This window comes from Diadema antillarum, unplaced genomic scaffold (assembly GCF_040938485.1).
Source record: "Diadema antillarum isolate AM-2024a unplaced genomic scaffold, OU_Dant_1.0 seq00000802_RagTag, whole genome shotgun sequence".
Classification (NCBI taxonomy): domain Eukaryota; kingdom Metazoa; phylum Echinodermata; class Echinoidea; order Diadematoida; family Diadematidae; genus Diadema; species Diadema antillarum.
Window position 1 is genome coordinate 294,869 of NW_027271684.1, and position 72,089 is coordinate 366,957.

The window sequence follows — 72,089 nt, forward strand, 5'->3', positions numbered from 1 at the left end:
TATTTTTCTAAGTACTGAGTGTAGAGTGAACATTCTTCCACCCAATTCTCTTGAGACTTCAGCCGTGATTTGGCAAAACTACATGTCTCGTCATGACTTTTATGGGTGATTTCAGAATAGTCAGCTTTCATCAGGTCATTTGCATACTGTAACAAGATTTGGCGCCACTGCTCTCGGATAAGCTGCCCGTTCGAACGTTGACGAGATTCCCGATACGCCTGAGCGGCAGAAAGCACCCGAACTCTCTATACACAGTCAATTGACAACTACTTTAAAGCTGCAACCGCCAATTTCGAGCGAATGATGAAGAAAGTTCATAACTCGCTCGTTGAACACATAAAGAATGTGGAAAAGGTTGTGGAATACCAGAGTGCTATAGAGCCGACGGACTGGAAAAGAGGAACAAACATCTGGAGGAAAAGGTAGCAGCAATGGAAAAGGAAGTTTCATCCATGAAGGATCAACTTAGCCGCCATGCTGTTGAAGAAAATAAGACCAAACGCTTCTCCAGGAGGAATAACATTCGCATCGCGGGCGTCCCTGAAACCAAGGACACGCGAGGTAGGATTGCCCTAAGATTAAGGAGAAGATCATAAAGGAAAGGTCTGGCATGCGGATACCAAAGTTGAGCGAGCTCATCGCGATGGCAGGAAAGCTGAAGATCGACCAAGGTACATTCTGGTGAAAATGCTGTCATATCGTGAGAATGTTGACATTATGAAAAGTGCCCGGAAAAGTCTCGCAAGGGAGTCGTTCTACGTCATCGACGATCTCACCCAATCTGACTTACAAAAGAAGAAAGCGTGGGGGAGAGAAGTGAAGGAGTTGTAGGCGAAAGGGACCAAATTACATTTCTTTGCAGGAAAATGGTGCACCAACAACGGTATCCCCTATAACTTCTGACTTTCATAGCTTTCATAAAAGCCACTTAGATTGCCATCGCTATTGTTATGCACTATTGAGCAGCACGCGCATTCTTTAACATCTAACATGCTTGTCTACCGAACGAGCTCCATTGCCTGTGTTTTGCAGTCACAAAGTTTGCTCTTAACTCAGCTCATATAGTATGCATTATTTTCATATAACGTTTTACTCTCAATTGCCTCTATTCTGCATAATCCAACATGGAGTAGCCATGTTCAGCTCAAGCATTCTTTTTTGTCACGCCTTACTCCCTACTGATTAAAAAAAAAGAAAAAATATTTCTGTTACCTTTATGTCATGATTCAATCTCCACCAGTCTTGGTAACTATCATCACTATAGTGACAATGTTGTTCAAGATAACCTTAGGGGCCTACTCTTAGAGAGTCTTGGTTACAATATTTCTTCATGAACGTATCACGTACACAGTTGTACTTTAAAAAAAATGTTTGAATTAATCATTTATTTGTTTTGAATTGTCAGATTCAAATCATACTGAGCTCAATTAGTTCGTTCAATTGACTTTGTATTTCATTTATGTATGAAAAAGAAACTTAGAAATAAAATCAAAATCAAAATCAATCAATCAGTCACCTTTACGCTGTTTCTGTTGAAATTGGAGGGGAACAATTCGTCGTGTCATACTTTATGATTAAATGTCGACCATAATATTGTGTTTCTATTTGTATTGTAAGTCTAGCTCATGTGTCTTGTGATGCATCCTTCCTCTCCTATCCCTCTTCCATCCTTCTCGTTCGATACTCTGTTGCAAAGTCATGCGTTCGTTACATCTGTACTTTGATAATTGATAAGTCACTGATATTCCATGCTTTCCATGTTTAATGACTATATAAATGATTAACAATTATAGATATAGAAGGCAACTGTGGATATTTCCTACCTTACCTCACGAATTCCATCGTCAGATGTCAGAATATATAGCGTATCTTCCGATTTAAGGTTATTACATGTTAATACTCGCAGCACAGTTAAAAACTTTGATTTTTTTCCTCTCATTTTCTGTCCTCCATACAGTTGAATGTTTCTATTACTGGGGTAACAGAAACGTGGTTGAGTGATACATCTCCCAATCTTGTAAACCTTGATGGCTATAAATTTATTCGTGCTGACAGGAAATGTGGAAGAGGCGGAGGTGTTGGTTTTTATATTACTCATTCATTGTTCCCAAAAATTACACATGATTTGACGTTTTTTTAACATCCAGTGCTGCCTTTATTCAAGTTGATGTAACACACTGGTAACTTTTTTATTGCATTTTTAATTTACAGACTCCCAAATGCAAACTTGGAATTATTCTTTGAAGACCTAGAAACCTCAGGAAAATTAACTCTTCCAATAAGATATGCTGTTTAATTGGCGATTTTTAATATCGAATGTGGCAAATGAAAATGATTCGACTTTAACTTTCTTAATATTTTATTATCACATTCATTTTATAATACAATTGATAAACCGACAAGAATATCTCCTCAGTCAGCCTCTGTGATAAAAACAACGCATCAAGATACATTAAAGTCAGGTATACTTTATGCAAAATATATCTAATCATCTCCCAATTTGTTTTATCCTTTCCAATATGATTTCCAAAAGATTTTCTCAAACTACTAGATATGTTAAACGTAAAATAACATTTGATTTAGTCAATGGATAAAAGAATGATTTGGCATTAGAAACTTAGAGAGATGTCCTTGGATGTAAGGAATTCGTTAATTCTGCCTTTGACTTTTTAAATTTTTTTTTTGAAATATTATTCTGATGATATGTCTTTAAATGAAGCAAGTGTTGTTAAAAGAGAAGAAAAAACACCCGGGGATCACAAATGATATTCTGAAGTCAATTAAGAGACTGAATATGTTGTTTATAAGTAATAGTTATGATTTATAATTTTTGATATCTAATATAAGAGATACAGGAATGAATTGACGGAAATAATTCGGACGTCTCGTAACTCATATTTTCATAATAGAAAGATTGGTAAAAGTAATAAATAAACTTATAATTCCACTTGGAAAGTAATTAAAGAAATCTTAAATAAAAAAATTGTTCAAATAAGATTGCTTTGTTATTTTTTTAGGAGGTGGTAACTGTTGAATATAAATTTAATGTGTATTTTGCCGGAATTGATCAAAATCAAAGAATATTGATAGGAATGGAATGGATTTTCGGTATTTTTTTAATATTAGTTTTTATGAAACGATAGTTTTTATCCTGTAAATGATAACGAGATATTGAAAATCTCCAAATTGTTGATAGTTATACTACTAGTCATGATGAAATAAGTTCATATTTATTGACGAAAATGATACGATATGTTTTGATATCACTGGGATATAATTATTTTCAACCTTTCATTATGTACAGGTGTATATCCACAGTCATTTAAAGTAGCTAAGTGGTGCCATAGATAAGATGATCCCACAAATATAGCTAAATATTGAACCATTTCTATTTTGCCTGCCTTTTCAAAGATACTTGAAAAATTGCGAATAACAGAGTTGATAATTTTATCACACGCAATAACCCGCTTAATCCTGAATGGTGAGTGATCAGTATGGTTTTCGTAAAGCACATTCCACTGATGCTGCACTCTTGAAACTATATTACGACAGAGTATCGAGCGCCTTGGCGGACCATAAGCACGTGGTCGGCGAGTTTATGGACCTCAGCAAGGCGTTTGATACTACAGTACTCTAGATCATGGTATCTTACTTTCAAAATTGTAGCATTATGGTGTGCGGGGCGTTTGATTGGTTTATTAGTTACTTATAGATATCAATATACTGTTCACGACTCTCATCCATCTTCTTTGCTTCCGTTAACATGTGGTGTCCCCCAAGGATCCATTTGCAATGATAAACTTTGCCAATGATAAGAACGTATTCTTTTCCCGTTATCTCACTTCGAAACTGAATATATTGAACTTCCAAAATTGTCACTTTGGTTCCGGAGCAATGTACTATCGCTTAACTTGTCGAAACAAGTTTTATTCATTCTTGACGTGTTGTTATAAATGAATATTTGAATTGGTCTGATCATGTCAGACATAATCTACTCCCATTGCGCGCAACACTGGCATTCTACGTAAACTACGACATGATCTTTGGACGGAGAAAACTCCGATAATTCACTCTTTTTGCCATATATAACTTACTGCAACATTATCTGGGCAACTTCGTACAGCACTACAAATTCAATATTTTTGGTCCAAAAGAAAGCCATGCGTATCTGTGCTGGGATTGATTATAGAGCTCACATGGAACTAATATCTATAAAAAAAGACCCAACAACAAACAAACAAAACAAAACATACAATTTTGAAAGTCGACGACAGTAATTTCTTAGAGACTGCTACCTTCATGTTTCGCTACTATACTCAGCGTTTACCCTCTTATTCTATGACTATTTTCAAACTAATCCTCTCTTACCCAACAAGAAACGCCTTCAACGTTCATTTAATAAATCCCAGAACTTGTTTAGCTAAAAAATCAATTCGGCACACTGGCCCAGACGTATGAATTCTATACCATCTCAGTCTCGCATTCACAATTAGCTCATTTGGTTCTTTAAAAAAAATGTTAAACATAATCATGCTTAATTGTTGCCAAATATTGGTGACCTAATTTACATATCCAGAACATGTATTCTTTTGTCACTTGAAGCACTTTCATTCTGTGTTATATTCTATACTCTGCCATCTCTGTTGTAGGCTTGCCATGGAATGTTTTCCCTATTTGCAGCTATCCATTGTATAAGAACATGCAAATGAGGTGCAACTATTATTGCAACGAGACCAAAATAATAATAATAACAATAATAATAAAAATAATAATAATAATAATAAATAATTCAGTATCATTGTGCCCCGACGTAATATTTCCCTGGACACCAAAGTCATCTGTGAAAATAACAATTGGTAATATAATTTTCAAAATCTTTAAAACTGTATAAAAGAGCGCCACCAAATCTAAACAACAAACAGTTCAACACTGGTGCTTTAATAATATCATGGATTCCAGCCTCATAAGTTGAGGTTCCTCGTACCAAGCAATATTCGGGACACCAAATCTTACACAAGGAACTTAACCCGTTCCATACTGAATTTTGAAATCCCCATGTGACTTAACACACAGGCCATCAGGTTCCTGCATGGAACGGGTTAATTTTTGATCTGAGATTCACTCGTGAAAAAAAGAGGAAAATCCATCCTTTGATCCATGGTATTCATTTAGATTATTCAAAATTTGCTTGTCTTTTATATCACTTTTGATTTATTAATACAGACTTTTATCCACCAATGAACTGTAAATCTATCGAACTTGTTGTATTAGACGTCTACAGTAAAAATGTACAATTTTGCCCAAAAAGTAATGTCTTTTCACTTTTTGGGGGTGGAAATGTGTCCAGTACATTACTGTTAGCAAGTTTTGTTTGCCTTCAAAAAGGAAGATACTTGACGTGCCTGAATAACAGTAGGCCTACTCACGGGTAAAGTGGTATAGGGCTTTTATAATGTAAGCAATGACATGATTAAACTAATAGAAGGAGGAATTCAACCAGTGTGGACCTTTTTGTTTATGGAGACCCACAGCTAGGATCGGATATCATGCTTTATGTGCAGAGCAAATAAGTGTGACAATATCAAACATAAGATTATTTTCCAAATCATGGATATATAAACAGGAGTTCTCAGTACATACATATTTCATGACGACAAATCTCTAAGTATACAGGTCATGCACATGAAGGAGACCGTTTGTCAATAAGCAAATTGCTTGACTTGGACAACGCCTCTAAGCATTACGGCTTGGAACAATTCTATTTATTTTTTATTTTTGTAAACTGAAGGAACAGAACACAATGATATAGATATCTACATATGAGAATAAATCATGATGTAAAACTTTCAAGTATTTTGAATGTCATTTGACCGAAACGGACAACGCAAGGTGGAATACAAAAGGACAAAAAAAAAAAAAAGAGAGAGAGAGAATAATGGACAAGAATAAGAGGGTACCCGACTAAGAGAAGAGAAGTGAAGGGGAAGAAAAGCGATAGTATTTGCAGCGTTCAGGAATTGGGCGCTACATAATGTAACCCCGGGCGCTACTTGTTTACACAGATATAGCCCGAACGCTTTGCGTTTCATCGGACTGGTCGCAGTTAAAGCCAAAACATAGTTCTGGTATGCCTTCAAAATTGTCAAATTTAGCCCAAAAATGTACACGTATGCGTAAGAAATGTGTGGAATAACGCTGTAATGGCAAAATAATGCGAAATAGTGTATTTTTTAACCAAAAATGTTCGCATCTCAGAACTTCCCCGATCGGGGTCAGGCTAACTCGGACTCGGGGACAACTCGGCCTAGTTTTGACGGCGGGGCAGAGTTGTCCCTCTGGATTATACAGTGTTGTACTATGGGAGCGCTTCTCGTTCTGGCTGGTTGCTGTCAGAGCCTTCTTCTGTAATAGAAAGCTCTGGTTGGAGTTATTGGCCGAGTTGAAACAACGCGCGCATCAAGGAACCTCTTTGGCTCACATGCAAAATTAATGTGCGCCTATCAAGCGCCTGTGTATAGACTATGGCGATCACGAACTGTATGCGTATAAATTGTCAGAAATACCGTGCTCGAAAAAAAATCACAAAAATCTTATAAAAATATTTCAAAAATCACCCTAAAAAAATATATTTTTACGATATTTTTGTATTGGAAAAATACCTCAAAAATGTTTTTGAAAATATATTTTTTTCGTACAGTTTTGGAACACCGAATACTGTATGTTGAAAATATATTGTTTAAATATTTTTTTGTCACGTCGTGCTGCTACAGCAAAAAAATACTGTAAAAATATGTTTTCTAGCTAATTTTAATACCTTTATGATTTAGGGCTATAAAAATACTGCAAAAATATATTTTTTAAGTATTTTTGTTTTACATTTTCGAGTTTGGACAAAATAAATAATAATTTCGTGAATTATGTAGATGTTTCGCGCGTATCCCAGAACGTACATTCTGTGTATGCGAAGACATTATCAATATCCAAATTAATCTTTCACAAACATAACCCTACAGCTAGTCATAGAAGCCCAGGCCTATTTACTATGTAACCTATGTATCTACATCCTATACCTAGTTGATACCAATCACATCACACTCACTTATACAGGGCCATTTAGTTATAATGTTTTAAGGCGTGGTTACCAAGTAAATTACACTTTTGATATTGAAAAATGAAAATGCCTCCTCATAACACTAGCTGAAATTATGAATAACACAACAATGATATTGAGCAAACTTTTTAACACAGTTCAAAGCTTATAGTAATAAAAAAAAACAATTAAAACTGTATTTTCTCTTTTTCCATTCGGAGAGAATTTGAATAGCTTATGAATATGCATGACCAGTAGAAACCAGTAAAAACCAACTGGTATTATGGTTAATGGGTTTTAATCTGGAATGTACTGGTAAGCAAACCCAGTCAGGTACCTATAGCTTTCAAGTGTCAACAAACTGTTTACACACAAATTAACACACACACACGCACACACACACACATATACATGTATCTATGCCTCCTTACTCTGTCACACACACACACACACAAACACACACCTACCTGGTCTACATAATAGTTTGCTAGTTGAAATGTCAACTTCAATTTGTACCAACTGAATTCACTTTTACCACAGTTTTACCAGATTTTTAATTCTAAAGCATATTTTGATGCTTTAATTTGTTTTTCAATAATTAAGCTAAAAGATACGGAAAAAATATCAATAGTATTTCAAATTTGATAAAAATACCCCCAAAATATCCTATTTTTAGAGTATTTTTACAAAGTGACCAGAACGTTTAAAGGGAAGATGAAAAATGTAGAAAAAATATTCGTCTCATCTCAAGACTCGAAAAGATACCCTCAAAATATGCTATTTTCAGAGTGTTTTTTTTTAAATACCCTCAAAATATGGTATTTTCAGAGTACAATGTATTTTTACAAAATATGAATAAAATATGCTATTTTTAGAGTCTTTTTTCCAACAAAATCACAAAAATATGCAGTTTAAAAGAAAATACTCAAAAAATATGTTAAAAATATGTAAAAGATATATTTTTCAGTTGGGAAAAACGAATGGGGTAGGGCCGAGCTGTCCCTGAGACTGAATTAACCTGAATCCTTCTGAAATATAAAAGGTCGGCCGGTATACCGACTTTTACTTTTGATCTCAAAATACTCCGAAACAACTCATCATCCCGGCAATTAAATCGCGTCAGCCAGTTAAGTTTCTTGGGAGACTCTTTCAATATATTGCAAGTAAATTTGAAATGGTGCCAAGACGGGTTCTCAAGCCCTTAGGCCTACGAGAACTATGTTTTCACTTTCAACAGGAGATAATGGGCTGATTAGGCAAGGGCATATTTCTAATTCGAGTGGTACATTGCGATAAGAACTTTTTTTATAGCATGATTAAAAATGTATGCATTGATTGGAAATTGTCACGATTGAAATGGACATTGTAAAACAAGAAAATAGAAGAAGCACTACTTACCTCAACACGATTCGAAGTATTATCCAATATACAAATGAGGCCAATAACTCTGTTGCCTACGTAAAACCTATGTCATAGTTCACCACCATTCATTGATTATGTTCTTCGTCTCATATCAGCGTATGTTGTACGATTCGCGTTCTTCTCAGTCATACTCCTGACTACATCAAAATGCCATGGTGGCCGTGCCTGATCCACTCAGGTAGATTTTTATCTCCAGGGCATTGTCTCTGAAACAAAATTAATGTCAGTATTAAACAGAGAACGCGAGGAAACTGTATTGTACGGTTGCGTTTTCTTGTGTAGCTCCGTGTCGATTGCCTACAGCCACGCACGTACCGTACCGTTGTACAACGCACTGCCAGCACTTCGAACGCTGAAAAACGAAAACAAAAACAAAAACAAAGATACAAACAGAGCGGGGAATCCCACGGAGGCTAGACAACTCGACCTCGGCTAAAGCTCAAGACGGCCCAGACCCTGGACAAATTTGGACAGGGTACTAAGTAAATCGGTTTAACCCTGCCTATTCCCACGACGTTTCGCGTGATTATTCCACAACGCGTGATGCTCTCGCCGCAATGTTTTATGACTTTTTTCTTTCAAGTATATATCGCGCAACTTTTGAGACCAAATTTGTCGCTCCCGGGCATACCGTTTTGAAGCCACGCCCCTTTGAAAAAAATTCGTCGACCCAAAAATTGCTCAAAAACATGATTTTGTGTACGAATCCAATGTAAATTGTGTTTTTGCAATTAATTTATATAAATATAAGCATTTTTACTTTTAATGGCTAATAATGATTTATTTTAGCCTGATTATGCTTCAAAAAGTTTCTGCGACAAAGTTTGACGAAAAAACAAAAACAAAAAATAAAAAAGAAGAAATACATTAGAAATTCAATAAACAATAAAATACATAAGAAATAATTATGAAGCCGAATTTTTGCTTCAATATTATTGTGGAGGATATTGAAAGGAATATGTTCACCAAAAATTAGAATTTTTGGATCTTTATTTTTTGATTTTTAGGCAAAAAAAAATGTGTGCATAAATTAGCATAAATCAATAAATATGAAATACATAAATAAAAATTTGAAAAACCTAACCATACAGTCTTGTAGATTACATTGGCCTCTACCATAGCGCAAATTTTCGCGAGGATCGCGCTATCCACGATCGAGATCTGAAAGGGGGCCAAAAAGCACCCCCTCCCCCCCCCCCCCCCCTGGTTTCAAGTCCCTCAAAAAACCCGGTGGGATTAGGGTTAACAGACTACTGATATATACCACAATCCTTTTGCTGCTGCCGCTGCAGGTGATTGGCGATGTAATAAAACAACGGGTCAGACAATATGAGGGTGTATAGTGATTTTAACCTTATCTTGCAAGGAAAAACTCACTGCACTTATTCCCTATCACTAATGCAGATATTTTAGATGTTGCTATGAAGTGCACACAAAGCATGATGAAGTTCATGCAACTTCAGGTATTGAAGCATTAAAGATATTTCACTGTAACATCTTTACGCAATGGCATTACTAGTTATTTGAAATACGAATACATTGTATTCCCCTATGCTGTTAAAATTGCCAAGTGGGTCCTTTTTTGGAATAGGCGATAATTTCTTTCAAATAATTATCGACAATAGGCCCTATCTGTGTTATCAATTTTTACAAAAAAAAGTTTTTTACCATAATTAATTCATAAGTTGTATTCGGTATGAACAGTATCATACATTAGAAGCTTTTTAGAAGCGGTTAGTGCTTCGCATGCATGTCCTTCTTAATAACACAGATAGAATAGCTCAAGCTTTCGTAAATAACGAATTTAAGTGCGTTTTTAGATCTTTCTAACGCATTTCATTGTATGGATCATGATATCTCAATAGATCAACTGTGTTTTTATGGTATACGAGGAATTTCACTTCTTCTAATCAATTGTTATTGATCACATCAACTCAATTAATTGATAGATCCTACATGAATGAAAATATTTACATTTTGTAACAGTGTGTGCATGATTGTGTGTGTATGTGTGTCACTTTTTATACCTCCACCCACACATAGTGTGTAGGGGGGGGGGATGTAGGAATCACTCTGAGGTCGGGTGGCCGGTCGGTCGGTCGGTCGGGCGGTCGGTCCGTTGCAAAATCTTGTGGGTGGAACTCCTCTCTCATTTTTTGAGCAATTGACCCCAAATTCGGCATGTGTGACCACTATCAAAGATAGATGTGCAAGACACCTTTTTCGTTAGTATCGCATAATGCGTTGCCATGGCAACGGCATATTTTCGTAAAAACTTGTGGCTCGAACTACTCTCTCATTTTTTGAGCAATTACCCCCAAAATTGGCATATGTCACTGCTATCAAAGGGAGATGTGCAAGACACCTTTTTCGTTAGTATTTCGTTAGTCTTGCATTCATGGACTCACAAAAACTGTTTGAAAATCAATCCACAGTAGACTGAACTAATTCACTTCTCGTCGAGATTTAATCCTGCGTCTTCACCAGCATGTATTGTAGTGGATGGACTGGATGTACATGAAACAACCAAAGCACGCAACTTGGGTGTACACATGGATCAACACCTTCAATTGAAAGAACATGTTAAAATTATGACTCAACCTGCAATGTGTGCATTAAAGAGAATAGGCAAAATATGAAATTATTTGTGCGAAAAAACTACTAAAAAGTTAATTCATGCATTTGTTTCTTCTAGAATTGATTTTTGTAATTCCCTTCTATTTGGCCTGCCCGAAAAAGACATAAGAAAACTCCAAATTGTTCAAAATTGCGCCGCCCGACTTGTAATGCGAGCAAAAGGAAGAGATCCCATAACACCCTTGTTGTCACACCTGCATTGGTTGCCTGTAGATAAGAGAATCATGTTTAAGATCCTTGCATTATGTCATAAAACATTGATAAATAAGTCCCCAACATATTTGTCTGACATGATCATTGAATATATTCCACAAAGAAATCTACGATCTTCTAGCCAGAATTTATTAGTTATACCAGCAACCAAAACATGTTCATATGGGGATCGGGCTTTTCAGTCAGCAGCACCTGTACTCTGGAACAAATTACCAAGTCAACTTAGGGCCATCACATGTACTCACACTTTCCTCAAGTCCTTAAAAACATATTTGTTTTGTTATTAAATGATTATAATAAGTTGTATTTTGTATGTTTAATTATATTGTTTTGTTAAAATTATGTAAGTTGTAGTTTATGGTACTCTACCCATTTGTGTAAAGCGCATAGAGATTCCAGGCTATATAAGCAGCTATTATTATTATTATTATTATAATGAGTTGCCATGGCAACGATAAATTTTGAAAAAATCTTACAAAATGTTGTGGATCGAACTCCTCTCTCATTTTTTTTGAGCAATTGACCCTAAATTTGGCATGTGTGACCACTATCAAAGGTAGATGTGCAAGACACCTCTTTCGTTAGTATCACATAATGCGTTGCCATGGCAACGGCATATTTTCATAAAAACTTGTGGATCGAACTACTTTCTCATATTTTTAGCAATTAACTTCAAATTTGGCATGTGTAACCGCTATCACAGGCAGATGTGCAAGACACCTTTTTCATGAGTATTTCATAATGCGTTGCCATGGCAACGGAAGATTTTCATAAAGATCTTACAAAATGTTGTGGATTGCACTACTCAGTTTTGTAGCAATTCAGTTTGAATTTGGGATATGCGATTAATGTAATGTATAATTGTGCAAAACACCTTTGATGTGTGTGTTAATAAATCTGTTGCCATGGCAACAAGTTTTTTTTAAACCAATCATACAAAAATGTGTGGATTAGCCTAACTCCTTCATTTTTCAAGCATTTGGCTCGAAAATTGACACATGTGACCACTATGGTACATAGATGTGCATACTTGCTCTTTTGTCATTGTTGATCAATGTGTTGCCATGGTAACAGCATAGTTTGCATGAAAATCATACAAAATATTATGGACTCAGTTAAGTCCCTCAGTCTTAGAGCATTTGACTTGGAATTTGGCACACATGACCACTATAGTATATAGATGTGCAAACTTAATCTTTCGTCAGTGGTGAGCAATGTGTTGCCATGGTAACAGCTTTTTTAAACCAAAAAACATACAAAAATATTGTGGATTCAGGTAACTACCTCAGTCTTTGAGCATTTAGCTTGAAATTTGGCACATGTGACCACTATAGTACGTACATGAGCATACATAGTCTTTTGTCATTGTTGATCAATGTGTTGCCATGGTAACAGTATATTTTGAATGAAAATCATGCAAAAAAATTGTGGATTCAGTTAACTCCCTCAGTCTTAGAGCATTTGGCTTGAAATTTGGCACACATGACCACTATAGCATATAGATGTTCAAACTCAATCTGTCATTATTGTTGAGCAATGCATTGCCATGGTAACAACATTTTTTCACCAAAAAGCATGTGGATTCAGCCAACTCCCTCAGTCTTTGAGCATTTAGCTTGAAATTTGGCACACCTGACCACTATGGTACGTAGAAGTGCAAACTTAACCTTTCGTTATTGTTGATCATTGTGTTGCCATGGTAACAGTATAGTTTTAATGAAAATCATACAAAAATATTGTAGATTCAGGTAACTCCCTCAGTCTTTGAGCATTTGGCTTGAAATTTGGCACATGCAACCATTATAGTACAGAAATATGCAAACTTCATGTTTCATCATTGTTGAACAATGTGTTGCCATGGTAACAGTGCATTTTGAATGAAAATCATACAAACATTTAGATTCTCCTAACTCTCTCTGTTTAGAGCATTTTGGCTTCAAATTTGGCACATGTTACCTCTACATTACCTAGATGTGTAACAATTCTTTTGTTAGTGTGGAAAATGTGTTGCCATGGTAACAGTATATTTTGAATGAAAATGATACATTAATATTATGAATTCAACTAAGCCCCTCATCATTTTAGCATTTGGCTTGAAATTTGGCACATGTGACGGCTATGATATGATAAGTTGTGCAAACTTCAGTTTTTTTCTTAATGTCCAACATTGTGTTGCCATGGTTACACAATTTTTAATAAAAACCATAGAAATCATCAGTTTATTTATCTTGCTCACTCATTTTTTGAGCACTTGACTTGAAATGTGGGACATGTGACTAACAGTGAGCAATGCATTTGTTCACTGTTGAACGGTGCATTGCCCCTCCTCCCCCCCCCCCCAAAAAAAAAAAAAATCCGGGGAACATTTCTTTTTAAATCTTATCTTTTTTTTAAACTTGTAAATTTTAATTTGGCAATGACCTCTATACCAAAAATAGTGGTGTTTTAGATGCAAGAAAACGCCATTTTCCCACACAGATTTTCAAAAATTCTCCCTACTGTGGGAGGGGGGGGGGGGGGGGGTGTCCTGTTCCTGCTCAGGGTCTACACAGGTTCAAAGAAACTGGTATTATTGCTTGTCTAGACACGTGTAGAGTCTTAAATGATCTAGGCTTTCGTATTTATTCAATTTATCTTGCCTGGGTATGTATGCTATTTTATATAACACATAGTGCATGACATCTTATTGCACTATAACAAGTACCAAGCACCTCCAAATTCTGAATTTGCCCCCGGGCAATTATATTCAATTCGGCCTGCGGCCTCATTGAATATAACTGGCCTTCGGGGCAAATTCAGAATTTGTCGGTGCTTATATTGTTATGGTGCATGATTCAGCCTCATGCACTATATATATAATATAAAAAAATATAGCTTTGCGAGTATCGATGCACGACGGTGGATCTGCTGCATGCATGCATGCTGGCGGCGAATGGGAAGAAATACACCGCTCCCTGGCCGTGCCATCACATGCCGTACTGTGTCTAGTGCGCATGCGCGTTGCTAACGGTACAGTACAGCGAAAGCGTCTACTACGGCTACTTACTCGTTTGTTTTCAGGTGTCCATGTCTGGCGTTTCTAACATTTTTGTGTCATCATACACGACATGGATCAAAATCCTGATAAATACTTCATTTTGCATGGTCGGAGAACTCCTATAAGGTACGTGAATGCATCCTTGAAGATTCCATCTATTCGTGCAGGTTTTGATGGCGGTATTTACTGTGAAAATTGCTCACATAGCATAGGGCAGTCGAACTTTGTACGGTCGCTAGGTAGGAAAAGCCCGCAGCTACTGCAGCGAGCCGGATTGGCGGAGGACGTAGGCTGCAGCTTGTGACATACAATGTAGACTGTAACGTCAGACCGATGCAGCATGCAGGTGTCTGTCTCTTCACGGTGGGCTTCTTATCTGACATTGGGACATGTATGGTCAGTCCCCCACTGACCATATACATGTCCCAAAGTCAGATGAGAAGCCCACCGTGAAGAGATAGATATTTGGTATCATTGGACATTAATTGCATTGGTCTATCTCATGATCTGTGCGGTAGCTACAGGGACAGTGTATACAACTTACAAGTGCTGAGCTCCGTTTCATGAAAGCCTGACAAGTTGTCATCCTCTGCTGAGACTAAGAGTGCAGACTTCTAGTAAAATTCTACCATCAGTCCATAAAAATATCTACTAATCGAATAGTAACACTTTTTGAATAAACAGTCAGTCAGTGACCAGAGCTTGTCATATCAGCCAATGGTCTAGATATAGAATGTATGACCAAACGTTGTGGGACCGGACACGTATTGTAAGTGCGTCTGTAATGAAAATGGCGCACCCAGGAATTCTCACGCCGTTTTCAGAGTATGTTGTCTAGTAGTAGTAGGATGGGGGGTTGGGTGTCCGGACACTTAAGACTCTCGCGTACTGACTTGCTTATTTTACTTTGAATACGCATTTACGCACAGCTCCTCACCGACAACTGTTTATGCGTAGGCGCGTCACTGTCAAACCAGACGCAATTTACAGTACGCGTCCGGTCCCACAACCTGTCCGGACACCCAGTGACTGGGTATATATGAGGAGTCTATATCGAGTCTTTTGAGGTAAAGAAGGGTGCATATTCTATGTAAAATGGGTAAACGTTTAAGTTTTCACGCGTGAACTTTATTAATACATTGTAAGTGTCCAGAAACACAACCCCCCATCATATAGGTTCTAGATCCTACACTGTAGCTTACAATTTTAATAGACTTGTTTCTGTCTAACGTTAGATTCTATTTCTCTTTTTCTCCTCCTCACAATCTCTTTCCTCTTGAATAAGACATTCCTTTCCATCCTGCGTTTCTAACTGATGTTAGTGTTAACTCTTTCAGGTTTGAATCACAGCTAAAGGTGTAACCAGTTAGACACTAACTTAGAGTGGTTGGACCTTACCAGTTAGTCCGTGTATGGTTTGGTGTCCAATATCGACACCCTGGCCTAATGTAACAATAGAATTAGAAACCTAAAATATCGCTTTACCTTTACCTTTACCAAAGATACTGGAAGATTGCTGTGTAGCAGCAGTCGAGCTTCCAGGTCTATCCTCTTCTATCATCAGCCCACTTATTGGTAGGTGGTTTCTTGTCCAGTTCAAAAGAAGGCAAGGCAGACAGGCTGTTAGTAATTACTGCTCATCACACATCAATTAGTTACAATCTTACAATTTGTCTGAAATTTTACTCACATGTAGACTTTCTAGACCTAAAGAAAATACTCTGAATTCACAAGCTTGCATTTAAAATGTGATTTGCAGTACTACTAGTAGTAGCTAGGTCTACATGCTCCAAGATAACTGCTTTGAACTTGTACAATTTGTAGATCTAGAGTGTTATTTTGACGCAGTAATTTTGAAACTGACACCCCTACCCTCTATTGACAATACGTGTGAAATATGCACGTAATGTTTTTCCAATGTGCATTTATAATCTATGGTATTGTTACAACGGGTTATAAATAACTGAATTAATAACAGCGGGTTGAATTGACTTACGTGTTAGCTTATTCACTGCAGGTCTCCAACTGCCCAAGGTGCATCTTCTCCGCGCACATCCATGGCCATGGATGACGCGCTGTGCGCTGCCTGGCAACGCAGTGTGATGCGCGTTGCCAGGATGAGGGATATCCACTACATTATCCCCTCCTTACAAATTTGACGTCCCGTCAAATAAATATTACCTTGTCTTGACACAAACACGTTTCAATTCAACCAATAATGAACTACAACTCTTTTTTTTTTTTTTAACTACACTGATCTCATTCGTTACGCCTCGAACATTGCGCTGTATCCCTGTCCTCAACAGGTACCAATTTTCAAGCGCTCTAATGCTGAAAGTGACAAACGAGATCCGCGCATCTCGTCCGGTAGAGATCCGAATTACTCTTTTAAATTCTTTTATCCAAAAGAATAAAATACTCGTATAGACTAATGAAAAACAATGGTGTCAGAAGGTGTCTGAAACGCAATTCACCACACACCAAAACATTCTAAACTGAAAGCTAACTAAATGAATAAAGAAACTCAACAACATCAACAGCAACAACAACAACTATAAGACTCTTAATTTCCATCATCACTTGTCTGAGTGCACTTATTAAGCATTGTTGCTAACTTCGTCTCTTCGTCAGCCAGCCAGAATTCCTTGTGCACTCTGTACTGCCACAACCTATCACGGTGCACAACTTTGGGCTTGCTTCGTTTGGTCATCTGAATTCTGTAGACCACATCATTCAGTCTCTTCAATATTGTGAATGGTCCCTCCCACTCCGACTTGAGTTTAGGTGATAATCCTTTGCGCCTACGAGGATTGTGCAGCCACACCTGTTCTCCTTTCTCTAAAGTTTCATCATACATCCTTTTCGGCGTCAATATGTCCTTCGGTCCTGTACCACTGGGAGTTATGGAGAATAGGTCCTGTCGTTTACGCAGAAACTTCCGCATTTTATCTTTCTCTTCCATAGAAAGATCCGTCCCACCCCTTCCAGCTGGTGGCTTCAAATGCGGTTTCAACTCAATCTGCTTCACCTCGACACCTTCTATCTCTCCCTTCATTCCCTCCCTATTTGAAGGATTGATAACACATTCGACACTTTCGCATGTTCCACTGCACATGCTACGAGAAAGAGTGCAAGCATCTAACTCTACAGGTGCAGCAACGCATCTCGATCCCAAATTACCCAATGTCTCACCTGACATTATCCCCACTTGATAATCTACCCCTTGGTGAGATTCGGTGACATCTACTCTCATGTCACACTTCGTTGATACGTCAACTGGTACATTATTTATTTCATTTCTTTCTGGTACCTCAGCCAAAGATGCTACAATTCTCGAGCATTTCATACTGCTAGCGCCCGACGCCTCTCGAAGAAGTGGAATTTCATTTATACCCATCTTGAGTGTTCGAGATGCCATATCGATCATGCAATCTTGCGTAGAAAGAAAGTCAATGCCAATGATGCCCTCATCGACAATATCAGCGACGATAACACGATGCTCCACCACGTCATGGCCCATGCGAATGCGCACCCACGCGGTACCTCTAACATCCGCCTTCTCACCAGTCACTGTGACAATTCGTCGTGCATCTGCAGTAAGTTGCATTCGTGTCTTCCTCTCGATTCTTCCCCAGACATCCGGTCTGATTAGGGTCACCCCTGACCCAGTATCGACGAGGAACCTACACGCCTCTCCTTCAACTTCACCACTCACGACAAGCCCTCCCGGCTCTCCTCCCAGTGACCTGATCATAACGTGATTTGGAGCATTCTCAAAGTTCCTAGTCGTCCTCTGCTCCGTGAGGGCGACTACTGGTCGTTTCCCTGCTTCTCCCGGGAAGCAGAAGTTAACGTGCAATCCTTTGCTAGATGGCCTCGTTGTTTGCAGACGGCACACGTCATTTCAGGGCAATCCCTGATAAAGTGTCCCACTTCGCCGCAGTTGTAGCATTGCCCTTTTCCCTTTTGTGTGGTCTTCTCTCTACCACCACTTCCACGTCTGATAGCTTTCTCGAGTCTCTCAACCAGCGTGTCCATCAATCCCCCAATGTCATTGTCAACTTTCACCTCCCTTGTCCTGACATCCCTCTGTCTTTCTCTGCTAGCTAGGGAAAACGACTCCAGTTCGAGAGCGAGCTGCAAAGCCTCGTGAAGCGTAGCGCAACGATGTTGACGAAGTCGCAAACGCATATCCTCATCGCTGATGGCGTCGATAAACTGATCGAGAGCTAGCGACTCGTGAATTGCGGTGCCTGCGTCCGGATATGCCTGCATAACGAGACGCTCTAAGTCTCCTGCTAACTCAGGCAAGCTCTCGTCAGGGCGGCGTCGACGATTTCTAAACTGTACGCGACTCAGTTCCGACTGGTGGACGCAGCCAAATCGCATTCCAAGGGCTTGCACTAGTACCCGAAATTCACCTCTCTGCTGTGCTGGAATGGTAGCTAGAACCGAAGCCGCCTTACCTGTCAGACTTGCTGCCAGATAAACAGCCATCTGATCTTCATCCCACCCATTTGATCGTGCTATCAAAGAAAACTGAGAGAAGTAAGCTTCCCACGGCACTGTTCCATTGTACGATGGCGGTAGAATCACTTTGCCGCGTTTCTGATTCGAACTAGACTGTTCTTGTACTTGCGACGGAGATGGTTCCCTGACTTGATCAACTTTAATTTCTTCACGCTTAGTTTCAACAGCTGCCATGCGCCCTTCAAGTTCTTTTTGACTAGCTGTAACCGAGTCTAATTTCGCATTAATCGTAGATGTAGTCTGCTGCAAGCTTACAGTCAACCCATTCAACGCCGTAAGTAAGGCAGTCACGGCAGACTGATCGCTCGATGTCTGACGACTTTTTGCAGTTTTAGTTTGTCGCTTAGAGCGCGTTATTACCGGTGTTCGGCGCATCATGCTCGGTACATCAGCCACTGATCATAAATCATAAACACACATTAACAATAGATGAAACACATCAGTTTACCGTCAGCTGGCAACTTACGCAAAATACACCTATCTCATCAACAAGTTATCCCCATAACTCCACTCGATCAATTCAACCACCTCTCACAATTTGTACCTAAGGTTATAATTCAGTTTCATCCCACTCCTGACACCAATGTTACAACGGGTTATAAATAACTGAATTAATAACAGCGGGTTGAATTGACTTACGTGTTAGCTTATTCACTGCAGGTCTCCAACTGCCCAAGGTGCATCTTCTCCGCGCACATCCATGGCCATGGATGACGCGCTGTGCGCTGCCTGGCAACGCAGTGTGATGCGCGTTGCCAGGATGAGGGATATCCACTACAGTATCATTGTTTTTATGTTGATCTTGTTTATTATTGGGATTTTCAGTAATATTTGGACATCTTCAAATCCCCGGTGAAGAATGCAAAACCACTGCATGTAGTCTCACGCATGAATGTTCGTTCTTTACGCGCAATTATATAGAGGGGTGTCGGTTTCAATGTACAGTGTCGATGTGTTAGACACCTACCATACTATTACTATTACTTATCGACCGCTTTCTTATTTAATACCTCGCATTTTAGAAAATATTCCTTAGATTCACCTTAATTTTATGTCACTAAAGGCAGAAAATACTGCAGATTCATATCACGGGCTCAGATTGTTGACTGGTACCGTACTATCGTATGCGCAGAATAATTTTCTCTGCAGCAAACGCAGGTGACATTTTTTTACTGTGAGCCAGTGCAAGCTCATCAGTTTAATTGACCTCCTGTTCTCCCATTGATAAAGCACTGAATGGCAATGACGTGTTAACATCATGTTTGTTATTAACTGTTAACTAATGAGGATTTTCTTCAATTCTTTTTCCTCCTGTTTCCTCAGGGTATTTGCCTGCAAAGGGTTCTAGGCCCTATTGAGTTTCCTGCAGCCTTACTGAAAATAGGGTATACTGTAACCCCGGGGCGCTGTAACCAGTACGTGTTGGGGCAGCTGGTGCAGTTAGTCCTACTGATGCTAGCCTATACTGTATGTCTCGATCCAAGTCTAGTCTAGAACCCAAAATTTGTGCATATTTCAGTCACAGTACATTCTATGAAATTCTGCTCACATAGAGCACTTTAGAAAATTCCAATCAAACCACAAGTTCTGTGGTCGATACCAGATTTTTTTTTCCTTATTTTTTTTTTTTTTTTAGTAGTATCATCATCAAACTCATTTTACTGGACTAAGCAGGATAGGAAGGGGCCCGTACCTTGCCATCCTGCACCCATATGATGAAAAATCTAGTGCACACATACATGTATTTATATTACAACCTAGATCTAAAAGATGTGTGTGGGGGACCATCAGCATGATACCAACACTTATTAAGTTACATATTCCTTGTATAAACTTATATTTTAAAGAAAATATGACCAGCTGTCACCTCAGTTTGCTTGGTTGTGGTAATAACCCTGCAAAGTTCCAAGCATACTGCACACAGTTCCATGCTTACATTTTTGTTCAGTACGCTTGTAGCAATTTTACGCAGGGTGGCGGATTTAGGGCCCCTGGCGATGTGCGGGTACCTCACTAGATTATGTAGAGTCTATGCGGGTCATTGCTATAGTTGGCAGCTGTGCACAAACGCATGAATGATACATCATAAATTACCTATACAGTGTCATACTAATATTTTCTTGTTTTGTGTTACTTTTCTTCATCATAGAGACAAGGATTCGACGTTCCTTTCAAATTCTCAACGGACGCTGAGTACAAGGAATCTGTCTCAAACTACCCTATATCATACAGATGTGAGAAACTCCATTCTACATAACTCTCCTGGTGATTGGACTGGGCATCAATCTCTGGCGGAGACGAAGCAATCATGGCGGAGTCCCTCTCCAGAAAATCCCTATGCGGAAGTTCAGGAAAACTTGCGTGCCAAGAATTCTGAGCTGAGCCTTGACCTCAGGAGTCTAAACAGCAGTTTGAACAAAAGCCTCAGCAAGAGTGTGAGTTTCAGTGATAAGAAGACTAATGCACAGAAAAAACAGCGGGATGATGATGAGCTCAGTTTAGAAGACACCTTTGAAGAAGAACTGCAGCGTCTAATTGATGCCGACACCCTTGAACTTGAAGAAATGGAGCAGAATTTTGCTGGCAAGTCACAAAGAAAGACAAAATTTCAGTGGTACGTTGAGCCTGTACACCTTACAAGGGACTCTGACTATCCAGTCTTCAGTAGTCTTGGCGCAAAGGAGCACACGGTCTCCCTGGTCAACCGCACCACAGGGGTGCTCGGCACTGAAATGGCTCAGCGGAAAGTTGCGTCAAATATCATGCTGGACGATGAGGCTAAGCAATACTTTCCAGTGACCTTGGGAGAAGTGCCCGCGATTATGGAGACCCTAACCATGGCCCCACCCCTGGAGACAGCTGCGCAGGCTGTGAGGGACCGCACAAGTAGGAGTGTAATGAGTGATGTGGGCCCAAGGAAGACTGCCGCGGGGATCAAAACTGGCTCAACGAGCCGCAAACCAGCTAGTGCCTCAGGGAGGCTAAGAACTTCACAGAGGAGAATGCAAGAAAGTCAAACTCTGCAAGATCCACAGATGAAGGCAACCAGAGACTACAGTTACTTGAAGGTGAGAGTATGGCCAATTTATCATAAAGACGATGGCCTACATACTGTATATCATGCAGAGACTCCAACTCTCCCGCTTTCGATGGGAGATCTCCCGCCGAAAGCCCATTTTTGCAAAATCTCCCGTTCTCCCGCTTGAGATTTAATTTCTCCCGCCCTGGCTCTATGTCTCATCATAATATGTTGAAAATAAGCCTGACATAGCATGAGAAAGCATCTATAGAACCCTAGAGCTGCCAGGGCCCTTAGGTATAAGTGGGCCCTGGACCCCAGCCGCAAGGAACTTCGCGCTCGTGATGATGTTTCGCGCACATCAAGTTGCGGTCTCCCGTTTGCTAGGGGTTTCAGGCGGGAGAATCTCCAGATCAGAAGGTGCTTGGGGTTGGAGTCTCTGTATCATGTACACGTGTACATGTATGCATGTTGACCTGTACTTGCTAGATGCTGGACAGAGTCCGACTCCCTTCTGCTGTAAATATCTGCAGCTCATTGTATCTGGTAGATAACTGTGTCTGGAGTCAATTGATGGAAATACAAATTTGTATGCCAGAATGCACCATGCCATTGTAGCATGTGAGACTGTGCCATATCATGACACACAGTATGACACACTGTGGCACAGGTTGAGGTATATTTAGTGTATTCTGTATTGAAATCTTGCTTCTAAGGTGCTGTTTTTGCATACTTTCCTAATTTATATACATGTGCAAAATTTTGTAAAAGCTCAGTCAACATGTCATAAATTTTGGAAAGTTACATTAGTATTCCTTTTATCACTTCTAGTTTAAATCCAACCGATAAAATAGTATTCAATTTGTATAGATGTCTACCCCATTACATATTGCTACATCAAACTGGAGTACTTTCTAATGTACCACAACATAAAAAGATGTTGTATTCTTTCATTGATCACGCCAGTGTAGATTTGACATATTGTGATTAATTATCAAACATTTTATTACTATGCAAAATAGCTTGTATTATCAATTTAAGAAACTTTTTGCTTTGTTTTGTGTAAAAAGGTGCCTTACATATAACCAAAATTACTATGAATTTTCCTAATGTTATGACTAATATGTGACCCTGCACCTCAAAACAAACAAAAAGTCGCCAGACATGAATTTTCAGTTTAGACCATATTCTGAAAGAGCAGACTTTAAGCTTTAAAATGATGTATAACTCAAATCAAATGGACTCTCCTAACCTATCTAAATATTGGAAAGAAAGGACAAACTCAGGAAAAGTGTGAACTGAGAAAAGAGGCTCTGAAGTACAGTGTCTATTCAAGCGCTTAATCTTTACCAAACCGTGCTGGCTGTGCGATGAATGGGACAAAAAACAGGAAGTAAACCACCAGAGTAACAACAATGAAGAGATTATCAAATTAAACTTAAATTAAGCATGCCTCATTAAGACATTCTGTCCATAATTACTTCCAACTTTCAAAGCAGTAGCACTATCCTTTCAAAAGTTATTAGAGTTGAAAGTGAAGAGTGTGGACAAGGTTTTTCAAAAATGAAAAAGGGATTCTAAAGACACACCTAATCACACCAAATCACATCTACCAAAAATGTTCGAGATAAACTGCTAAAAAACACACTTTCCTGCCCGTTTTATGATACCAAATTTTAGCATAATGTAACAGAAGACCCGCTCTTTCAGAAAATATGAAAAAGTTAAGTTCGGCTAGGTTGACCCATTTCACTTATTTTCAGTCCTCACGCAAAATCAGTGTGTGCGACTTTATGTTCGTTTTGAGGTGCACTGTCACATATTGTAACACTGTTATGATTGATGAAATGGAATCATATGCTTCAGAAACAGATAAAATGATATGTCATCTACAGAAAGATACAGGAAGTATATTGTTATTTCCTTTCTACATCATATAGGGCCTATTGCTGCATATATTTATTTTCCTTCATTTGTTGTCACTGTGCAGGCATCACAGCAGTTCGTTGATCAAAAGGTGGTGGCGTCACCCTTTGAATATGAGCTGGCCAAGCTGCGCATGGAGCGGCTGCGACTCGAGGAGCAGCGGATCCTGGAAACCAAGCGCCAGGACGAGCTTGAGCGGATCCGGGGACCAACCCCAAAATGGTGAGAACTTGGAAACATTTTACTCAATTTGTTTATTGTACATGCTGGTTGCTTGTGGTACCATTACACAAAACTACTGTGCTGTAAAATGTATTGGTTAAAGAAGATTATTCTCTCAAAAAAATAATTACATCACTGATATCAAAGATCACTGAAGAGGACACATGGTATTTGTAGTTACTTCTAGTTATGTTCTCATCTCTTTAGAAGCATAGCTGTTCCTTTAGTTATTTTTTTTTGTTGCTTTATTTCCTTAGTCATCATTATTATATTTTCTTTTCTTTTAACCCTCAACCCCAGCCAAGAGTGATTTTATCAATGCCTGCTTTCTCGTTAGCAACAATTGAATATCCACTATTTACATGTGCATTTTCAATGCACCTGCGGAATTCTTTCAATACTATTGATCAAATGTGTAATTTGAAATATAAAATGGTTAGTACCATGGATCACTGGCAGTGGTCTCTGTTATGTAATATATAGTCAAAATATTGCCATGCCTGTCTTTGTATTATAGTATGGTATAAGGTATCTCTCCTTCATGGTCAGTGTTGTGGAGAAACCTGTTTTATAAGATGGTATTATCCTCTATTGAAAGTGTGACATTTTAAATGTGTTTTCATTTCTAATGCAGGTATGAACTGAAAACTCCAAAGTTTACCTACGAGCATGCCAAGAACAATCAACTCATCAACAGCAAGAAGGAGTGGCAGGCATTGTATGACTATCGGACTGAGCTTCTGTCTGCCTCTCACGAGTTCACCAAATCTGCAACCTGATGTGTGGCACATGTGGCTCACCCGAGTGGGATGATTTCTCAGGCATGTTTCCTTGAGGACAGCTCACATACAGTACAGATCCTCCGGGTCTCGATGTGGTGGTGTACTTCATGGCTGCGTCACAACGCAGGTTTCACAGTCCTGACAATCTGACTGCAAAAATGCTGGAAAAGCTGCTTGGACGTGTCCTGCTGTGATCAATACGTGTGGACATGCATTCAGCGATGATCTTGTTGATCCTTAGCAGCTGATATAGATAATAGAGAGGAGTTGAAGTTCAAGTAAAGATGGGCTGAATGGAAAAGAAGCAAATGGAAAAAAGCCTTATTTAAGTTGTAAAACACATTTATGTGTTCACTCAGGTTCACTGGTATGGCACCAAAGAAAATAAGATTATGACAGTGTGGAAGTGGAACTTGCATGTTTTGTGTAATGCATGCTGGATAGGCTGTCATAGAGAACAATTTTATTCCAATGCAACATCAACATCATGATAGCATGTGATGTGATGGTTTAATTGGTTTTTGAAACACTGCTCATGAAAAAAAAATATATATATATATATAAATATATATATATATATATATATATATATATATATATGATATATTGTGCTTCTAGACTTTCAGTTCCATTCCATTAAAAAAACAAACAAAAGAAACACTCAGAAAACATCAAAAACCAAAAATCAGCCAAGTTGACTTAGTACTGAGATCGTCTTTTCAAGTCGAGTGGAAATCAACCTGTGCCTCTTTATGTTGGTTTGGTGCTACATTCAATTGTCACGTACTTTCAATGGACACATGATTGTGTTGGGTTTGGTATGTAATAAAGCTGCATTACTTTGAAGTCATATTCTGTGAGCAAAGGCCAAAACAATAAAAAAATATTTGATCTTACCAATAATCAATCAACACTCAATTCGTAATGGAATCATGCTTTTAGAATTAGCTGAATATCACTTTGGTCAACTGCAAACAGGTCTCTAATGAATAAATGTAAGATGCCAAAGGTTGCATAGTGTGAATTGCTTGGAGCCATGCAAAAATACCAGTTTTATTCCAATCATCTTTTCGCCTAGCAGTGCAATAGCAGAAATGTGAGTATGTGAGTGTGCGTGTGTGTGTGTGTCTGTGTATGAATGTGTTGCTCCATGCATGACTTTGATATCTGGGCAGTAGTACAGAGAGATATAATGCCAACTCCATATTTCCATAGGACTTTCACTTTTCTGGCATTGATTATTGCATCACTTTATCAAGAGAGCATCTCTCCATTCTATTACTCACAATTTTTCCATTGTACCTCTAGGGACATAAGTAAGAATTTTTCATGAGTTCAGTTTTGTTTTGTTTTTTATAGAAGGAAAGAGAATCATGATTCTCTTTCCTTTCTTCTTGTTCCCATTTATACAAACTTGTGCTGTTTTGTTAGGTTGGATTAACTCTGTGTAGGTAATTTGAACTTGGGGCTGAGTTTTAATTTAAGCTACACCACAGCACAAAAGTTTGCAACCGTGCCTATTAAGTAGGGGTGCGTTTATAAGATTTTGCGGGCCTAGAATCACTGTTTTGAAACACTGTTTTGAAACACTGTTTCAAATCACACTTTCGTCAGGAGAGCGTCTATAAGATTTTTTCTCCGAGCGTGATGGGGCTCTTGCTCAGACTGTGCCATTGCGCAACTCACTCTGCGCAGTTTTTCCTTGGCAAAAGGTCAAACAGGGTGCGCGCAAGGCATTGTGACGTCACATAAACAGTGTTTGCGATCGCGGTTGCGTTTATAAGATTTTTGAAACACTGATTCTACAGAAACACTGTTTGTAAACGCACTATTTTGTGCGTTTACAAACAGTGTTTCAAAACACTGTTTCACATCACGGCGAGCGTTTATAAGAATTTTTTTCGAGCTAGAATCACTGTTTGGCCAGAAACAGTGTTTCAAACACTGTTTCTGGCCAAAAGAAAAATCTTATAAATGCACCCTAGGTTTCAAGGTGACAAGAACTTCACACTTCCATCTGATTCAAATTTTGTTCGAATTGCCTTGCCCCATGGATGGAATCCTAACAGCGTGTTTCTCTGTGCACATCATTGTTCCACAGCACTATGTATGATGAACTTGTATGTGGCTGCTCACATTTAACTCTTTATGTGCCACGTTCGCACCTCCGACTCAGTCGACGGCATGCCAACTTCGCATATTCTGCTCAACAAACAAAGCCGCAAAGACCGATCGATAAACCGCTAATTACTGCTAATCCCGCGGCACAATGAAAGCGTTTCTCATGCTTTTGTTCCTCTCATAAACGGCTGCCATTCTATGTAATGATCGAATATCAAGCGATGTTCCCAACTAGATTTGCTCGTACATTCTAAGTTTCTGTCACGGTTTAATGTGCAAAAGTCATGCCTTTACAGTAATGTAGCAACTGGTCATTCAAAAGAAAAATTGAAAATAGAGTCGTCATACAATTTATATCGAAACAAAGCTTGGTATTCCCATCTTAACAGAAATTTGTAGAAGTTATAAAAATTGGAAAAACAGAATTCTTTCTCAAAGCATGACTACTTTCGTGTCTCAGAATAACGTGGCACACAGGGGGTTTCCACCATGGCACGTAAAGAGTTAATAGGATCAATACTCAGGAATTTATCTGTTTGTACCAACATACTGCATACTTACACTGGAGCAGAAGTGTGAAAGTATATGGTACAAGAAACTTCCAGCAAAGCCAGTAATAGTATTACGTGTGCTTAGGGTTATGTTGCAAATTGACAATTTCCAGAGACTCCAACCCAAAGTACCTTCTGATCTGGAGATTCTCCCGCCTGAAACCCCTAGCAAACGGGAGACTCAAAGTTGATGTGTGCGAAGCGCAAAATTCCCAGGGTTCTAGATGCTCTCTGGTGCTATCTAAGGCTTATTTTTTCAACATACGATAGAAATATGTAAGAAATCCATTCCAACGGGAGACAAAGAGCCAGGGCGGGAGAAATTAAATCTCAAACGGGAGAACGGGAGATTTTGCAAAAATGGGTTTTCGGCAGGAGATCTCCCGTCGAAAACGGGAGAGTTGGAGTCTCTGAATTTCTATGTTGCCTGTGCCATAGGTTTGAACTTCCTACATTACATGCAGGAAAAACAATTACAGTTGCTCCCATAGGAAGTCCCTCCATCTCAGTAAGACATACAGTAATTGGTTATATTGAAAATACGAGTATGAATAAAATTCATAATTTACTGGTAGATTCTTTAGATGTGTTTGTGCTAATATTCATAAAAGTGTTACAGCTGCAAAAAGAAAAACCCTTCCCAATGTGAGTGAATCACTGTAAAAGTGGAAATTTTTGCAGTGTAGAAATTTTCGCGCATTTAGCGTGACCAGATACCACCGTGAAAATAAAAACATGCAAATATATTTGTGGCTCATATGTTTTAAAAAAAAAAAAAAATTACTCGCGTAAAAATATCCACTTTTACAGTAATGGTCAAGATGTCAGTCATGCTGACAGTGCTGAATGGATGATGATGAAAAGTGTTGTATCAATTCTTGTTGCCAATATCCTAATCTGCCAGGGCAGCAAAGAGTCAGTGAAGCCACTGTGACCTGTAGGCATCACCATCTGAGTACAGTGAACTCCTGTTGTAACAAAGTCCTCAGAACTGGCATTTTTCTTTTGCTATATGAAAATCTTATTTTAACCTAAGGAAGAAACAATAAAAAACAAAAACCGCATAATGTTGCTGCCTGAATTTTTACTTCATTATATCCATCTGGAATTTTTACTTCATTATATCTGGAATTTTGCTATAACCGTGTGCATTTTATAATGGGAGTGCACTGTATATCAGCCAATATTCATATGTTTGACCACTTTGGGAGAGTAGTGAAGTGGGGTCTTCCATGTACATAAGGTATGACTCTCCCACACAAGAAACAGACAGCTTCTCCCAAAGGACTTGTCAATAGAGGAGGTGAAATGCCTTGGAAAAGGGTACTGAAAGGAAACCTTGTTATAGCAAGCTGCTTGGTACGTACCACTGAAATTTCCTTGTTATTTTTGGTATCAGAAGTTACTCAAGAAATAAACATAAAACAGAATATATGTGTACCATAAATGGAATGTGACCTGCAAAATTACCTTGTGATATCAGGTATCTCACTGTATATCCGACCTCCCTATAACAAGGTTGCCCTGTGCTGCCGGGTTGGGCCTCGAACCTTATGCATGCGTGGGAGCCCCCAGTCTCATTCACAAAGTCTTTGCCTTTCAGCCACAACAGCTATGTCCCACTACTCAACACAAACAACATGGTACACATGGCTGATGTTCTCACATGACCATTATGTGACCACCCAGCTCAAAACCCACAAAAAAATATGGTAAAATGAATTTCCACTTTTCTACATAATTTACTGAAAAATGAGTAAGCTCTACGCTTTCTGAAGAAAAAGGAAACAATTTGTAACTTGTTTAAATTGGACCATCCTAATACATTTACAAAGTGATTGAAATAGGAGGAAGGAGTTGCAGTTTTGTAGAAATGGGAGAAAAAAAAAATTTAAAGATTAGGGTGATTAAAGCATGCAGTGCACAAGTATCAATTTCCCAGAGAAGCAGTGCTTGTCCTAAAAAAATATGGATAAAAACTTTATATTTCTGTTTCTGCTTTTTAAAGTTGACAAATTTTGACAGTAGGTAGAGAAAGGATTACTCTCCGATAAGACAAACTTTAAAAAAAGATGAGTCTATCAACCAAAATGACATACTGTGTTTTGGTCCATTACATAGAATCCTAAGCTGCAACTTTTTGTGGGTTTTGAGCTGGGCAGTCACATATCCTTATCGATACCAACACTTCCCACGAGCAACAGATTAAATGACATACATGTAAGCAAACAATCACCTTGTAATTATGGCGACCTGTTCATCTTTATAGCATACAATAATAACCCAACATTCACCATAAAATGAATAGTGGATGTACACAGGTGTTTTCTTCTTTTTTTTTAAAACAATAATTATACTATATGCCTGGAATGACACTCTGTCATTAGATAAATGTCTTATGTACACACATGGAAATAATCTTACCTTTTATCAATTTTAAGTCCATATTGGTTTTATCTTTTCTTTATTTTTCCTTCTGACATAACCTTGCATGGTACACTGTAGATGGAAGGACTAAACATTTCCATAGTATTTACTAGTAAAGCATTTCATTGGCTTTTTTTTTTTCTGTTTCATGTAATGCTCAATAGCCCTTTTGCTGATTTATATCACCCTCTTCAGAATTCTGATTTTTTTTTTTTTTTTTTTTTAATGATTCTGTCTTTGTTTCGAAAAATAAAAGTGGATACAGAATCAAGGATTGGGAACTACTTGAATTCTCTGATCATACCTACAGGAATGCATCTGCAGTATCTACCTAAAAATTTTGCCACAGTGATTCCACGTAGTGTGAACATTTAATCACATTGCATAAACTACACAAGTACAAGTACACAGTTAAAAACGGCATAATATAAGACTTATACAACATTGCTTCTGGAAGCAGAGACTTTTTGAAACAAGTCTATTTTGAGCTTCTGAGGGATCTTGTTTACAACTTCTTTCTTTTTCTTTTTCTTTTTTATGGGGGGGGGGGTTCAAATTTTGCAGTTGACATGTCAGTTTCAGTTTTGTGGCACAGATGTCACGTGTGATAAGTGTTAATACAACCACAAAGTATTCGTCCGCTATAATGCTGATTGAACACTGAAACAGTGTCACAGGAGTAAACTTAAGGTCATCTACTGTAAAAGTGGATATTTTCGCGTGACTAATTTCTCGCGCTTGGCCAGGTAAGAAGAGTTTCGCGTGTTTTTAATTTCGCGAAATCAAGACATCAGCTACTGGAACATATGGCATGCAAAAATATTCGCGTGCTTTTATTTTCGCGCTAGCTTCTGGTTGCGCGAAATCCGCGAAAATTTCAACACCGCGAAAATTTCCACTTTTACAGTACTTGTCATATAGAATTGAGCCTTGCTGCACCGTAAACTCTTGAAGGATAGCTTCTCCATTCAAATTCTATGAACTAATGAATGTAATATTTCCTAGAAGCCAAAGGTTTTTAGACAGTTGCGACCTGACATCACTGATTTACAATCAATCAGGTACCAATTCCTGTCAATGAAGAGTAACAAGTATCAGAGGAAAAGATTTCAGTAAGCTGCTTCTGCAGGGAAGATGGGTGATACTTAACGTGGTACAACTTGTAATTGCCAGCTGGGATATCGGATCAACCCAATTATGGCAAGATGACCAAAAGGTTTACATTCCACAAAAGATGGGTGATACTTAAAGTGGCAATTGCCAGCTGGGATTTTGGATTAACCCAATTATGGCAAGACAATCACAGGGTTTTCATTCCAAAGGCCAACAGGTCAAGGATGTTGAACTTTTGTCCCAGAAGAATTGGCCACAGCAATGTATACCTGCCAAGGTCCTGCATCTATAGTTACGTTCAGACGACAAGCCTTAACCTCGAGGTTAGGAAACCTCGAGGTAGTTAGCTAACCTCGAGGTTAGCTGGATGTTAAGAGCCACGAAATATCTTGTAGTTAGCGCTCTAACCACGAGCCGCGGGGGGTTCCTACTCGTAGTTAAGCACCGTGTGGACACAAAAATCAACGCACTCAAAGGGGCAGGAGTTTAACCTCGAGGTTTCCTAACCTTGAGGTTAAGCTTTGTCGTGTGGACGCACGTCGAAGTTAGGGGGCAAGAGCTTAACCTCGAGGTTTCCTAACCTCGAGGTTAGGGCTTGTCGTCTGAACGTAACTTATGTCTCAACACAGGAAGGGTAACAAGGTAATAGGTAAATGTTGAAGCCTAACAGCTTGGTTTCTGCAACAACTACTATTTCTTACACCTGTGGTATATACAATAACATGGTACATTACAGTACCAAATACCATTTCTTTCCTTTCTTTGAGCATGCTTAGCAGCATCAAATATATTGTGTAAAAATAGTCTGGAAGACATTCATAAGTACTTATCATGGAACAAGTGGAACAAAACACATACACCTATGATTTTTTTATTGATGGTGAAATTGTTTGAAAATGTATCACATTTAATGAGCTTGATGTTTCTCTAGAAGTTACAGAAAAGAGAAAGCAATTTTCTTTTTCTATACACAAAAGTCGTAGCTGCATTACAAATTAAAAAGACCTGCAACATATCCTTCTCATGAGAGTTCATGTGCATTGCATTGCACGTCCTATTTAAAGATTTGTTTATCATGTACAATGCACTCGGCCCCAAGGATAGGTATAGCCCCCCAGTCACATTTCTGAACTGCTAAAACTTAGAGTGTGCAAGCATACCCACAACCTTCAATGCTTCCAAAATACATCACGACTGCAAATACCATCACATCAAACAAACAGAAAAACAAAAAACTGAAGGAGACTGCAGAGTTGCCGTGGAATAATCAGATTAAAGGGCATCTTCAGATTAGAAATTCAACATACGTAGTTGAACACACTTAAATCAACAGTAAAAGTGTGCCTTTTCATTAGATATCTATAGTTCGCACTGAATATAAGGTACACCAGGAGCTCTTGCTGCGCAACAAAATATCTGTATAGTTCTTGTGCATTGGAAATTTGTGTACCTGATAGGATGTATAATTATGCAAGTACTAAGTATATCATCTCATCAGAGTTAAAAGACATGGGAAAAAGGGCTCATAAAAGTTGTACATGACCAGCAGTAAAGTTCTACAGAACAACATAATTCTTGTACGATGAAAAACAAACATTAAATGTATGCAACCTTATGCCAAAAGAAGGGGAATCACTGATACACTACTGACATCAGCCAGCCAGAAGTACAGTGGTTACAGTTTTGTACCATCATTTGCAACTTCCTTGAAAAGTTAGGATGATTCCCTTGTACAAGACATCATCCAGTTCATGCCATCGACACATGGGAGCATGTCCTCAAATATCACCTTTCAGGTATATTACAAGGATTGGATACAACAGAAAATACTGTATTAAAGAAGTGGAAGTGGTGTTACAAATAAATGTGTGCCTGGGCAGAATTTAAAAAGGACTGAAATAAAGATGCAGTACCGACACTTCAGTCTGGTAATACATTAAACTTTTTTCCTTTATTTGCCATTTAACGTTGTTCTTAAATATTACAAAATCTAGACAAAATCTGATAAAAGTGGAACAAGACTGGAGGATGGGCAAGGAGAAATAATAAGGAACACACATTATTTTATGGTGGTGTTTGGTGGAGAAAATAGGTAAAGCAGCACAAAATATATCAAGGAAGGTTTGTGCTAACTATTAAAGCTTATTCTTGGAAAAGTTGAGGTGTATTTGACTCTGAAAAAAAGTGTCTATTGGTAAACAGAAATTGCTATAAACTTGGTCTCATGTGAATTTGTACTCATACATGATGTAAAACCTCCGAAGAATGAGGATGATGATGATGAAGCTTAAGATGCTCATGGTGACGAGGGGGCAAAGTAGCCCCTCAACCCCTCGGTCCACTGGTCTAGCTCCGGAGGCAGGGGGCGAAGCCCTCTGACTTGCTGCCTGGGGAGCCGTACTAGTCCTGCTTGGGACATTAGTCCGCTGCCTCACAGCGTCTGAACTTGACGCACCACTCGAGGATTGTGATTGGCTGGTAGGCTGTGAGGCGAGACTCTGGCTGCCTCCGCCTGTTGTCTTGTTGCTTTCTTCGGTTTTGCTATCCGTGGGCGTCGATGGTGGTCCCTGCTGACTACTGCCCCTACCCGCTGTGTCTGCAGGAGCCTGAGTGGGTGGAACGTGAGGGGTGTAGTTTCCTAGGCCAAACGGGGCTTGCCCCTGGAGCATGAAGTTTGGTGGGAAAGGCACAAACGGTGGTTGCTGCGGCATGGCACCAGGCTGCTGGTTCAATGCGTTGAAGGGATTTGGCGGGAAAGGTGGCGGTGGCACGGGGTTGTTAGGCGGAGCTGCTTGAGTTGGCGAGGTAGAGCTCCCTTCAGATTTCTTCACTTCTTTCTGTAATGGTGAAATGTCGGGTATCATTTTCAGAACCAGCTTGATCACACAGATAAAAGGAAGATTACCTCTGCTCAGCAATATGTAATTTGTCAAAACCACAAATATCAATATATCAGTCAGTATAATAAAATCAGACAATAGGAAAGACAGAACTAACTACCCACATAAAGAAAACAAGCTGTTTCATCAAAAACTTGTTCGGGAGGGGGGGGGGGTGGACTGAAAAATAGCAGTCTTAGGGAGATTACGTGAAGAGTGCGAGTGCTGTATCATTATTGCTCAAATACTCTGTGCTTGAAAGCCCAACATTTGAAACTCTGGAAACATCTTCCACTCTGTTTGAGGAAACCCAGAAAACTCTTTATTCTCAATCACAAAAATGGTTTGAATTTATCAACACACTACATCTGGAATGTTAAATCATGATTGCTTGATTTATATTTTAAATCATAAGTCATGATATTCCCTAACCTAGTTCACAGCTATGAATGGATCCAGAGGGAATATTTGGCATCTGCAGTAACTCATCTCCCGGGAAGAGATTAAAGATAATATAAAGTTTGGGTACCTCAAAAGTTTCCCTGAGTTTCCTTGTCTTAGTTTGTGTTTCAGGTTAAAGTACCTTTCATATAACTAACACTGTGAGACTTACTCGCCCCAAAGTGCTCTCATGTCTTAGTAATCATATGCAATAATGGTTTCGTACAATACGTGTATATTGATTGTCGCGGTATCGCGTTGAGTCAAACTAACGGCTCGTTCAAATTTTTCAGAGCCCGCTCTGCTCTGGTACGAAACCATTATTGCATGAATACTAAGAGTGAGAGTATCTCATCCATGCATATGTGTGTGTGTGTGTGTGTGTGTGTGTGTGTGTGTGTGTATGTGTGTGTGCATGTGTGAGTGAGTGTATGGGGGGGGTCATAGGTAAAGGGGAGAAGAGCGAGTGACATGAATATTACAAAATCATTCTGACAAAGCCCTTGCCTCCCACACTACTCTATATGCCATATACTGTAAAAGCCATTATTTTCGCGTATACCGGTAGATATTTTCACGGATGAGGAGGTCACGAACATTTTTTAGCGAGATGTTGTTTTCGCGAATTGACACAGAGCCCATCATAAGCGCACTATTACCTTAGCGCATGATGACATTTTTGCGTGGTCTCAAATTTGCAGTCCAACTGTGATTTGCAAAATTAGCGAAAATAACAGCTTACACAGAATTTAGCGAGTCTAAATTTTCGCTAAGCGGGACTTAGAGATCGAGTGCATATATTCAAAATTGTGGAATACTGTACTGGACGGAGAAATGCATACGTGTGCAGCACATTCATGTCGGGATCAGAATCATTATTTTCGTGTTGTCTTTAATTTCGCGAATAGCACCAGACTCACAAAATTTGCGAAAATAAATTGCCAAATATTCGCCTCCCACAATACCTTAAACTGAATCTTTGCAGCCAGCTCAGCTGCTTCTCGTTGCATGGACGCCGATTTGGCTGTGACCGCTGGAAGAATGCTTCGATTCGGCGTCCCACATTTATCACACTTCCACTCCTGCGACCTGCAGAGTTAATGCCAATAGAATCAGATAAATGATAACATTGTGTGGAAGCACAATCACTACACTTTAAAATATCACCATTATATGGGATGAATGAGGGGCCCAGCATTATTTTGGTGACTAAATTGTGCTCTTAGTTTGTGTAGATGAATCTTATTCAGAATGCACGTATGATCAACCAGTGTTGATATATAGTTTGTTTGGAAAAGAGTCACAGAATTTGAACATCCTAATGATGACAACATCATTATTGATTTATCATCAAAAATTACTTTAAACCATTTACTTTGCTCTTTGTTTCACATCATCTTTCACATGATGATGATGAAGGAGAGCAAAATTCAGTCTTTTCTTTCTGTTTCTTACCCTCCATTTGCAGCTAAAATAATTGAAAGGAAACCTGACAGTAGTCATTGTTCTAGAACTGACTTTAAAGCCCAAGGTGTCAATAATCACAGTCACACTGGCAAAAGATCACAATCTTTAAGGTCTTGAAGTTTTGTTGGTGTGACTGCAAACTTCCAGAAACTTCTCATGAAACTTCTAGCAAAATTCCCCACTCAAACTAGAGACATTTCCCAGACCCCATCAATCTCCTCGATCTTTGGGCAGTGTGAATGCTAGTAACTGAAACTTTGTGAAATGGGGGGGGGGGGGGGGGGGGCTGTAGCTTACTTTCTGGCTAGGACCTTGCGTTCATCTGGTGTGTAGTCCAGGGATCCAATGGCTCCTTCCCCCTTGGTTGGCATGAAGCCAATGATGGCTAGGAGAACTGTACGAACTGTGAGAAATTAGGAGAGAAAAAACAGGTTTGTACTTATACTCACTAGCATCCTAAGTGCCAACATTCCACCTGGAACTCAAAGCACCAAAAATGCCCCGCTGGCATTGGTAGCTGCCTTTGTGTCAGACATGATACTGTCTATGCTACTATTCTTGCGTACAGATACTTTCATGGATGAAGAGGTCACAGACATTTTCGTGAGATGTTGTTTTTTGGAATTAACACAGAGGTCTTCATAAGTGCACTATTGCTTTAATGACATTTTCACATGTTCTTAAATTTGCGGTCTAACAATGATTCGCTAAATTCATGAAAATTAAACAATTACAAAAATGACAGCTTATACAGTATTAAGTCATGTTTGGGTGTCGGATGGTAATGATTATTCCTGGTTGGAATGGTGCAAAAGCAACTGGGTTAGCACATATCATTTTGAATAATCATGTAGACTTAAAGGGGATGGCTAGTAACTGATCAGTGGAATCAGTGGGAATGCTGAGGGATGATTGTTCCAATCCTTGTGGATTCATTTAAGAGTACATTATATATCTACTGTTGTGTGAAAATTATTTGCTTCAGAACGGTCTCATATTCAAGTCAATGTGCAGATTAATGCCCCGTCACTGACCAGGCATGCTAACCTGGAAACATTAAACTGCACATTACTTGAATATGAGACCAGTTCTGAAGCAAATAATTTTCACACAACAATAGATATATAATGTACTCTTAAATGAATCCCACAAGGATTGGAACAATCATCCTCCAGCATTCCCACTGATTTTCACTGATCGGTTACTAGCATCCCCTTTAATCTTTACCAGTTAATCAAAGTCAGGTCAGCAATTTATGGCTTGCAATCATCTTGCCTTGGCACATACCAGATCCAGGATGCATTTACAACTGCATTCAGAACTTCTACTTGTCAGACCTGTCTTTTGCCGATTAACACCAAGATTACTCTGGTAACAATTATATTGAGTACAAAAATTCACAATACCATGCACAAAGAAGTTACGAGTTGAGGAGAGCCCATATATGGAACAGCCGCATTTTGATGTAATGCCATATGCCATGCTACACATTAGCACAGGTGAAGAGGTTGACTGTTATTTAAACGAGACTGTAGTCTCTATAAAATTGCCAACAGGCATGAGGCAAGAGGAGGACACTCACTGCTCCATGATGGTTGCCAAGTTTCAGGATGGTGGCCAGAAATGGAGAGGCAGATCTTCGTTCCAACTTCAAACCTTCCCGTTGGCTAAATCAGAGAGAAACATACATGAATTGATGTCCTGAGATGAAGTCTGTATTCTGTTCTGGTAATTTTTCAGTCTTTTGAAACAAAGTCCAATATCACAAAGTACATACAAGTAATGACAGTATGATGATCTAGTCAACAGGTCCTTTACAGTATATCCAAATTTCATTCAAACATGGCATTTATTATCGGAATAGCACATACAGATACACTGTAGGTATCTAAATTTGGCTAAAACTATGAGAGTTCAGCACTGCGTTCCTTGGACCTATTTTTTGACATTCAAAATTAGAGATGAGTTTCATCTAGTGCTTTAGGCATCTTCTGTTACACACTGTAGCTTCAAGACTGTAGAAAGGTTCATTAAATGCTAGAAATTATTCACTAAGAGAGTTAATGAAATGCCAGGATATGCTCACGTGTTAGCATGATGGTTATTTCAAGTGCCATTGAGCAGTTTTTTATGTGAGACTCATGGACACCCCCACGATGCTTTGTAACAGAGGGCTGCTATGATGAACACTATAATGTGACAATTTTGGTGAGAGAATCCAAACTATGAAATCTTGCAAAAATGAAAGCGGGGAAAAAAAAGCTGGACATTGCAGAAAAGGTAAAGATGATATTTATCTGTATTATCGTTGTCTTCTATACCTCATCTCATTGTATGTGTGTATCGTTATTAACCAAGTGGTTGAACAAAATCATAATCATCAGTTTGTTATGCTACATTTACACCATGTTCCTGATGGCCACGGCAGCCCTGTTTGCCCAAAACGTACAGTGCGCCGAGGGTAGATGGTACATTCTCCTGTTTTTCCCCCTGTATTCTAGTCTTGTTCGTTCCAGTCCTTGCTATGGTGAACATGTAGCTATCAGACGAAGTTTTCACAGCGTCTGGTCAGGTAAGACTTCATAAAAATCACGTCGTACTATTGACCGCCTCTAAGTTTTTGCTATGGCCTGTTACATTCTGTCACGTTTTGTTGCGCTCACCCTATTTTTTCATGACCCAAAAGGTTTTTCATTGGCACTGGGACTGCCATGGCAAATTTTTTTGACAGTTTCAAAATCTGACCCAGCATCCATGGCAATCATGGCCTGTCACGTTTGCCCATCCCATCCCATCGCCTTGTCTGCCGTCCGTTCCGTTTTGTCCACGGTGGTCTGAAACGTGACTGCCTTGGCTCTCGGAAACATGGTGTAAAGTCATTGGAAAATATTGCATTCAACCTCTTTAAAAGACTCTTACTGTGAGAAGCATGATGCTCGGTGGCTTCATGGGGTATTCTGGTGGGAGAGTGATCCGTCCATGATACACGCCCCCAGCAAAATCTGATTCAGGTGGACCACGGACCGTAAAGTGCCACTCAAAGAGGTTGTCCTAAATTTTGAATGGACAAGAGAATACAAAGTAGGTGAAGCATCTCATAACAAGCAAACTGTCAGTATTTTTCTGTTGTTTCCTAACATTTTCTTTTCTCATCATAACATGCAACTACTGTGCCTTCTTGCATTTAGTGTTCAGTACCCTAGCTCTCTAGTCATCAGTTACAAGATTGCTCAAGATACTGTTACTTTCTGATACCTTAGAAGCATATGACTGTCTTGCATTATGTACAATGCATCTCTAATATTAATTCTTATCATATGGCACAATATTCAAAGCATATTGCTTTTTTCGGGTATAAATGTGTGATATACTGTACGTAGTTCCCTATTTTTGAAATATCAAATTATTTTGGCAAGCAATATCAAATGGCAAGACATGTATTGACACTTGTCCCACATCACACTGGGAGATGGGGTTATCTTTGGTATATACCATACAATTGTACAAGAATTCACTGTAGATCTTGTCTTCTATATAACATCATGGAAATAGTTTTTACAATGTACTGTAAAAGTGGATATTTTTGAGCGGCTAATTTTTCATGCTTGGCCGGGTATGAAGAGTTTTGCATGTTTTTAATTCTGCAGAATCAAGACATCAACTGCTGGAACATATGGCACGTAAAAATATTCATGTGCTTTTATTTTTGCACTAGCTTCTGATTGCGCAAAATGTGCAAAAATGTCAACATTGCAAAAATTTCCACTTTTACGATATGAAGGCACTTTTGTGAGAATATCTTTTTAAGCTCTTACATAGTATGTAATGAGTATGCATCGGAGAGACATACATCATCAAGCGTTTTAATGGCATTATCACATTTGCTAATGGTAAACTTACCTCTAGTGGCTGTGCAAAATATTGTTCTGTTGGTTCACTTAATTCCTGGGCCTCTTTCATGAGCCGCTTGACAGCTGTAGGGAAGAGAAAACACACCACAGAGCAATAAACACTGATGTTAAACATGTATAGCATTGCACAGTATATGTATATTCATGCAGCTCCTGAACAATTCTTGGCATCATCTTACAACCCAGATTGAATCCCATTTACAATAAATATTGCATGACTGGAATGTCACAGTACAGTGTACCGGTATGTATTGCATTGCAAAAATATGCACAAATGTGCATCTTAATTTATAAGTTATATCCAAGTGTATTTCACGATGAAAAATGCTGATGCGTGATTATACTACACTCTATACACTACCTCCCACTCCCCCCTCCCCCCCCCCCCCCCCCCCCATCATCTTGGTCTCGGCTCTATTTTGACCCTTTATGCTGTATGTCACTCTTATGCCTTCTTCACTGTTTGCAGCCCTGTAGCCGTGATAGGACCCATGGTGGTGCAATGTGTACGTTGTATCCACAAAGATGCCAAGGTCAGAGAGTAGCTAAGCAAAGCGATGGGGTTTGTTTCCCCTTCCCTTAAGGCCAGCCATGAAGTGCAAAGCTTAGACAGCATTTCTAAGCTGCAGTCTGGTGTGTACGGTACCAAGAAGTGGTAAAGCATGTTACCCTTGATTCGACCATTTCCATGAATAGACCACTCTTACGAATATAAATGCCCTGAAATTTATCAATAAAAAATGGTGCAAATCAAGTGTGAAATTCAAACTATGCAACTAACTCCACATGTGTTCTGAAGAGCGCAACAGTGGGCCACGTCGCAGGACCCCGAAAATCATTGTCGTGACCCTCCCAGGTCAGCTCGCATAAGCAGTTCAACGGGTAAGTAACAGGTAAAGTAAAGTTGCATAGCAACAAATATAGACTTGTTTCATTCAAGTTTCGAAGTTACTAGTCTGTTTATCTGCATTGAATCTGTCAGTACAGCATGTACACAGGTACAGCCACGGTGGCAGCAGTTTCTGAGATAACTTGTGCATTTACGCGCTCTTTATATTTTGCATGCCATTGTGCTAGAATTTGCGATATCGCCACGGTTGGACCACAACTATTGTATAGACTGTGTAAACTGTAGCCCCGCCCTGCTATTCACCATCAAATAAATAAATGAGAAGAAAAAAAAAAAATGTCCCAAAATAAGACTTTTTTGGTGGTTGGAAATGATGCATCATGCATGTTTTTTTTTTCTGTTTCTGTTTCAGTTTCAGTTCCGTTGGTATACTCAATCCTCTCAGAATTAACTGTAGAACTGTTCTACTCCACGAACATTCTAATTTTATTTGTGACACAAATAAAATTAAAATGTTGGTGGAGTACAGTTTGTGTGTGTAATGTAGCTATTGTAGTGGGATTGGGTTTTTGGGGCAGACAGCCTTGACTTTCCCCCTCCTCTCTACTGTACTTTAAATTACGCCCTTAACCAGACCCAGACTGTCTACTCATGACTTTGATCCGACTGCGCGGTCACATGACTGACACCTTCAACCTCGTCAGGTGAATACGACTGCACGACTGCACCCCACCACATCGCCCCATGACCTTACTCCGGGGCTTGATGACTGGACTTGTGTGGCTGACGGATGTGGACGACAAACCCCCTCTAAAAATCGGTCAGCATCAGGAGCATTTAATACTATAGGGCTTCAGGCCATCCAGAGCTACCAAGTCTCATGCATTGTGAGTGAGACTCAAGCATTTAGGGTCTGTCTCACGATCTCACGCATGGCACCCATTTTTCTCACGCATTGCCATTGGGAGCATACACACTTCGTAGCTTAAAGGATTAAAGTGAGAGATGCAATTGAAGGTATATTTCCCTTTTGTCTTTCAAAATAAGTAAAAAGTAGTCACTTATAGTGTAAGTATGCACCAGCTTGCACCATTAAGAACTAAAAACTGAAAAAGCTCCCAACCGTGGGAGGGCGGACACCCCCTCCCCTCGCTCAGTCACTTCACTCCCTCGCTCACGGACATGTGCGCGCACCGAGATGCTGAGTCATGAAAATCTCACTCATAAAAATTTTTTGAACTTGGCATCTATGGGCCATCTCAAGTAAATTTACTGGCGAGTACTGAGGCGTGCGCGTACCGCCGTGTTCACTAAATTACTGAAGACGTGGAGCAAATCCATTATGTGTGAAGTGTGTGTGCGGATGTGCACGTGAGTGAGACGTGACTCTCGTGCATTAAATGCGTGAAACTTGGTCGGTGTGTTATCTAGCTTCGATTATAACACGTCCTGGCTGAACTGAGAGAAACGATCACTACCCACGAATACCACGAAACAGCAGCCGTTGTTGGCCGGTACGTATGTATGTATTATGGCCTACGTATATGTAGACTTCTAAAACGTACTACATGTACAATTACAAACGAGGAAGCACATCATACGTACTTCTCAATATGTGGGACTACATTACAATTCCACTTGTTTTCTTCAAAATCCCGTGTCTGAATATTAATATACGTGTAAGTATGACGCAAATAAAACTCACCGGGACTTCTTCTTGAATATGTTGTATGCATGGCTGCTGATTCTATCAAAAATCACTCGAGTGTCTCGGGGCTAGAAAACATTTCAGGGCAATAATGCGACGTGGCGTTCGCTCGTAATTCGTCTACAGCTGTAAGGCCACATAAACTTGTGTGAGCGTAACTTTCTGTAGCCAAGCCTGATTGGTCAAAGTTTTACGATAGATATCCAACTGTCCAATCATAAAATAGTTTACTAAACGCGATGTGTCCTCTCAGCAGATCGGTACTTGTTCTGTGAGAACGTCAACAAATACACGTGCTTGTCGATCACTAGGTAGCTCGTCTTTCCCTCAAGTTACAGGGTTGATATACGAACCATGCTACAAGATGTGAGATTGTTGAAAGGTAGTTATACACTTTCTAATGCTTAATGATGTTTACGATTCGCAATATGCATTTATTTGGGAACTCCAGCACTAATTGGTGGGCGCTCCTCTACCTCTGTCGCCAGCAGCACCTTCGCCGGCGTTTCCCCGCTTGCTCTCCAGCAGCTACTCGCTATCGGGGCCGGGGAAGTACCACGCTGGGGCACACGACATGCTGTCGAGGCAAGAAAACAAGAGCCAAATTGGTGAGATGAATTAAGCCAAGATGAAAAACGCCACCAATCATCAAGAGATAAAGATTTATGTTGTAGCAGTGAACATTCCAACACCTACTGACTGTAGCCCCGCCTACTTCGGGTTCAATAGCCTACTTGTGAAATAAACCAGCAAATTATAAAAGCACAGATGTAGGCGCCTACTGTACTCATCAGATACTAGTTCAAGCCTTGGCTTCAGCACTGTTCAGGCTTCAGGCCCCTGGGCTTCCCTTTAAGCTAAGTTTAAGGTTATGTACAAATTGAATAATTTCACTTTCTTGCTTTGTTGATGTGTTCTTTTTAATTAGATGAACTTTTTGGTTATCACTGGCAGCATCACATAAGTGCTATATGGGAGGGCTTAATTCTCTCTTCCATCCACTTTTTTGATAACTCCAAAAATCTCCCCATTTACTTTGTCATTGGCCAAGATACACTGCACTCATCTTACCAAGGAGGTACTACTAGGCCAGGCAAGCCTACACAATAGTTCAAAAGAAGTTGCTGAAGAACCATTCGGTCTAAATCGAGCCAATACTGCATGGGGATAACCCGCAACTCACTTGAAGTGTTTGAGATATAAAGAAATGCAATCGCTGTAGTGTGATCTCTTGCAGTTTGCCACATACATGTACACTGTATACAATAGATCACAGTTACAACTTGTAGTAGTGATGATGATGATGATGATGATAATAGGACTTAATGATAATAATAATGATATTATTATTATTATTATTATTATTATTACTATTATTGTTGTTATTGTTGTTATTATTGTTGTTGTTATTATTATTATTGTTATTATTATTATTATCAGTAGTAGTAGTAGTAGTAGTAATAGTAGGAGTGGTATCTATAATTCAGCCAAGCAAAACATCACAACTAGGGCCTACAGTTACATAAACACTTGTTCCTTTAAACCTTTATCTCTATTAGCATAGCCTTCAAAAAATATTTAGAGTACCGGTTCATCTGCACAAAATGTTTGGGAAAAATAGTGCTCATTACAGATTGTTTGTCAATTTTGAAATTTCTTGAAGAGTGTCACTGTTCAAAAAAAAGAAGACCGTATGCAAACAAAAACAGAGCAGTGAAAACTTCAACTTTGTCTTGCTGTATTCATGTGACTGACAGGTCTACGGAAAGCGCAAGAATGACCCCACAGAACTGGCCCTGAAGCACTTTGATCAGAACTACAGGCCTATCTTTGGAGAACAGTGGCCGTCCGTTCGCTTAGGGCTCTTGTCCATGCCAAAGTATGGTGCTCTGCTCAACAACTACAGTGATACCGACTATACGGTGGAGAAGTTGCACTCTCTGGGCTTGGAAGACTTTGTCCAGCCATGTGTGGAGTCCACGATTGCTCACATACATCAGCGCAAAAAGGAAGCAAATGACATGGATGAAGAATATGAAGCCAGTGCCTTACCAAGACAGTTAGGGGATGAAAGGGAGGTACGAAATTATGATGTTGCTGCAAGTGACGTCCAGGAGAGAGAAATTATAGGGTTAGCCGAGGAGGAAGATGCAGATGATCTTGATGTAGAGGAAAGGAGACCAGAGGCTGCTTTGAAGCCCTGGTGGGAGGACAAGTACATAGTTGCCCCAGGTTACGAGCACCGCATGGAACTCATCCATCAGATGGAGATGGAGGAGCGAGGGGGAGAGGAGGTGATGGGTGGGGCTCCGCCCATCATTGACCTGGACAGTGTCGACATCAAGGTCAGTCCTCACTTACGATGCTTCCTGCACAGGGACGACCCAGCAGCGAGACTTCCACCGGCGAAGAAATGTGCATACTCTCAGCAGCTCCAGTACTACATCATGGATGCGGCTTCGGTGCTTCCCATAGTGGCGATGGGCATCATGCCAGACGACGTCGTGCTTGATTTGTGTGCTGCCCCTGGTGGGAAGTCCTTAGCCATTCTGCAGACCATGCTGGTTGGTAAGTTTCAAAATATTACTTCTGCCTTCTTGTATGACTTTTCGTATGATGTACAGTACCCTCCGCATAATCGGGTAGGCTCGGGCAGAGCGTTTCTTACCCGATTATATGCGGATTCTGATTAACAAAAGAATACGTCTAATTCACAATTGACACACTCAGTGTGTATCTACATGCAAAGTACACTGCACCAAACACCTACACTGTATGCTTAAGACGCGTGCTGGCACGGCACATTATACATACCATGCACTTACTCAGTCAAGAGCAATAATTTACACTCTTTTTATGGACAAATATGTCTTCAGAAAACTTTGTCGTTTGACTATAAACTCCTCGCTAACACGCAGGCGTTTGCGTGCACAAGTTATGCCGAATGTCAGGTTATTTTCGAGAAGTGACTGGGGAAAAGCAAAATTACTGGTATGGAGCTGGTGTATGGCCTGTTTTTCCTTTTTCCTTTTTTTTTTCTAAAAACTTCTCATATTGTGAATGTTGCTGCGGAGCAAGGGAGAAGCGCAAGTGTGTTCAACTCCTGTCTGTCCATGCAGTTGTGAGTGCCAGCTATATGTGTAATGTTCGTTTATATGTGTCAAATCGGTACAAGTGTACTGGTACAATTGTACATGTGTTTCAATGTTTAATCACTCCCCAATTGATCTGTCTTCTTTGCAAATTAAGCAGCGAAGGCGAGTAGCCGTGGAAATTTGACATTCATGATTTCTTGAAGTGTTTTATCTGCTATAAACTGGGTAGAAATTAGATAGGAAGAAAATTATTTACCCATTTATGCGGAGAGGCAACCCGATTATCAGGTAATTTTAGTGTGCATTGGAACTGATTTGGACATTACTACCCAATTAAACGGAGTACCCGTTTAAGCGATACCCGATTACGCGGAGAGTGCTGTATAATGTTCTTGAATGTGAACAGGCTCTACCAGCATTAAATGGTTGATCTGTGATGTCTTACTCTTGGACAATGCTTTACATGTACAGGGAGTCTGACAGCGAATGAGAAAGTGTCGTCAAGAAGACGGCGGCTGCAAGAAGTGTTTGGTCTCTATCTTCCGAGGATGGTGACAGCCGGCGGGGCGGTCAATATTGCAGGTGAAGATGGCTGCGAATGGGGACAGATGGAACCTGCTGGCTATGACAAGGTAATCATGACCTATTGAAAACCAACTGTGATAGGGAGTAATCTTACTTATTTACTTACTGTAAAATGAGGAATGTTTGCGTGCATTTTAATTTCGCAAATTTCGTGAGAGCCAAGATTCGCGAAATTAAAATGCATGCGAAAGTTCTTGTCTACACTATATGCATTGCATATTAGAGGCAAGTTGCAAAAATTTCATGCCGCATAAAAGGCTGTCAGCTCCAATTTGCGAAAATATCATGCTGCGAAAATGTTGTGTTTTACAATACTTACTTTACTTTTACTTTTATTTTGATGGCTTCCCTTCCAAAGGCTACAATAGGGGGTCACAACCCTGATCCATTTTCATCCCCAGAAGGGGCATGTCTAAGAATCTGAAACAAGTGTATATGTATGGTTGGCCGCCTGAATTTGCGGGGGGGGGGGGGGGGGGGGGGGGGGGGTCGTAGGGTCCCAATGAATTCATTTAAAAGAATAATTATAAGATATCATCTTATTATGTCCCTGGTATCATGTGCTCTGCTCTGGTTTATTTTTTGATCATACATTGCACATTGCACTATTCATCGTTTTTGGTGTTTCATGTGGTAGCGTAAGCGAAATTTATCCTGTATTTTTCCTTTTGTTGTTCATATTTGTTTTTGTTTGTTTCTGTGTTAGTCACAGACTTTCAAAATGCTTCTTAATTTTCACTTACAAGTAAATCTTTACAAGATGGTTTAGAAGATTAAAGTTCCTGTTTCTCTCAACAGGATTTCAAGATTACTACAATCTCAGTAGCAAAATTCCTAAGGGACCTGATAGGTATTTTGTCCAGGGTAGCCTCTTGCAGTCAAAGAGCTCTGTCTCCTGACACAGGGGCATGAAAGCATCATTATTCAATACATTGTCAGATGCCTACTGAATTGATTTTATTTGGTACTTGAATCAAGTTAGCTTTATGATTCTAACAATATAATTAATGAAACAAAACATTGCTAAGGCAACAAGCCCTTGTATCTACAAAATGTCAAATGTTTAGGAGAGCAAAAACAAACAAACAAACAAACATGGTGGCCAGAGCACTATGTCAAATGGCATAGCCTTTCCTTTGACATGCTGTTGTGGCTTCATTTTGGGGGTATGACAGCTACGATTTGGACTGGACATCACTTCAACTAACTGATTAATCCAAAAAAGAGTCTTTTTCACCAAAATTTGACAAACAAGGTTTTGTCAACCCAGCAACAAGAAATGTGTGTAGGTGTGTGTGTTGAGATGGGAGGATGTTAGCTTTTTCTGCTATGCTTTTTAATGCTTTTGTGATGACATGTCATTATTTATGAAGTGCCTACAAGTCACACAGGGCCTCTGCATTTTTCGCATGCAGATACCATGATATACTTATTGTTTTATCGATTATGCACAACACCCTGTGACCTATTTGTTGTTGTATATGTTCAGGTGCTTGTGGATGTGCCATGCACCACAGATCGGGTATCAGCGTCAGTGGGCGACAACAATATTTTTGGTGTCAGGCGATCAAGAGAGAGACTGAGCCTCCCAAAGCTACAGACAGAGTTACTATGGTTAGTATTAGAGTTTGTCTTATTTACATCATAGTTATTACCTACATAGGAAGAAGGAGGTTAAGGGATCATTGCCGTTGGTTTGTCTGTTTTCAAAATAACTCAAAAAAATTGTTTACGGATTAAAGGGACCGTACAGTACTGGTTGAGGTGGGGATTCATGTTTTGAACAATTTTAAGTGAGATAATGAGAAACCTCTTATGAGATCGAGCATGTAATTTGAAGAAGGATTCAATGTTTATTTGATGAAAATCGTTTTTCAAATGGCTGAGATATCCAAAAAAGGGATAATAATGAAAGGCGACAGGCCACAACTTTATTAGGATCTCTTTGTTTCATCTTGTTTTTGGATATCTCGGCCATTTCAAAACCGATTTTCATCAAATAAACTTTTGATACCCCTTAGAATTGCATGCTCTTTGACATCTCATAGAGTGGTTTCTGAATATCTTGCAAAATGTTAAAAGCTAAATCCTCACCTCAACCAGAACTGTACACACCCTTTAAAATGAAACTTGCATAAAAGGTTGATGTTGACACATGGAACACCTTATTCCGTTTTGGTAGTGATCCAGGAAATTGTATGAATTTTTGAAGGATTTTTCATCTTTTGGTGCAAGGTCAACGAAGTTGGGGTTCAAGCTGTGCTTACTGGAGGTTTACATATTATGTGCACTAAAGCGTGTGCTCTGCTCCGGCAAGGAGCCATGCAATGATGTAAACAAAAGGCTTCTATTTTGGAAATGAGTTGCTGGCTGTGTGGTGGTCTATGCTCTCCGAGCACTTTTCTATTTAAGGTGCAATGTGCATAAGTGCTTCAGTGCACTGCAGCATCAAGTATGAAAATACATGTGATGGTGAAGAAGGGTGCCTGAAGCTAACAGCAAAAGGGCCCTTGATATTGAAAGAAATGACAAGATTTCCAAAATTTTTGAAATAATCATGTTGCAACTAATGAAACTTGATAATTTTCATATAAGGTAAATGCATCTGCATTAATCTATAGGGATGTACAGATGCTCCATGTTCATGGGGAATACAGGAGCTTAATCTTATTTAGCCTCTCTCAATATGACTCTTATCATTGTACTTTACTGGGAATTTAGAACAATGGTGGCAAATGTTTGCTACGAAGACGATCCTAAGCCAAAGCCTCAAAACTGCTCCGAGGCTGACCCATGGTGTGTAAAAGTTCATGTGTGAATAGAAGCCTCAGAGATTACATGGATAACGCATTTTCAAGTGGCCTTGAACCAACTCTGGAAAGGCATCCGTAAGGGGTCCTCTACCCTAACAATGGACGACCTCTGTCCCCAGCTTGATCGCATCGCTCTTTCTTCAACAACATATCTCTCCAAATTTCTATCTCTTTTCTTACAAACCTTTGTCTGAGCCGCGTCATTTTACCAATCCAGTTTGCAGTATTTATATACCATCAGGTCCGTCTCCAGACAGGGCCATATTGTCTCCTTTTTATTGATTGGTCAGCTTGTGGAATTCTGCTAACCACATGTTCCGATAATTTGGCCCACTATGCATTACTAAAACACCATCCAAGATACTTTTCAGGTCAGCTGAACTTCCATTTTAGAGCTTCTGCAATGTCTGTAAATGTGTTATGCATGTGCATTTGTAAATGTTCTACACAATACCCATGACCATGTTGGCAAGTTAGTGGTTTGACGCATGTTACCTCTTCTCTTTGATGGAATCCTGGATAATGAATCAAGTACAGCTGTATTCAAAGACAATTTTTAGTCGCATTATATGGTACCTTTAAAAGAATGTGTGCAAGGGAAACTTAATTATGATAATTCATCAGAACAGAACGAATTGATTACAATCCAACCAGATTTATTGATAGTCTTGGGGAAAAAAAAATGTGCATTTGAATCTTAATTATGATAATGCATCAGAACAGAATTAATTGGTTACAATCCAACCGGATTTATTGACAATTTTGAAATCATTACAGACTTACGGCCATAACAATGGTAAACCCATTGATGTTTTTTCGTGACCATTTTCAAGAACTGCATTGTCCCTCAGTATCTCTTCTAAAGTAACATGGGATGGTGTAAACTGAATGAGTAAAAACTTGACATGCTAAAGTTCATTGCATATTAACTATTCTTTTGCCTGTGCGGTTTCTGCCAAGGTTATTTTTGTTTCTTTTCTTCTTTTTTTTTTCTTTTTAACTGCTTGTCAGTCGTTCATCTCACACTCTTTGGCCATCCTTTCTTGTTCTTTGTGCTTCACAGTGCTGGCCTTGAAGCCGTCAAACCTGGAGGGACGGTAGTGTATTCAACCTGTACAATATCCCCCCTCCAGAACGATGGAGTGGTCCAGAGTGCAGTGACGAAGTGCCAAGAGGAACTAGACATTGGGGTGTCTGTCGTCGACCTTTCACCCATGGCGGTGGGCTTCAGTGATGTGTTCAACCTCACGGGCTGCCGCTATGGTCAGCTTGTGCTGCCAAATATCCTGGGAAATTATGGGCCCATGTACTTTGCCAGACTTCTGAGGACTTCTTGAGTGAAGAAACAACTACAGCACACAAACAAACAATAGAAAACAAAAGGAAAAAATAAACAAAGAGGAAAGTTTGAGCATAATCCTCCCTTTAGCAAGATACCAGAGAAAGATAGGGACTGTAGAAATTCATGATGTATTATGAACACACTTCTTGGTAAAAATGAACAAAATGATACTGGTGGATCAAGGACTGGTTGTTATATTCTCATAGTAGTCATCTCGTCATAGTTCGTTCAAGATATTTTAACTGTTCGCCTTAGGTACTGTAAACCACCATGAAGGCAAAGAATGATGCTCAGGTGAGAGATGGACCTGCAGGCTCTTGCTTTTTATCTCCTGTCAAAGCCAGTACAGTGGACTCCCATTATAACGAAGTCCTCGGGACGTGCAGTTTTCTTTTGTTATATCTAAATTTCGTTATAACCGGACAAATAAACACTAAAAAAAAACAGAGCCGATAATTTTGCAACCTGGATTTTTATTTCATTGTAACATGAATTTTGTCATAACTGTGTTCGTTATAACGGGAGTGCACAGAAACAAGATGAGTAATATGTAGGGCGGTGAGTTGGCTCGGTCGGTAGCGCGTCTGCCTCACGATCACGCGGCCCGGGTTCGAACCCGAGTCTGGACTGAGCAATGTTGTGTGTAAACATACCGTCCCCTCTAGCAAGAGGCAAAACACTCTGTCCCTCGGATAGGACATAAAATGGAGGTCCCGTGTATGAGAGAGTCACAGCTCATGCACGTAAAAGATCCCGCTTCATTCATTCATCGCAAAGAGCAGGGTGTCTAACCCGGTGAAGTGGTCCCACCCCACATCCAACTGGACCCCATGGAAGACCAGCTTATTGTAGCTGAATATGGGCTATCCAGCCATCTTCACAGATGGAAAATGAACAACAATATTCAAAATCTACTTGTTCAAGGGATGTGCTGCAGTCATAAATTTTGTTCGCATACACGTCTTTAGTCTTGCTGTGGTGCTCCATTTTCTGCAAGAGACTTCTTTGTATCTTTCTACTCCTTTACGGAGAACAGGTGTATTAAGATTTCAGCTATAGGAAGGTGAAGCTTGTACCCCTGATACTTTGGCTGCTGTGACTAAGTCTTTATTCTCCGTCAAAATATGGAAAAAAAAACAACAACAACCATACGATTAGGCTAGATTACATCATCAAACCACATGGCAGACATGTATAACAAAATATAATTCAATACTCTTTCTCACTATCATGCAAGACCAAACAGTGTGAATTAGTTTCTTTACCTATTGTAAGACCCATACAAAATGTCACTAGATGAATATAGATGAACAATTGTTGAATTGACAAATGCTTCCCATGTACATGTTGTGAACTAGAACCACTTTGCAATGCATAAGCAATGCATGAGCTAGCACGAGAGAGCATCTGGAACCCTAAAGCTTCCAGGGCCCTTAATCGGGCCCTGGACCCAGGCCGCAAGGGACTTCGCGCACATAAATTTGCAGTCTCCCGTTTGCAAGGGGTTTGAGGTGGGAGAATCTCCAGATCAGAAGGTGCTTCAGGTTGGAGTCTCTGTATATTATACAAATATACTTGGCCTTGAGAGTTTCTTGTTAAAACTATGGGCAGAGGTGACTCCAAAAGAACTATTCACTGAGGGGCGCAGCCCCGAAGTGAATAGTTCTTTTGGAGTCGCCGAGGCCTTTAGTTTGAACAAGAAACTCGAAATTAGGCAAAGTATATTTGTTTTATATTTTGGATAAAAAATACAAACAAAAGAAAGGAAAATGAAGGAAATGGAAAGCCAGAAGTCATATGGTGGATGCAATGTTGTGAAGGGATCCTACATTGACCAGCTAGCTACTAGCATAGTACGATGCAGAACTGCTTTGTGATGTTGTTAAAAATGGTTACAGCTCGTTATTCCAAAGGTTCGTTATTCCGAAGGCTCTTCAGTCCGAAGATTCGTTATTTTCCGAATTTCATTTTCGGATTAACAAATCTTCGGAATAATGAACCTTCGGAATAACGCCACAAATGTTTGGATTAACGAACCCTTTTTCATTTTCGGATTAACGAACCTCTAGGTATAGGGAATTTGTGTGTTTCGGATTAACGAACCTTCGGAATAACGAACCTTCGGAATAACGAACAGCACCCGTTAAAAATTGATACATTTTGACAAGCCCGACGCGACGCACGGTGCGAAGCAATTTGCGCAATGTCAGAATTGTTTTTATGACGTCACAATCGTTTTGTTAAGAATTGGTACATTTTCAGAGTGACGGTAAGAGCTGCTGCCGTGCGCAAAGAAATTGATGCATTTTCAGAGTGACGGTACGAGCAGTGCGGAATGTCAAAATTGCTTTGTTGCGTCACAATTGTTTTGTTAGAATTATTGTTACCTCCCAGACTGATGGTGCAAAGCTGCGCACAATTTCAGAATTGCTTTGTGACATCATTTTGCAAATAGTATACATAGAATGTACTATTTGCAAAATGTCGCCGCAGAAGTGACGTCATTTTGCAAATAGTACTTTATGGAGTGTCAACTTTCTGAAATAGCCGAAAATACCTTTAATCACGTGAAGCTCTTTCAACCAATCACCAGAGGATAAATCTTTGATCCAAAATATAAATATATATATATATATAAACTGGACTGCAAAAGAAAGTACCCACCTCTGTCAAATTCCGCACACAAAAAACACCTCCTAGAAATAAACAATTTTTGTACGCAGGTGTGCTAAATGCCCCTTACTAATCACATACCCAATAGCAAGTGATTATCTTTATTACAAAGAAAAAAAAATGACATGCACAACATCTTGGTCACTGAATCAAAAGTCACAAAATGTAACAGAATGAGCCTTACAAGTTTCACGCAAAAAGCAATGTCACAGGACGAAAAAAAGCAGTCACAAACATCAATTTTCAATAATGTGTATGTTCCTGATACTATGGGACAAGTTTAGAAATTGCTCTGTGCGAACAACCAAAACGTCTTGCAATTGCTCGATGACTTTCACCTGCCTCAAGCATCCCAATGGCCCTTAATCGCTGTTCATTATGTCCAGTCTAAAGAGCTAATTGATTTTATTCTGAGAATTTAGCATAATCAGGAAGGATAGCATCCCTAAATACAGAATACACTCATAACATCATTTTGACAAAACAGGTGTTCACTTTGACATATTGGTTGTTTAAAAATGTCCATTCAGTGGCCATTTTTGCGTGGTGGAAAGTGCTTTTGTGTGGGACTTTTGATTCAGTGACCAAGATGCTGTGCATGTCAAGTTCTTCTTTGTTATGAAGTTACTTGCTTATGTACATGTGATTAGTAAGGGGCATTGTAGCACACCTGTGTACAAAAATTGTCTACATGTATTTCTAGGAGGTGAATTTTTGTGTGCGGCCTTTGACAGAAGTGGGTACTTTCTTTTGCTGTCCAGTGTATATATATATACATATATCCAAACAGGTTGAGATTTCATGTATTGGCTTTCACGAAGAAATGAAGAAACAACATGGTAATGCATTTTTGGCCAATAAAGCATGAGTTTATTCGACTCAAGTATTGCCTTCTTCCGTATATACGTGTATATATATCAACTTGGTATACAACACCCTGTATAATTCAGTGTTCAACATAGATACATATTCATGCACGTAGCAAGATGACAGCACTGACAAAAAAAAGTGTGCTATTAAGGACAGAGTTTAAGAGAATGATTATCACCTGTATGGAATACAGTGGACATGCAAACAACACAAACAAGAAAACAGCACCATTGAAACGATATATTTACAGTCAACTTTGCCTAGGTTAAAGGGGTGGTATAGTTTTGGTTGAGAAGGGAATTCAGGTTTTAGCTCTGTGAGATAAGCTAGAAACCACTTATATGAGATATTAAGGAGCATACATTTATAAGAGGATTTGATAAAAATCGGTTTGAAAGGACAGATATCCAAAAACAAAGAGATCCTGATAAAAGATGGGATTCCCTTCTTATTGGGACCACTTTGTTTTACTTTGGTGGTAGAAGGCTTAACGGTGCACCACGTATTCTTTCTCAGGTACTTATTTGGCCCTGAAAAAGCCCTACTTTTGAGATTGGGTAGGACCTTTTCAGGACCACATACATACCCAACAGAGAATGTTTGGTGCGCCGTTAAGCCTTCTACCACCCAAAGTTTTATTGCCACGGAAACCTTCAAAGATTTGTCTTGCTCTGTTTTAGATTTTTTCAGCCATTTCAAAACCGACTTTTATAAAATAAACTTTCAATTCCTCTAAGAATTGTGCGCTCTTTAATATTTCATAAAATGTTTCTTTTATTACCTCATAGAGTTATAACCTGAATTCCCATTTCAACCAAAACTATACCACCCCTTTGAGCACTATATCCAGACAAAATCATTCGACTTACGTGAATTTCGACTTACACTTTAGACATATTCCACTTGTGCGAGGTCGACTTTGGTGAGGTTGAGTACAAACAACATTAACAACACAACATTTTTGTAAATGTTCTTTATGTTTCAGTCAATCAGTCGAGAACCGGAGGTGAATTCTTACTCGTTATAGCCGCAAGCTTTGTCAACGTGTCATGAATTTGGACTTGAACCTGAACGACAAAAGGGCGGACGGCAAACTGTCAAAAGCTCAAAGCCACTCTCAAGGTCGGTGTGGGAAACGCACTTCCGATGATAATCACGCAATACCGCTCATTATTGTTTCCTAATTGTGAAACTTTTGTAGATTTGTGTGCCGGTTGTTGTCGTCTTCGTGACAATATTCGCAAAATTTTCTTGCAAAAATAGATCAGTGTAGAAAAATAGCAAAATAGAGTTTAAGTGGATAGCCATCCAGTATAATAAAAATGCAAATACAAGAGAAAATACAGACTATTCTATATGTTTGCATTAACAGATAAACATTTTAACAGGTTAATGGTAACAGTGTTATTAACTCTTCTGAAAAGGCACGCAATCTTGGTGTTGTTTTTGATAGTACCATGTCCTTCAAATATCATGTTGCGCATGTATCACAATCTGTAAGATTCCAGTTGCGTAATCTTGGTTTTATTCGGAAATATCTCACTAAAACAGCAGCGGAACAGCTTGTACATGCTCTTATTTCCTCTCGTATAGATTATTGTAACTCTTTGTTTTTCGGCATGTCACAACAACAAATCAACGCTCTACAACGTCTTCAAAACTCTGCCGCAAGATTACTGACCTATAGTAGGAAAACTGCTCACATTACGCCAGTGTTACGTTCTCTCCATTGGCTTCCTGTTGAAAAGCGAATTATTTTCAAAATTGCTCTTCTTGTGTATCATGTGGTTCACTCAACTGCACCCGAGTATCTCCAGAATTCTTTATATTGTTATAACCCTCCTCGCAGACTTCGATCATCTACTTCCTTTTTATTTCAGATACCTAAGGTTAAGCATTCATGGGGAACTCGTTCTTTCTCCCACATTGGACCAAAAGTTTGGAAAGATATCCCTGTCACTGTTCGCCAGTCATCCTCTGTGGAATCATTTAAAACATCCCTAAAAACATATCTGTTTAATATGTTGTAGGAAACAAAACAAAAAAGTGAAGATGTCACATAATTCATTTTTTTTTGCTTCTTCGTCTTCTTCTTCTTCTTCTTCTCCTAACCTTAAGACTAAAAGCGCCATGAGCATCTTTTGATGGACTGTTGCGCTATAAAAGTATACATTATTATTATTATTATTATTATTATTATTATTATTATTATTATTATTATTATTTTGTATCTCTCAATGAAATTGATCGTATCAAGGCAATTACCACCATCAATGGACAACCTCCCGGCTAATACCGGTTATTGATAGGACTGTTAGGTTCCGGATGCAGATTAGGGGCATGGTCAGGGAGTAGTCTGGGGTAATTGTCCAGAAGTAATTGTCCTAGTAGTTATGATAGATAACTATAAGGAACAGCAAAGCTTGGAAAGCAGCGGAAGAACAAGAAACCAACGAAAGACATGGAACATGCAATCGTGCTTGCGTAGAGTTAGAATCGGATTCTAAGCAAGCACGATCTACCCAGTCTAAATAGTTTCTGTTTGGATATTTTCTTTTAAGGTCAAGTCTCTTTCGGGTGTCTTTCCGACATTTCTACAGGAGATTATGTTTGTCATCGAAAAACAAAAACAAAAACGTGTATTATATTTTTCAACTGGTGGTTCTCCTGCATATGGAAATATAGGAAATAAACAACACTTATGTGAATGATATTGAGAGAACATAAAAAGAGTAGAGTCATATTATGATCCTTCTCTTATTATTCTAACTCATTTGGAACAAGCAGGATTTTTTTGAGTAGTCTTGATAATGCACATGCTTTCCCAATTTGACAAATGTACTATTTGTCCCACATGACCTACCAATTCGGTTTACGTTTGACCTATTTAATGTACTCGATTTATACATCCTTTGTCGGTGATAACCTTAGAATCAAGGAAACAATTAAATCGAGGCTGTTCGAATGTAGGTCTAATTCTGTCAGTAGAATCCTTGGTATAGCAATGTATCCAAATACCAACTACAATCTGCATGCCGATTATCAGCAAACCTGTGTAACGAAACAATACAAACAAAGCAAAACAAAAACGAAAACAAACCAGAGGCAGGAAAACCACAAAAACTATAAGCTACCTTTTAAAGCATTACTCAGCAATGAAACAATCCAAGTTTATCCTAGAGGTACATGTATACACCATGTGTACAGTCCACTTGTACCCTGTCTTATATATATATATATATATATATATATATATGTATATATATATATATATATATATATATATATATATATATATATATGTATATATTGGCGTTCCATGCCAAAGACCTGGGTTCGATCCCCGGCGGAGACCAATTTTTCAACCCTTGCGCTTTTCCAAAAAGGAAGAACAGTGAGAGGAATAATGATGTCAAAGCTACGCACCGATTTCTCCTCATTTCTCATATCTCATATCTCATATATAGATATACTTGTATATATATATATATATATATATATATATATATATATATATATAAAGATAAGTAACAAAGCTGCAACAAAGTTCATGCTGTATTCACCAACGGTTTATTTCTTCACACAAATTTTCGAGCGTCTCGCCGCCCTTTCTCAAGTGTTGATACTTGAGAAAGGGCGGCGAGACGCTCGAAAGTTTGTGTGAGCTTTGTTACTTATCTTTTTATCTTGCCAACACGTGGACTACCTTATCAACATACAATGTATATATATATATATATATTTATATATATATATATATATATATATATATATATATATATATACATCCATACATATTCATTTCATGGTTTGGGAATGCCAGGTAGACCAATTTTCAGCTTAAACTATTTTGTGTTAAACAATGAAAAGAACTTCTGGTTGCAGTTTAATTTCACTGAATTAAGAGGCACATTCCAGAACAATTCTTGCAAAACGAACTACAGTGTACGTAAAATGTATGCCCGGTTCACATGATTAATCAACCATGACGTAACAATGTATGATTTAAAGTCAAGATTTGTCTTTAGAGTGTCTTGTTTCCGACAAGCAGCAAGTACAAGAATTACAAACAGCAACCAATTTCCTTCAAAAAATCCAAAGCAGATATTTTGAATTTGTACATTTATTTTGTATCATATATACTTCACGACCTGTATACACTTCCTATACAAATTGTTATGGGATACAATTTGTCAAGTATTTTATATTATGTATAATGATTACCTTTTTTGGATGGAAATAAAGTATCACTGAATTAAAGCAAATAAAAGACAACAATGTTCATACACTGATAGGGGAAACGAAAAAATATATAAGCGAATAATGATAAGCGATAATTTGATAACAAAGCAACACTGCAATCCAATCGAACTTTATCATTATGTTTTATCGAATTCCCTCATAACTGATGACAGTGTCATCACATTGCAACCGGTCTTCTTAGAAATCGGAACAGACTTAAAAACAAAAAACAAAAAGAAAACAAAGCAAAACAAAACAGAAATAAAACAAAAAGGACCTTCGACGAATACATTTTCACAAAATGGTATATCCAAGTATATGTAGTGGTGATTGCCATACGTGTGTAAATGTACAGGATATAAGTGTATAATTATACTGTATTGATACTTCCCATCAAATATATTAATGTTCAAAAAATTGAATGAGGTTCTTCACAAACCAGGGCCAGAGAGCTGCAGCTTACAATATTCTGCAAAGGAGCGCCAATGGCGGACGTGGCGGACACGTAATTTAGAAAGTAAACATCAGAACATCCAACGATTGGCTCAAAAAAGTGAACGACCCCCAACAACAACACCCAAACAAACAAGCAAATAAACAAACAAAACCAAAACAAACAAAAGAGCCCGGACATTGATAAAGCAAGGGTTAATTTTTTTGCACGGGGTATAAAGTAGAATGGCAAGGTTTTGCGGAGGTCGAAGCAAGTGCATCGAGGGACTACGGTGTGCCCGCTTCCTTTTCCTATAAAAAACCCCAATTTACCTGTGCGCCGTGACAACGAATCCGTTGTGACGTGGGAGGGATTATATTCTAATCAATGTAGCGTGCAGAGCAAAGCATAAATCATCATTGTTTCAACATTCGTCAAAGGCTGACTATTTTGCAGACATGGGTGTCATATTTCATCGTTGATATACGGAAAGATTAGATCGGCAAAAATATGTATGAACATTTGTTTTTTATTTCAGAACTTTTTGCACGTTTTTCCTACTGCTTATTTATGTTGACTCAAAACTCAAAGCTCTTTTTTTTTCCGCTTCCTCGCTTGTCGCGTCATTTCATTCGTCGCTTTTTGCTTTTCGATAAGATTATTCCAGTCTAATGCACAAAGAATCGTGGAAAGGGAAATCTCATTTTCAAAACTATTTACGTTTTGAAAACTTTGAAGTCTGAAATGCTTCACAATGTATCTCTATAACATGCTTTATTTCCTGTGCAAATGAAAGCATGTGATAAACAGTCATAGGTTACTACCTGCCCACAGGCAGGTAAGTACAAGAAAAGAAATACAATGGACCCGGTCCATCACACCACAGTTGACAGTTACACAAATATATACGTGTATACAAGTACATTTACACACAAACATAATACATGAACAGCTGTAAGAAGAGCTGTAAGAAACACAAAAAATAACTCTAATCATTTGTTCAATTATACGAATCTACCGAAATTCACTACCAATAAATTGCATTAAATCCATCCAATATAATCATAATTATTTCACATCCAATATTATAGAAAAAAAACCCGGAAAAACATACATCATGATAAATACATATTATGCATATATATATATATAAATCCTATAAATATACTTGTTCAACAATACAAAGGGGGGAAATCAAAATAGGCATAACCGGCCCGTAAATAATTACTGTATATAAACATCTAAACATCTAAATGACATTAAAAACAATCGCAAAATTCCGGACAATGTCCTTTGTGATTTGATCATTATCTGTCGACTTTGTTTTTTCCACGAAAGATTTTTACACAATGAGAAATACTTGGATAGATTCTTGGATATTCAAAAGCTCCTCTCAGCTTAGCACAGGGACACTATTGCAGTATTTCGTGTAACTTTTTTTTTTCGTGTAAAGGTAACTGATCCAGGAAGTAATTCCCCAATATCAGGCCCTTCAGCAAACGAAAAAGGTCGAAATTTTTTGTTATATAAACGTGTGCGTGATTGCTCAATTATGGTAATCACTTTTTATAACATAAGGTACAGTGAACTTACACGGAGGAAGCTATTATCCGTTCGTGAACTCATAAAAACATCCGACTCCAGCCTGTCACTCCCTCTGTCAGCTCAGATGTACCAGGAATGGAGTTTGCTCACCCCAAAACTATATTCTTGAATTAAAACAGCACCCATGGGCATTCAGGAAGAAGTAAATGTAAAATGATATGATTTCGTTACATAACGTAACGTAACCACATTTAACTGTTTTGTCATATTCTATTTGAGTGTTTGTTGTTGATTGTGGTTGACGGCTACAAATCCGTCCCACAAAAAAATCAAAGGTCTTCACAACGATTTATGTCGTACCAAAATCTAAGAACTATTGACCATTAAAATAGCTATGTACCGTCCCACGACTGGTCTTCGGCTCATGAACGCCGTCTCACCTATTATACTATCCCTTTGTTATAACCTTCTAGAGGACGTTGAAGATATTGGGTCATAATATGTGTGTGTGTGTTTTATTTTTCTGTCATCTTCTTTGTGTCTTCCTGTCATCGCAGATGAGTCAATTCAATCTCCGTCTAAGGATGCACTGTCTCTTTTCAACGCACTCTTGACAAAATGCACGCCATCGTTGAAGGAACGATGTACCCTCAAATCATAGTCTGTCAAATCTCAATGGGCTTAGTTTTCCAAGTTACGGCAATGGCGAATATAAAACTGTGCCATCCGGTATTTTCTTCGTGCGTCCTGCTGATATACATTGTACCATGTACAAGGAGTTATATAGTTTGAGAATGAGACGAGGATCTGAAGTGTGGAAACTTAAAGGGCAATTTTCTATAAACACGTATAAAGGTGATATTCAGCAAATGCAGAAATATCTTCAGGGATGACAGTGCGAATATTCACAATATTGTGCATATTTGCACTGTCATCCTGAAGAAGAGGAAGGATCCTCGAATATTCGGATTATTCATTAAATCAAGATTGGCTATTAATGCATTCCCTGCATTCCTCTGTTGTGACTTTATTATTGCTATATATATATATATATATATATATATATATATATATGAATGGAGGTATGTGACATCTCTGCTGGCTATATCGACTTATCCTCACATCGTTCTAAATAAGATACACTGTAATAACTATGAGTAAGAATTGCTGTAGCGTTCCATCTATAGAGGGCAGTAATAACCCATCAGTACTGAACCGCCCGAAACCGCCCGAACCCGCCTGAAACCGCCGGAAATCGCCCTGAACCGCGCTCGTACCCTTTTACAAAGTTTTACGCTTTATTCTTTTTATTGTTTTCGTGTAGAATATATAGTTACGTAATTTGAAAGAGGTCAAAGGTCAACAGAAGTATGTCAAATTATATCTTTGACACACAGGTGTCTTAGCAAAGTCTTAGGTTTTCAAATAAACATAACTTATGATAGACAAAAATAAACAAGCAGTAATCTATTTTGCATAATTTAGAAAGTTGTCGAAATGAGGGTAATGTTACTGTACCTTCCAGGGAACTGTACGCCATTATGTATGGAATTCTCAGTTGGTAAAGAGATAACATAGAATTGAAACTTTCTCTCATCAGTATTTCACTAATCTCTGTACTTGCGCTGAATCCATGCAACCGTATGACATGTTTGGGGCATGGCCGGCGCCACTTCCGGGTTTCATCAGCTGCCAAGCCAAAAAAAAAAAAAAAAAAGAGAAAATATCAAGACTTTATGTGAAGAGTTTGTTCGCAAAAACCGATAAGTCCATTTTTGAAGATTTTGAAGTACGGTCTCTGTCATAAAGTACAAAAAAACCTTTTAAATGATATATTGGTCACTAGATAATCATAAAGTTACATTTTTGAAGTTATGGTCAAAAGAAGCAAAAATTTTCTTATTATTCTCTTTATTTTTCTTGACCTTTAATCGCAAATATCTCCATTTGGCAAATATGGACTTATCGGTTTTTGCAAACAAAGTCTTCATGTATTCCTATGTATCATCCCCCTCAAAAAAAAGTAGGGGTGGGGGGTGAGCTCCCCACCCCCACCGCCGCCTCCCCCCCCCCCCCCTCCCCCTCGGTTCCGCCGGCCCTGTGGGACATGCTAACCAAACTGTCAAAAGATGCGACATGACCCTTCAGTACGGTTTCATTTCAATCCCTGTACACAGCAAAACTATGAATTTTCCGTATTTAGAAATACGAGACTTCACAAGATATTTGTTATATAATTATTATCATACATCATTATAATGATCCTTTAATTTGCAACACAATTCATAAAAGATTACATTCTATGCTGATGCAGTTCTGTATACCAATATGAATTATCTCTTTAGGCTTAAGGAGGCAAAGACTGTTTTAATTACAAATGGAATATGGCGATTCTTTATACTTTATATCTTTAATTTATTATGTGGTCACTACAGATGGATCATTCGAATAAGGTATTTTAATCCAAACAGTAATGGCCTTGGCTGGTGAGATATGAAAATAGGAATATTATTCTGAATACTTCTCTCATGCAGGTTTGTTCTTCATCTCTTGGAGTTAGGAAAGAGTTGCTTGACAATGCTGCTATTGAGGTATTGTTGAGTGGGCGATGAGCTCATCATAAAACCAGCCAGTCCTTGGGCTTCTTCCCGCGGTTTCTGAATGACCGTGGCATTGGTCCAACATGACAGCCTCTCATACAGACGGTCCCGCATCCCATTCACTAACTCTCCATCATTGGTCTGTGCGTGTGTGATTGTTTGTTCGTGAACGTGTGAATGAAAAATACATGTTATCTTTATGAGTGCCGTAAAAACACCAGCAAAGGATAAATCATTGATTTACATCCTTTGGGTTTATGTCAGGTTAATGTGTGTGTGTGTGTGTGTGTGTGTGTGTGTGTGTGTGTGTGTGTGTGTGTGGCACACATACACACACTGTAGCTTCTGACCACAAGAGCAAAGGACAAACACCGATCTAGGGCTTACACTAGCTCAGTCGGTAGAACACCGGTCTAGTAATCCGGATGTCTCGGGTTCGAATCCCGATGAAAACCCATATATATATATATATACATATATATATATATATATATATATATATATATATTATATATATATATATATATGTATATACATATATATGTGTGTGTGTGTGTGTAATTTTAACAGGAAATATGTAATATTAGGAATATTTTTTTATTTGAATTTGAATTTGCATTCCAATTTGAAGAATACGGTTTACGTAGCACCATTTTCATCTCTGTATTAGTACGAAAAGAGCGAAAAGTCATTGATTGTGTTTTTCTTTTAGATTAAGACAAACATTATGTATGAATTCCTTTTTGAGACTTTTGAGACTTGTCAGTTGTTCAAAAATGTATATCTTTGGGGATTTATATTTCCCTGAGGAAGAAGAAAAAATCTCCAAATTGTAAACTTGTTCTTGGTTGTTTTTCAAATTCATCTTTGGTATTGTTGATTTGATAACAGTTTGGAATTGAAATCATTTGATATTTTGCTTTATAAAAGCATAGTGATGATAATAGTAAATAACATTCGTGCATTTACTAATGTGATTATACTATATTGCGCTTAAATCTTTAATGAAAACTATTGTTTTTGAATTTTTCTGAATTCCTATCTTTAATAAATCATTGTCAAGTGCAGAAAAAAAATCACAAACAAGGATTACTTGTCATTTAAGCAAAACAGAAACAAATGTGGGCGTGTTTGTGTGTGTGTGCTGGCGAGAGCAGTCATGTTGCGTTTGGATTTGCTCATTTCTAAACTGAACTGATGTACCAGATATGGCTAATCTAGTTTTGATGCGTGCCAAAAGCGCTGTGATAACAAAGAAACTGCCCCGAACAGTAGAACGTAGAAAATTATAGGCCATTTATCATGTTTATAGTCAATTATAGTTAGTAACGGGTTGTTTTGCGATGAAGCGGTTGGTCAGTCAACAAGAGCGTATTTCAAAAAAAAAAAAATAACCGTTGAGTACCTAACCTATGCTGAGTTGGTGAAATACGTTAAATTCTTATCAAACTATTACTGAGTGCAAAACTGCACATCTTGAAATGCAGTTATACCTTTGATGAATTAATTGAACTCATTCACATTGGAACCTCAGATATATCTTATTCCCTAAATCGCATTCCCAAAAACAAATTTATTACAAACTTATTCTACTTACGAGTTAATGATAGATGATGACAATTATGGAGTGTAAACTATTGTAAATCTGCTTATCATTTTGTCAAGTAGGCCTATCATACTGAAACACTTACAATGTAAACTAATGATATGTACAGGAGTACGAACAATCATTACGTTGTGATACACATACAAATCAGTATCTGACATTAATGTTTATTTGGAATATGTTTCGTGATATCAAAAACTGAACTTGAAAAAAAAAGTTAAGTAGACCTAAATGATACAACTGAATCGAATCCAAAATCAACTGCGATGCCAGGAAAGGTTTATTGTCTTTCTCAAATGTTAATTCCCATTGTAAAAGTTGAATCTATAATAGCAATGTATTGTGTACACTTTTCATATACACTTTCATAAATATATTCCACCCTTCAATATCTATAATTACATGTAAGCATATGATATGTATTAATATGTATATATATATAATATTTGTGAGATATGAGTAAAGGGAAAATGGTGCCTAGCTTTGATATGAGTTTCATTTTCTCTTCCTCCTTTTTTTCTTTTTCTTTTTTTGGAAAAAGTGCAGCAAAATTGAAAAAGAAAAAAGTTTCCGCCAGGAATCATTCCCGGGTCTTTGGCATGCTATATCTATACTTACTTATATCAAAAGATTTTTTTAAACAATAATGTTGCAAGAGAGAAGCAAGTTTAATGTTCATTGATACTCTAACACTGGGATAATACTGATTTTTTTTTTAGGGAAACACAGTAGCCCCAACTTTTGGTAGTGTTTCATCGTTTAACATCTGCAGGAACCTTTGAAACTATGACATTGCTTAATCATCATAGTGTTGTACGGAAATGTTTGACAAAGGTTTCCTTTTCAGAGAACCTATGGGAAAGGGTAACGGTTACATCCAGACATTGCTTCCGCCCTCAGACAGATTGAGTTGCCATACATTTCATTTTGTTCGTTTGTTTGTTTTCCCGACATACCAGTGCGTGAAAAAATTTATGACGCCATGGGGTTGGTAGCCTTTTTTCTAGAGCTCTCACGCTCTTTCAACTGGTTGTGTTCAAAAGAAGCCAACACCGACCATGTCACCTGTCGCTGTGACTTGCCAGATGGCTTTATACTCCGTCTCCCATGACAACCATCGGCTTCCCTTGCCATTACAACGAGAGGGGCTAGAACAAAGGCTACGATACTGGTAGCACTTGATGGATCCTGAAAATAGAGCACACCCACGTTATGCTTTCAAACGAGCCTAGTGATAGCTACAACAAATGTATGATAAGAAAATCAAGTGGCGATACCGCGTGCATTATTGTACTCATAATACGTTCCCGCTCGCAAAGATTTGCAAAGTTATGCGTGCGCATCATAATTGTTTCGATAGCCCACCTACTATAAAATGGTGCTACCCTCGTACTAGTCAGCTAAAAGTTTTCGGTTAATGTATAGAAATACTATTAATGAAAGCAGCGAACTTATTCATCGGAGCACTCTATTTCAACCTGGAGACGACATCCTTCGATTGATTTTAGGATGGGTTTGTTACTTGCCCAAGCAGTCTACTTTGTCATTTTTGCTGTGCCGGTAATCTACGGTAAGATTAAAGGAATATTATCAGTCGGTGATCCAATTTGTGACGCAGTTGATTCTAAGAAGGGATACAATTTAAAAGTGAAATCATTGTAGGTCCAAGGGCATAAATTGCATATCAACCTATATACATCGATGTTTCTGGGTTAATGATTATCATGTGCACCGAAGAAGGCTGTTTCGTTCATACGTTTACATTATATCTACATGTACACCTTTTTTATGTTATGCCACACACAGGTGTACCTCTCGTCACAATCTTGCTGTTTATTTGTTTGTTTGTTAGTTAGTTTGTTTGCTTGTTTTAAGATGGAGTGTTATAAACATACTGTGTACCACATGGGACTTTCCTCTCGACGTGGGGAACAAGTTCTCCCTATAGCGACTGGGATCTTTTCTCTATATTCAATGGCTGGCTATCTTCAAATGCAGCAGATTGTTAATAGACCGTTCATTCAATCAACTCTTTCGAATCCTGCAACTACAGTGTGCCTTGAAATAAGACCCAAATCACATCGTGTCCTTACAATATACAAATGAATTCATTACACTGGTGTCCAAGGTATAGTTATGATAACAATGTAAGTACAAAAGTGAAAGGTTTCCGATTCTTGAGCTTGGGTGCTCTACTGTGTAGTGCTAGTAGCTCCCTTGCTTGCTGGTTGCTCCAAGCTGGTGACGATGGCCCTTCCTAGAGCAGCGGGTCGTCTCTGTTTATGATCGTTGACTTCCCAACTTCGGTCCTTCTCGGAGCCCCAAAGTGTGGCCTGTCTCGTAACACAAAATACCCTATTGATTTTACTAACATGATATATTCCCTATTATTTGTAGTCTTTTGTCATTCTGGATTCTCTAAATAAATGTCATTAGAGAGAATACAGTTACAGTCAAACATATAGACCACCTTTAATTTCCATTGTGATATTTCACAAGGTATCATTATCTTTCAACATTAACAATGATTGAGTATAAGTTATGATTAGTTTGCTAATTAAAATCTAAGCATTGTTGTTTGTCAGTTTTTCTACCAAAATGCAATTAAAATTCGGTTTGATATACCGACCTTTACACATACAATACCACAACGGGAATTATACATTTATAACTAGAAACTTACAAGGCACAAACAACTTTTCATAAGATAGTCATGTACCTACAACTGTTGTTGGTGTTTTAACTCGAATCCTCGTGGTGAGTGATTCTCTTCTAGACGATCGTTCTGTCCGAGTCGAATTGCACCAATCTCTGAATCACAATGTTTCCAACACTCTGCTCCACTGAACTTTCCAATTTGAAAATGACGTATTAACCTGATCCCGAGTGTTCGGCAACAGTATGTGGCATCTGAATCTTACTCCTAATTGAGTCCTAAACATCTTGTATTTATGTATTTATTAGACTATATATATGCCTTCATGTAAAACAAGTCAGATGAGGGGACTTCTTGGAAAGTTTTTGCAGAAGTCCTTCCCCCATTTCCTTATTGGCTGGCGTTTTCTGCCAAAACTTTCTGAACCGTTTTGTTTTGCATTGGTCAAGCCTCCGCTTGACGTAATTACTTCCTGTCCACGGAAACAGGAATTCTCCGAAATGACCCTGTCTTGACCAGGCTATAAACTTATACTGTGACTTTCTCAATGACGTCTACATTCCAGACAGCATGAGGTATATCATGTATACCCTTTCCTCGTATTTTGACGTCACAAATAGGGTCTGCTTATTCTGGAAACATTTAATTTCAATCAACTGTCTTTAACTTTCATCGTGCACCACAAAATCCATTATTTGGACATGCTGATGCAAGCTCATGTCCTTAAAGTCGCATTGCTTGTTTGAGAATTATAGCAACACCCATTTCTTACAACAACATTTATTAAGTTTATTACGCAACAAATAAAAACAAATATGTCATACCATGACACAATGAGCACAATGAGATCCATTCTTTGGGTGTACCATTTCACACTCTGAAAATGTAAGAAAGTTGTTCATTATGGCAACTGCTTATACAGTTCTTCTTGGATGCCAAAGTTCACAAGAATATGAACCATGTCCCTCCTGTTGACACGGCCATCCATTTTAAAACTTACTACACTTGTTTTTTGCCTAGAAATCTGCAGCTCCTCAGTGATCCCCTTTAAGGTGCAAAAAGGGGCATTTAAAGGAAAGAGTGTTACTGATGCCACATTGAACAATTATATCAGGGCAGTAACCCCCGAGAGCAAGTACCCCCGGCTTGATACTGGTTAGTGGTAAGGTTAGAGTAAAGATTAGGCTTAGGTTTAGGTTTAGGGTTAGGAGTTAGAGTTAGGGTTAGGATTAGGTTCCATGGGCGTCACCAGGGGGGGTGCGTTGGGTGCGAACGCACCCCCCTTCAGATCCTTAAAAAAAAAAAAAAAAAAAAAAAATCAGTCTGCGAGCGACCTCAACGCCGGACGCTAAATAATTACTCTTTTCTATTTTTTTTTTTTTAATATTTTGCACCAGGGACACACACACACACACACACACACACAAAAAAAAAAATCAATTCGCACCCCTGGTTCTGGCAGCACTGATTTTATACATATCTATTAGTATTCTACAGTGTTTACTATTTATCGACCGTACTGTACATCCCTACGATACCGAGCACTTATACACGTTTGCATGTACGTGTGCTACTTATAGTAGGGTCTATGTACATTACTTCTGACCAATCCATATTGCCAGCCCAAGAGCGAGCCTTAGCCTCATTAAAAAAAGATGAAAAAAATGGAGGGGCAAGCATATTATTTTGCCCGTCCCCCCCCCCCCCCCTCCATAATTCCAGAGACGAGAAGATTTTCTTATCTTTTTTTTTTGGACCGAAAAACAAAGTTACCCCCATAAAATATTGGAGGGGCAAGCATATTCTAATTTTGCCCCCCCCCCATAATTAATAATTCCCGAAATGAGAAATTTTCGTGCTTTTGAAATAAAACAAAAATGTTGCCCCCATAAAAATATTGGAAGGCAAGCGCACCATTTGCCCCACCCCACATGATCATAATTCCCGCGATGAAAAGATTGTCTTGCTTTTTTGTTAGAATTTAAGAAATCTGTCCAATTATTTCACCCAAAAGCAGTGGCGTAACTACGGGGGGGGGGGGGGGGGGGGTGCGCCCCCTCATAATCCGCTGGTCAAAAAAAAAGACTTATACCGAAATAGTAATTCAAGTGTTAGTAAACTGCTTTTGAATGAAAGGGTGATCAAGAAATAAGATATTTTTCTATGATTTCTTTTAACCATAATTAGATAGGTATATAGTGTGAAACATTGTTCAAAAAGCCCGGACCCGACAAAAGATTGTGATTCAGCGTGATTCCTGGTTGGCATTCTGCATATAAGCAGGATGTGCGCAGTGTACTCAGTACATCCGAACGAAGAGTCGCTACAATGTTGCGCAATGTGATGTAGAATGTACAGCACCTTTGTACCTTACGCTTCGTTATATCAAAGCTAGATCACTGCTTTTGCAGTGTTGCTTTACATACTAGTCTATATATGTAAAAATGTCTTGCATTGCCAATAAAAAGACTTGACCTGGGCTAATTCCTAACTTTTCCATGTACATATAATACACACACACAAACAAACACGCACAATTAGTTTAGGGGATGCTCTAAAGTGCAGATTTTGGATATCCTTTCCCCGCTTGGTCACTTCGACGCCACCTCGCTGGTCATACCTCCCCCAGTCATGAACATAAACCCACACCCTTGACTACCAGTGGCGGATCCAGGGGGAGGGGCGCACCGGGCGCACCGGGCGTCCGCCCCCCCTTTAATTTCCAAAGCGAAAAAAATGATAATATAGCTTCAAACGGCAGTTTTTGGACAGTAAAATGTCAACATTTTCAAGCTCGCTCGCTCCTCTCGCTCGCATTTAGTCGTAATGTCATTCTCCTGAAGTTGCTGCCAGTAATTGCCGGCAGTTGCGCCTGGTGCGCCCCCCCTTAATTTCCAAAGCGAAAAATTATAGCTACAAACGGCAATTTGGGGACTGAATGTCAAAATTTTCAAGCTCGCTCACTCCGTTCGCTCGCATTTAATCTTTATGCCATTCTTCTGATGTTGCTACATAGCCTACCAGTAATTGCCTGCCGTTGCGCCCGGTGCGCCCCCCTTAATTTCCAAAGCGAAAAAATGTGGCTAAGAACGGCAGTTTTTGGACTGTAAAATGTAAAATTTTCAAGCTCGCTCTCTTCGCTCGCTCGCATTTAATCGTTATGCAATTCACCTGATGTTGCTGCCAGTAATTGCCAGCAGTTCCGCCCGGTGCCCTTCCCCCTTAATTTCCAAAGCGAAAAAATATGGCTAAGAAAAGAACGGCAGTTTTGGGACTGTAAAATGTAAAATTTTCAAGCTCGTTCGTTCTGCTCGCTCGAATGTAATCATTATGCTCTCCTGATATTGCTGCCAGTATTTGCCAGCAGTTACGCCCGATGGGCCCCCTTAAATTCTAAAGCGAAGAAAACCTACAAACGGCAGTTTGTTTTTTACCGTAAAATGTCAAATTTTCAAGCTCGCTCGCTCGCATTTAATTGTTACCCAATTCTCCTGATGTTGCTGCCAGTAATTGCCGGCAGTTGCGCCCGGTGAACCTCCCCCCCCCCCCCCACCTCCTTTATTTCCAAAGCGAAAAAATATGCCTCCAAATGGCAGTTTTGGGACTGTAAAAGGTCAAAATTTTCAAGCTCGCTCTCTTCGCTCGCTCGCATTTAATTGTTATGCCATTCACCAGATGTTGCTGCCAGTAATTGCCAGCAGTTGCGCCTGGTGCGCCCCTTAATTTCCAAAGCAAAAAAAAATACGGCTACAAACGGCAGTTTTGGGACTGTAAAAATAATGTCAAAATTTTTAAGCTCGCTCGCTCGCATTTAGTTGTTATGCAGTTCTCCTGATGTTGCTGCCAGTAATTACCGGCAGTTGCGCCCGTTGCGCCCCCACCCCTCCTTTATTTCCAAAGCGAAAAAATATGGCTCCAAATGGCAGTTTTGGGACTATAAAATGTCAAAATTTCCAAGCTCACTCTCTTTGCTCGCTCGCATTTAATCATTATGCCATTCACCTGATATTGCTGCCAGTAATTGCCAGCAGTTGCGCTCGGTGCGACCCCCCTTAATTTACAAAGCAAAAAATTATGGCTACAAACGGCAGTTTTGGGACTGTAAAATGTCAAAATTTTCAAGCTCGCTCGCTCGCTCGCTCGTATGTAGTCGTTATGCAATTCTCCTGATGTTGCTGCCAGTAATTACCGGCAGTTGCGCCCGTTGCGCCCCACCCCTCCTTTATTTCCAAAGCGAAAAAATATGGCTCCAAATGGCAGTTTTGGGACTGCAAAATGTCAAAATTTCCAAGCTCGCTCTCTTTGCTCGCTCGCATTTTTTTAATTATCATGCCATTCACCTGATATTGCTGCCAGTAATTGCCAGCAGTTGCGCTCGGTGCGCCCCCCTAATTTACAAAGCAAAAAAAAAAATATGGCTACAAACGGCAGTTTTTTGGACTGTAAAATGTCAAAATTTCCAAGCTCGCTCGCTCCGCTCGCTCGTATGTAGTCGTTATGCCATTCCCCTCATGCCCCTGCCAGTAATTTGTCGTTTCACACCGTCATTCCATAATCCATTTATAAGGGATGCAACCCTCTCCGGCACTTCCACACCCTCCCCCCCCCCCCCCCCCCCCCCGATGAACTACCGGCGCGCCGTTGCCCTTTCCCCGCTTGGTTTCCCTCAAAAAACAGTAAAAGTCTAGGGATTGAGAGCTTCCTATATTAATGTCTGTCCAAAAAAATCTCGTAAACATTAAGTGTCAAAACGCACCCCCCTTGAAAAAAAGCTGGTGACGCCCCTGGGTTCAGGATTAGGATTAGGATAAGGATTAGGGCCAGGGGAAGGTTCCGGGGTAATTGCCCAGGGGGTAATTGCCCTTGATCCATTTAGAGTTATCCAGTTCTTATATTCCCCTGTTCCCGTAGTTTAGGGTTTCATAGCAATGGTCAACGTTAGTATCTCGTTATAAACGAGTATGCATTTCAAGACTTTAAAAACTAGAACGTTATTGAGACATGGTGTCCAGGATGTCTTTAAAGACAATTCTCGAAGTCTTCCGTTAACAATGGGCGAGTTGTTATTTGAATAATGATCGAGTTCTTTTGGGGGAGGAATAAGCCATCGAAATAGTTGCATGCTTTTCGTCATGTAGTAACCTACTAATAGCCCACAAGGACTTCAAATTGAGAGTTTCCCTAATGGGTCAACCGTACTGTGCCTTGTTGGGGTCTTTCGGATTGTCACCCTTTCTCTGGCTGTGTTGGCAATCTACTAGTTCGTGCATACGCTGCTATGCT

At 39.0% G+C, this 72,089-nt stretch overlaps 3 protein-coding genes across 3 annotated transcripts; 2 read left to right on the forward strand and 1 right to left on the reverse strand.

Moving 5' to 3' along the window:
- Window positions 1-14,469: 14,469 nt before the first annotated feature.
- On the forward strand, window positions 14,470-24,875 carry LOC139739494 (uncharacterized). Its single transcript, XM_071650097.1, has 4 exons — window positions 14,470-14,525; window positions 21,079-21,997; window positions 23,939-24,096; window positions 24,731-24,875. The coding sequence occupies exons 1-4, from the start codon at window positions 14,470-14,472 to the stop codon at window positions 24,873-24,875; spliced, it is 1,278 nt and encodes a 425-aa protein (XP_071506198.1).
- Window positions 24,876-32,358: 7,483 nt separating this feature from the next.
- On the reverse strand, window positions 32,359-40,627 carry LOC139739495 (uncharacterized). Its single transcript, XM_071650098.1, has 7 exons — window positions 40,570-40,627; window positions 39,778-39,851; window positions 38,797-38,928; window positions 37,460-37,544; window positions 36,175-36,280; window positions 35,376-35,499; window positions 32,359-33,927 (listed from the first exon to the last, which is right to left on the reverse strand). Exons 1-7 carry the CDS (start codon window positions 40,625-40,627, stop codon window positions 33,313-33,315), a joined length of 1,194 nt encoding a protein of 397 aa, XP_071506199.1. The 3' UTR covers window positions 32,359-33,312.
- Window positions 40,628-42,774: 2,147 nt separating this feature from the next.
- Window positions 42,775-51,522, forward strand: LOC139739496 (5-cytosine rRNA methyltransferase NSUN4-like). The gene is made up of 5 exons (XM_071650099.1): window positions 42,775-42,954; window positions 44,104-44,914; window positions 45,913-46,073; window positions 47,516-47,640; window positions 49,903-51,522. Exons 1-5 carry the CDS (start codon window positions 42,775-42,777, stop codon window positions 50,174-50,176), a joined length of 1,551 nt encoding a protein of 516 aa, XP_071506200.1. The 3' UTR covers window positions 50,177-51,522.
- The last annotated feature ends 20,567 nt before the right edge of the window (window positions 51,523-72,089 follow it).

Excerpts from the sequence above, each read along its gene's own strand:
- LOC139739494 (XM_071650097.1), top strand. The coding sequence starts at position 14,470 with ATGGATCAAAATCCTGATAAATACTTCATTTTGCATGGTCGGAGAACT. Across the intron at positions 21,998-23,938 it reads GAGACTACAGTTACTTGAAG|GCATCACAGCAGTTCGTTGA; the intron begins GTGAGAGTATGG and ends GTCACTGTGCAG. Across the intron at positions 24,097-24,730 it reads CGGGGACCAACCCCAAAATG|GTATGAACTGAAAACTCCAA; the intron begins GTGAGAACTTGG and ends TTTCTAATGCAG.
- LOC139739495 (XM_071650098.1), bottom strand. The coding sequence starts at position 40,627 with ATGATTTTCGGGGTCCTGCGACGTGGCCCACTGTTGCGCTCTTCAGAA. Across the intron at positions 39,852-40,569 it reads CTCTTCAGAACACATGTGGA|CTGTCAAGCGGCTCATGAAA; the intron begins GTTAGTTGCATA and ends TCTTCCCTACAG. Across the intron at positions 33,928-35,375 it reads CTGCAAAGATTCAGTTTAAG|AAAGAAGTGAAGAAATCTGA; the intron begins GTATTGTGGGAG and ends TCACCATTACAG.
- LOC139739496 (XM_071650099.1), top strand. The coding sequence starts at position 42,775 with ATGCATTTATTTGGGAACTCCAGCACTAATTGGTGGGCGCTCCTCTAC. Across the intron at positions 46,074-47,515 it reads AACCTGCTGGCTATGACAAG|GTGCTTGTGGATGTGCCATG; the intron begins GTAATCATGACC and ends GTATATGTTCAG. Across the intron at positions 47,641-49,902 it reads CTACAGACAGAGTTACTATG|TGCTGGCCTTGAAGCCGTCA; the intron begins GTTAGTATTAGA and ends TGTGCTTCACAG.